This window comes from Cyprinodon tularosa, unplaced genomic scaffold (assembly GCF_016077235.1).
Source record: "Cyprinodon tularosa strain WSP-4 unplaced genomic scaffold, ASM1607723v1 ctg26, whole genome shotgun sequence".
NCBI classification, from domain to species: domain Eukaryota; kingdom Metazoa; phylum Chordata; class Actinopteri; order Cyprinodontiformes; family Cyprinodontidae; genus Cyprinodon; species Cyprinodon tularosa.
Window position 1 is genome coordinate 522,023 of NW_024038961.1, and position 72,089 is coordinate 594,111.

Consider the following 72,089-nt stretch of genomic DNA (forward strand, 5'->3'; position numbering starts at 1 on the left):
TATCCCTCTGCATCAGGGTACAAGGGTTAAAAAACAAACAGCTTAAGAACAGTGATGTGCAGATGGACACATTTATACTTCACTGCCCCCATGTGCTTATAATCAGTCTTGCAGAGGTTTTTATTTTTTTATTTTCTTTCTTGACACACTGGTTGTAATTGGTATGGCAGCTGACTTTAAGTTGTAAACCTATAAGACGTCTATATTTAAAAGTGATAGCAGCTCCCTACCTTTTATCCTTCTTTTTCTACCACCATACTGTTTATGGTGCCGAGGCCTATCTAAGCCTATAAGGAAAGATGTGAGATGAACTAATGATAAATGTCTTGTCTTCTAAAGGGTCCACAAATAACTCCTTTCAGTCAATCAAACACTGAAGCTAATGACTACATTCATGCATCAATGCAGTTTAAGCCTTGATCCAAACTCAGAAATTTATTTGGATGCAAAAGCTGTTTTATGCAAGAAAAAAAAGCAACATTAAAGGATGCATATTTACAAGAGACAATGCACATTAGAAATCACACAATGACATGGAGAGTGTAAACAGAAGTTTACTATACATTAAAGTTGGATGTTCAGATGATAGGCAACATTGAGTTGGGAGGTGACTCTTGATAACATTTTGCTTCCACAATAGGAAGATGTTTAAGTCAGTGCTGATACATAAATTATCAGCAAAACTAAGACCAGATGAAAAAGAAAAAAAAAATACAGTGACATACCTTCAATGATGTCATTAAAACATAAAAGTCACTGCATGGTTTGTGGGTTTTGGAACATTGGACATGCTTTATTTCAGAACTTTTCACAATTTATTTAAACATCTCACATATACAAAATAGGTACAATAGACTTTGTAGTGTCATTGTTGGAGAGAGAGAGAGAGAGAAAGGGCGCTGGAAACCATTTGGGACTGGACGAAAAATGTGCTGTCAATGTGAACACTGAGAATAGAGCTGGGAGAGTTAAAAAAAAAATAAAATAAAAGCCTGAAAAAAATTTGGACCAAAAAAAAAAAAGTCAGAAACTGGACAAAATAAAAAAAGAAAACAAACAAAACAGAGAACAGACATTAGACATTAGGGGTTTTGAAACATTCCACCTGCTTAAAGTGGGGGGTATCGGTGGGATTAATGTAAGACTCCTCACAGGTCAATACAAAGTAATACAGTAAAAAAGTGGTTTTATTCCACAGCTGCATTTTAGCACCATAGGTCTCTGCTTCAAGTAACTGAGCACTTTCCAAGCAGGACAAAGCATGAAGCACTGGAAGTCTTAACATCTCGGTTGTGGACTCAGGTTTTTGTCAATACTATTTTCTTTGAGTACAGGCATGAGGTAGTTCAAACCTTTTTTGTTCTTGGAAATTGTGGTTTTAAACCTCCTCTTTGGAAGATATACAAAGACCACAAAAATGATGCATACTTTCAGCATTTTTATTACACTTCTTTTATTTTTTACAAAAAACGATGCCATGATGTCCCACAACAAGGTGTTTTCCCGCGTCCCTTTGGGTTTGGCTGTATTAATTTGCATTGCACAAAATCTCTGTTCAGTCCATTTAGTCCTTTCCGATAGTTGCCCATCTTAAGCAAGTGGATGTGCAGAGGGAAGTCAGCATTCAGTACAAAAAACACAAGGGAAGGGCAGAGATTTCTTTTTTTTCGTTCTTTCTCTCTTTTTGGATGTTAATTTATCATAAGTCTATTTATTTGAAACAGACTGGGCCAATGTCCAAACCAAACTCCTGATCAGCTCCACCAATGTCCAAAGGTGCAATGTCGAGGATAGGGAGGCGAGTTGGTTTATTTGTTCTGTACTCAATCACTGTCTTGCTCCACTCACCAGTGTGTCTCTGCAAAAAGTGAAGGGAGAAAAAAAAAATGGAGATTAGACATTGGAAACTTTTTGGATTTTTTGATTCAATGTGCACACCCCAGCACCCAAAAAAAAAAAAAAAAAAAACACTTACAGTGCAGCCGTCCTCCAGCACAGAGAAGGTAAAGCGGCTGTTGCCCTCGGCCCTGAGCTCAACATCGTTGGAGCCTTGAAGCACCACGGCCTTCTTCAGGTTGCCGCTCTGACCATCCATGTAGGCGATGCTGTTCTTGCAGTGGTAGGTGATGTTCTGGCTAGCCTGATTGGAAAGCAGGCGCATGAAAGCCAGCTGGGTGGCCATGCTCTGTGTGCTGATGGTCTCATCGTTGTAGGTAAACTGCAGGATAGAACCAATCAGAAAAGTCAGGATTTTGAAGAGCGATTATATCAAGGTAGGGATTTTTCCTCTTATTTAACTGCATCTGCACCCGTACCTCGGTACCACCATTGATGGTCTCTCCGAACCAGACATGCTTCCTCTTCTCTGTTCCTCTGTACCAGTTCTTGCGTGCAATTCTCTCAGGATGGGCATAGATGCAGGTCTCACGGGTGGTGAAGTCACAGAAGACCTTGATGGCATCGTTGGTGCAGCCCTGGTTGGGGTCAATCCAGTAGAATCCTGAGGGGAAGGTGGTAAAGGGAATTGCTCAAATGCTTTCGGTTCAGAGAGGGGTGGCAAACGCACATATCTTCTCACAACTAGGCTGCTTACCGCTGCTCCAGTCTGGGTGGCTGAGCTTGATGTCACGGCAGGTGCGTGCAGGGTTCTTTCTGGATCCCTCAGGGGTAAGAAGGTTCTCAATCTGAGTGTTAAGAGACTTGATGGTGGCATCCACTTCATAGTCCTTGGCTCTGAGAGCTGGCTGATCAGCTCTGTACTCATCGTATCCGGAGACGTCGTATCCGCCACCAGCAGGGCCAGGAGGTCCAGGCAGACCAGGAGATCCAGGAGGACCCTACAATAGAAAATGGAAGACATAACGCCATGGATTAACATGATTAAAAACAGGGGAACACAGCTATGAGAAGTGAAACTTACAGATGGTCCAACATATCCAGGAGGTCCACGGGAACCAGGAGAGCCCATGGGACCATGTGTGCCAGATCTACCATCTTTACCAGGGGGTCCATTGGGTCCAGAAGGTCCCTAAACAAAAGATGATTGCCTGTTTAGAGTATTTAAAAATATTTAACACCAAACAATTAAAGAGTGCTTTGAATTTGAAGCCACAAAGAGTCCTTAAGCATGTTAACTGCTCATTTTTCTGTAATGTATGTAAAAAGAAGTCTGCTAGTGTAAAATAATGCTTAATTTGATTCATCTATAGAGTAAGAGTTTGGTTCTGGGAATAAAGTCAATCGCCCAAATAAACTCATTCAAGTTGCAGGCAAACAGATTAATAGGATTTGTTGATTGTTGTGATGCTAACTTCCAGGAGCAATACACACTGATAACAACGTATTTATTTAATGTGCCTTGAGGTTATATCACAATTTTTACCACTTGTTAGATAACCACACTGTCAGAAGTGCTAAGGAATAGCTTATTTTCATAATTAATTAGACAATTTGTCTGTATTGGATACTGGGGGTGATCTGAGACATTTCCTGTGAGAATTACGAATCCGGGCACATTGAAATATGACTGGGCTTCAAAAGCTTGTTTATTGGAAGGCAGTAGCTTAATTCCAACTTGCATAATCAATTTAAAAAAGAACAAGGTCTCAGTATAAAACTCACTCTAGGTCCAGCAGCTCCAAGGGCTCCAGCAGGTCCGGGCTCTCCAGGAGGTCCCTGGTGAACAAGCAGGATCACAGATCAGAGAGTTTTCTGTAGGAGTCTGGGTATTTATGGTGTGGCTGTGCTTATTTTCAGCTTAAATGCTGATCTCAGGTACTCACAGAGGGTCCAGGCATTCCCTGGAGACCAGGGTGTCCACGCAGACCCTTCATGCCTCTGTCTCCCTTGTCTCCAGCAACACCCTTCTCACCACGAGGTCCAGAGGGTCCCTACAACACCCAGGTATCAACCATTATTTCAGTAGTTCCAAATTGTCATGCTCATGTACTGTTACTTTTCTTGATAGAACCAAATTATGCAGTAGTTGTTGTACTTACAGGGGCTCCTCTGGCTCCAGCCGGGCCAACAGCTCCAGAAGGACCTTGTGAGCCCTAGGGACACATTAATTCAACCACAGATATTAATGGAACAAGCATATAGGTGTGAATGTTAACCATATTATTAGACAAAGAAGAATGATAACTACAGGCTCTCCACGGTTTCCAGGTCTGCCGGCAGCTCCACTTGGTCCAGCAGGTCCTGGAGGACCAGCGAGTCCCAAGGAACCAGGAGATCCAGGCTCACCACGATCTCCCTATGCATAATAGACAAGGGAACATGAAGCTCAGAAGAGACTGCTTTCCTTCTCTAAACCAACATATTTAAGGGTATCTTCAGGTCATTACCTTGAATCCAGGGGCACCAGGACGACCAGGGGGTCCATCGTTTCCAGGGCTACCCTGTTATGGACAACGAGAGGATATATAGGCAAGTTGCACAAATTTTCATAAACAAGCTTTGTGATAAACATATAAAATTCTCCATTGCATCTATTTATATTCTAATAATTGGTCAACGCAATAATATTATTTTTTTTCTCATTATAGACAGAAAATGAATTTAACCCTGGGTACATGCAAAAAAACTGAATCAATGTAGAAAGAGAAAAATAAACAATTCATATTGTTGGTTTGCATCTTTTAACCTTGAGGGTAAATATTGTGCAAAAGAATCTGGGTTTGCAAAGTAACATGGCTGAATCTAAAAGGACTGGTTGCATGGATGGATTGCAGTCAAGCCTTATCAAAGTGTTTCAAAAGCAACTGTTTCCTGTATTAGAGCCAGAAGGTGCCAAAAGTGTTTCTCCATAAGTGTAAGAGAGTAGTAGTTTCTGCTAATAATTGGCTCTCATCCCTACATTCCATTCCTGGAGGCAGCATTGAGCATCAATTATTCAGTGATGTTCTACATCAGTATCTTAATTAAATGAGGATTTGTATTTCATCTATGTCAAAACATGTATGTAAGGAAAACAAAGTCTTGTTTTAGCCAATTTTATGTTTTCGGTAAATTAAATCTATGCTGTACAAAGTAGCATTAAAAAAATATATCCAAAGAATTTGTTAACTTTGGATTCTGTGCTTCGGGACATTATCAGAGCTTTTAAGTTCACAGTTACAGGAGGTGGTAATACAACTGTAACTGTATTATTGTATCTGTAATTAAGAATATCCCAACTGAAAAGATTGCTAAGATTGGGAAGAGATTACACCACAGTCATAGATTTAATTGCAAATGAATTAGCAAATTAATAAATAGAATGCCTGTAAATGGCAGGTATGGTTAGAGATGTTGATCTAAAATCTTTAAAAACATTGTTGCTGACTTTCTGGTGTGCAGCATTCCAGTTCCACAAAGGCTGTTACATGTAAAAAATGCTTCATAGTGTTTGGCTTAAATGTGCCAATGATATGGTTTATATAGTAAAAACAAAACCAGGTTTTATCTGCGCGCATAGTTAAAACTGTTATAAAGGAAAAACAAGCAAACAAAAAATTTAACTACCCTTAAGGAGGTGGAGTTATCACTCTATTGCTCTCCAGAGAGAATTTTCTGGTAATCAATATGGTAGCTGTTATTTCTACTGAAACTAAGGGCTTGAACTGCTTTTATATAAAAACATGTCTTTTGGGAAAAGAAATGTTGTTTGGAAGCTGGAGTTTATATAATGCTCCACCTAACAAATTGACTGGAATTGTTTTCAGGTTTCTCTCCAACAACTTTCTCCTAACATTTTTGGGTTATAACCACTCAATTGAATGAAGTGTCCATCTTTTACATTGATAATGACATGATCAGAAGTGGTGCTTTGCTCCTGTTTAAACAATAAATAAAAAGCTCTATAGTAGATAGAGCTCTTGTGTTCATCAGCTCTACTAATGAACCAGATTTGACCTTAGACTATTTACAGTCTTGAAGAGAAACCGACTTTTAGGCCTTCTTCATGTTTGACTTCCACTAGTTCCTGTTCAATTCACCGTTGTTCCTAATTGATTGGCTCAAGTTTTGCTGATCTTTTTACATGATTCTACATCAACTGAGAAAAATATATGTTTTGTATTTTATTATTAGCCAACTAACTAGCTAACTGGACAACAGTCTGAGTAGGTGTTACCTCGCGTCCAGCCTCTCCCTGAGGTCCGTTCATACCAGGCATGCCCATGTTACCAGGGGCACCACGAGCTCCAGTTACACCAGGGGGTCCGCTACTACCAGGGGGTCCCTGTAAAATTAACAGAAAATATGTTGACACATTGACGATGAAGAAGCAAATTAGACAGTAATTAGTTACTTGGTTCTTGCATTTGAAGCTCACTTTTCGGTTTATAGAGTTAAAATGTAACAGGTGAGCGATTGCATGATATTATAACATGTCTAAAGGGAATCTCTGGGGTATTAATTTGCACTTACAGCAGGGCCGGGACCACCAGGAAGACCAACTTGTCCTCTACTACCTGGGAGACCCACAAATCCTGGAGGTCCAAGAAGTCCAGAGGGTCCAGGAGCACCAGTAGATCCCTAAAGAAAAGCATAGGCACTCATGATTAACTACTCTAATAATTTGTTGATGTGCAGGAACATTATGTGAAATCCCACAAAAAAATCTATTTTCTAAATTTCTCCAAAGTGATTTCTTTACAGAGACTTACAGCAGGGCCAGACTCTCCAGATGGTCCCTTCTCTCCAGGAGGACCAGGTGGTCCAACCATCCCCTGCTCACCAGAGGGACCAGCAGGGCCAGGGTCACCACGGAGACCACGAGGTCCATCTTTGCCAGCAGAACCACTGGGGCCAGGAGGTCCAACAATACCCTGTGAAGGAGCAAGATGATGATGTTGGGTCTGCGTTTGTGTGAGTTTATGAAGTATTGCACACTGTAAAAGAAAGTACTCACAGCAGGACCAGGAGCACCAACTCTACCAGCAGCACCAGGTAAACCAGTCAAACCCTGAGCAAAAATACACAGAAGTTAGACAGAAACAAAATATGTGGGCATGTGTTTATATTTTTTACCCAGGAACCTGAACAAAACTAGCATTAGAGAATGAGAAATATGGAGGAGGCTAAAAGGATGCTATTACCCTGAATCTAGTAAATCATACTGCTGTTCAAACATCTAACATAAGACAATAAATGTTTTGGTATTCAACCAAACAGACTATAAATGCGATGAAGAAACAAAATGCTTTGTTTAGATACTCACTGGAGGGCCATTCTCTCCACGAGCACCAGGAGGTCCAGCAGGGCCGGCAGGGCCCTAGACACAGAATAAAAAGGACAATTTCCTTTATTTATATCATATGATACTATTTAACCTGCAATTGTTAGATACAACCAAACACAGAAAGCAAGAGTTTGTGTCTGCTTACAGCAGGTCCAGACTGTCCAGAAGGTCCAGCAGGGCCAGCGGCTCCAGCTTCTCCCTTAGCTCCAGAAGGTCCACGCTCTCCTCTGGCTCCGGGCTGACCATCGGCACCCTGTGGGACAATCAAGGAAAGATACATTAACGTCCGCACAATCTTGTGAGTATTTGGAACAAATCTGCAGATATTTAATCTCAATCTCTTTCTGATACAATTCTATTATAGCATCAGGCTTACAGGGGGGCCACTAAATCCAGGGGGTCCAGGAGGGCCAACCTCTCCACGCTCTCCCTGTAGATAACAAGCACATTGTTAAAAAAAGGCTTCCAAAGACCATGCTTTTTGATGACAAAAGAGGTTATGTGTATCATCAAAAAATTCAATCAGCAAGCACTCACAGATTGTCCACGAGGTCCAGGAGGGCCAGCGGGTCCAAAGGAACCCATCTCACCCTAAAAGAGAGAAAAGACAGGCTAAGAAATCTGCCATAAATAAATAATCCACTGCACTTTTTAAATACACTAATACCAATCAAAAATATTTCCTATTCCATTTAGTTAAAATTTTACAAAAAGCAGATATTACAACTGCATGTTTTTTCTATTTTCAGGAGCATACCAACTGCTATCTTTTATTCAATTGGAGCTGGATTATTGTCTCAGTTCATAAACTAGCCACTAGATGGCAGGGGCGTGACTACTGTTACGCCCCTGCCAATTACGTTATGCTGCGGTTTAATTTCGATTTTGCACCAGAGTGGAGACATTAGTTGAAAATGAGCTGTGAGTTTATTCACATATATTTCTGAATTGGTTTAATCCCAACTGCTTCTCTTGATAGCTTAATGTTGTAGCTAGCTCTGGTTTAAGGAGTCTATGCTGTGAAGCATTGGCAGAAGTCATTTCTAGGAGAGTTTTCTTCATACAGTGTTTTTTTTATGTAAAATCGTGAACTAATGTAAATGTGCAAAGTAAGTTAGTTATATTTACATATTTGTTTGCAACTAATTGACTGACTGACCTTATCACCATTGGCTCCAGTGGGTCCAGGAGGACCGGGAGGTCCTTGAAGGCCCTAGTAGGAGATACGATGAAATAGTAGGTATGAGGCACAGGCAAGAAGCATTGTTTATTAAGTCTTCATTGTCCAAAGAACAATAAGTTTAACCTACACGGGCTCCATCTCTGCCAGGATTTCCATCAGGGCCTCTGTTTCCAGCCTCTCCCTGAAAAACAAAAGCAGTGGTTTAAGCAGGTGAGCATATAATATGATAGAAAATGAATGGAGGGTAGATTTCTTCCCCCTCTTAAATTTACCTTCTCTCCCTTGCCACCTGGAGCACCAGCTATACCACGCTCACCAGGTGAACCACTAGCTCCTTGATGTCCAGGGGCACCAGCATTCCCAGCAGCTCCAGGCTCTCCCTGGCAGTGGAAAAAAATTCATATCCTTTTATCTATCTCTTTTGTTTCTTGACTTTATATCGATTTATATCATAAGAGTTACTAAAAATCGTGTTTTCTTTGCGTTACCTTTCCACCATCAGACCCAGGGGGTCCAGCTGGTCCACGGGGTCCAGCTTGTCCTTGAGGCCCAGTTGCTCCAGCAGAACCTGGGTTACCGCGCTCTCCCTGCAGCATTTAAATGCATAAGGTCTTATTCCTATTCACTTGATAAGAGAGCTGCTGGTTCTAGAATATTCACGTAAAAGCAAAGTGATCACACCTTGGCACCAGCTGGCCCAGCTGTTCCCTGTTCTCCTGGGATACCCTGCAAAAACACATCAATTTAGTTCGATCTGGTTAGTCTACACTGAAACTGGTACCGCAACTGATGTAAAACTTGCTTTATGTTCATTTGCTTACTCTTTCTCCGGGCCTGCCAGCCTCACCAGCAGGTCCAGCAGGTCCAGGCAGACCCTAAATAGAGGAAGTAGCACTATAAGATCCAAAATTGCTAACCAAAAACCAAGAGGAAGCCAGTGAACAAATTTTTTGGTTTGAAGAACCAATACATAAACTGGTACTAACACATATGGCTTTATTACGCAGATCATTCCCTTAGATGTAAGAAACTATGGCTATGACATAGACCGTGGCTCTATACTCAATGAATTGTGGCTAAAAAGTGAAAGATTAAAAGAGGTCCATAGAAAACATTTTTATAATTTCTAAATGGTGCTATGACAATAAGTGTAACAAGTCAAACTTTCAACATCTTAAATTAGGATAAATTTCAACAGCCCCTATGGAGTCATTAACACAAATTTTACTTAGCTAAATTAAGTTAAAGGATTGGAGGTTATTTACAGTAATCAAAAAGAGAAACAGTTCAAACCTGGAAGCCAGGAGCTCCGGCTGGTCCCTGCTCTCCCTTCTCACCAGGACCGCCCTACACCAAGGAGAAAAAAAACAGTTGACTGTTTTTAAATTGGTGCTAATATCATATAATGCATGGTCCATTTGATAGGCCATATAATGGAGTAACTTATGTATGTAAAGACACTTACAGCTAATCCCATAGGGCCAGTGGCTCCGTTGTTCCCATCAGGTCCAGGGGGTCCCTAATTTAAGAGATAACAACTTAATACAATTCAGAAACAAGCAAGTAAAAAAAGAAAATAAGCAAACATCTTTGTTTTCATGGCATTAGATCTGCTGGCATACCCTCAGTCCAGTGGGGCCACTGGGTCCCTTCTCACCAGGCTTGCCAGATTCTCCCTGAGAAAAAATAGGATTTAAATTTATGGCATAGTTCAAATAAATGCATACAACTCAAAATGCTTTTCTATTTTCTCAGGTCCTGCCTAATGTCCACATACAGATGCTCCTTTGGGTCCAGGGAAACCAATGTTTCCGGGCTGGCCTCTAGGTCCAGCGGGGCCAGGAGGTCCAGCACGGCCATCTTGTCCGGCAGGACCCTGAAAGAAGAAAATGAGATGATGATCTATCAATATGAGGAGAAATGTGTCTTTAGGTCACAAGATCAACAGTTAAACTCTAAAGATGGTAAAAATCAGGTTTACTCACAGAAGGTCCCTCCTTTCCTGGGGGTCCAGAGCTTCCAGGGCTTCCTGGGAGACCCTTTAGCAAACAAATATGGACGTTATTAGGATATACCACTATAGCGGTCTACCATTTCTACTTTGCCACTTGAATGTGGCCCATTTTCCATCTATAAGCAGAAACTAGTAAAAAGACTCACTCTTAGACCAGCAGGGCCAGGTTCACCAGCACGACCAGCATCTCCAGGGGGTCCACGCGATCCAGCGGGACCAGTGGCACCACGGGCACCAGGCATACCCTGTCATGGTCAAAGAACAGGAGAAATTAGGCTCAGAACCTTACATAGACAAACAAGGGAATCTTGGACATAATGCTTACAACTGGGCCAGCTCTTCCATCAGAACCTGGAATGCCACGGGTTCCGGGAGCACCCTGAATGTGACACACAGGTGTTAGAAGCTGAAGCTATCTAAAAGGTAAGACATAACCATTACAGATGATGGTAGAACACTTACCCTAGCACCACGGTTGCCAGGAGGCCCATTGGCACCGATCTCACCAGTGGGTCCTCTCTTGCCTTCCTCCCCTTGAGTTCCAGGAGGTCCCTGGGGACCAGCGTTGCCCTGAAGAAGACAGTAAAGAACTTTATCATCAAGGATGGATTTAGACTCAGAGTTTTTTCATTTTGAATTAGTTATCATATGAACTTACAGGCTCTCCTTTGGAACCAGTGTCTCCCTTGACACCCTGAAGACCAGGATCACCCTAAAAACATACAGAGAAATAGATGCAATTCAACCAACGAACCATCATATATCTAATGCTCTGAATATCATTGTGTCATTTACCAGTAATGGCTCAGACTAGTTTAGTGTGCATTACTAAACAGCAGGATCATGTCTGCATTTGGGCCTGCAAAGCAATAGGCTATCTCTCTTAAAGCTTCTGCAGTACATGCGTAACTTAAGGTCACAGATTGTATAGAAAATACAAATGTTTGTGCATCCGTCACTTTAAAAACTTGAATATCATTGATACCATGAGATAAAGAAACTCCTAATTGAAGGCTGGATAGTGCAAAGCTGGATATGGATAACATTTAGCAATATCTAAAACAAATAACCAAATGGATGAATCTCTGCAAGACCCCTTATACATCATCACTACCACTTACAGAAGGTCCTCTTGGTCCAGCAGCACCCTGAGGTCCCTGAGGTCCAGGGCCTCCTCTTGGTCCAGGGAAACCGGGAGCTCCAGCAATACCAGGGGTGCCCTTTTCATGAAAGGAATGGTGAAAGGTTAGCACTACACCTTTTGGAGTCTTTAATAACAACAAAGTGTTTAAAATAAAAGCTTTTTGTTGTGTTTAAATTAAACAGATCATAAGCCAAAACAAGTTTAGTGCCAAAACCAAAACTTATTAAAGATTAATCAAACAGAAGTTGACAGAAAAAATAAATTTAACTGAAGCTAAAATGCAGCTCCATACCTGAAGGTGGCTATAATGCCTCATCTAGCAGTTCTGAACATTCACAATTTATATATACTGCCTGTATCTGTGTACAAGCCTTCCTGCTGTATCTCAATGTATATGGTATGTCATCACATAATATGCAAACAATGACTGCTGTACCAGAGTGGATACTTACAGCAGCTCCCTTGGCTCCATTCAGGCCATTATTACCAGGGTTACCCTGTGGACAGAGTGTACAAAAAATCATTCATTTTCATTATGCATCTTTAAATAGCTCAAAATGATAACAAATGTAATCTCAAGACAATTTACAAACAGGTTGAATTCAATTACACTTATATAAAAAGCCAATGAGGCCCAGATGTAATTCTAATCATTCCATCCCAAGACAGTACATTGTAGTTGTGCTTTCCCATTCAATACACTTTGTGTTCACATTATAATAATCTATATATAATTATAATTATAATAATCTTTATATAATATAATTATGATACTTTCTATTCACATTATAATAATCTAAAATTGTGGTTCCATCTTAGTATTTTCACTAAGTGTTTCATTCCTCAAAAAGTTTAATGTGTTTAACATAATTTTGAAACATAATTCTCTTTTTTTTTAATATGCAGTTATATTTAAACCTATTAAGGTCATTATAGAGAATGGGAAGAAAAAAAATGGACGTAGTATAAGTAGTCAACTATTTTAAGGTAGAATTCTACATTTATTCTCTTCAAAACAAACATCCTTTTTATATTCAAGTCTATATCAATGACTTATAGTCATCTTCCGGACTAACACAGTTTCTTTTTTTTTTTTTTTTATATGCGAGTTGACCGTCCCTTTATCTACTTACAGGAGGACCAACTGGTCCAACAGCACCATTAGGTCCGGGCTCTCCTCTAGACCCCTGAGGTCCAGATGGGCCAGTGCTTCCAGCGGCTCCAATCTCTCCCTGTAAATGACAATGTTTAAATTATTTTTGCTTTTTCTGGTGATAAAGAGAAAACATTTAAACTTATTTAAAGATATGACCTTAAAAAAAACACAAAAACAAAAAATAAATATTTATAGTTGGGAAATACAACATTGGTGTCTTTTATTTGGAGCTATATTGTAAAGAAGAATCACCAATGTGTTTAAGGATTTGACTATACTGGCCTCTTTTTTTAATAACAAGTTATATATGCAATAGGAAGTGATGAAAGCACGTACCTTGGGGCCGGGACCACCGGGGAAGCCTGGGGGACCGGCAGCACCGAGAGGACCCTGGATAAAAGAGCAGAAACAACCATGGTGTAAGGAAAACTCTCACATCAGCAATATCTCCTTTTTGGACCTGCTAGAAATGAAGAGTTTACTCACAGCTGGACCAGCAGGTCCGACATTGCCATCAGAACCACGAGCACCAGCGGGACCAGCAGGGCCGGGGCGACCCCTCTCACCAGGCTGACCGCGTTGTCCCTGAAAACCAAACACATCCAATGGCGTCACTGGAGCTGCTTTCTTTATACGCCCTGCTGTCTTTTCATCACTAGTCAATTTGAACAAACAGATAGCTGATAAAAACACATCTAAGATAATGAAAATTATAGTAGTATCAGAAACTTACAGCAAGTCCAGGACTTCCAGAAGATCCAGGGGAACCAGACTCACCCTAAAGGAGAGGTAGAAAAAAAACAGGTCATCTATATTAACATTTACCTGCTGAAGTAGATCAACGAGGCAGGCTTATAAAAAGAAAAAAAAAGAAAGGTGAAGAGGTTATCTGAACATTTTATGGTGGCTTACCTTGGGGCCAGCAGTGCCAGGTTCTCCTTTGCGTCCATCAATACCATTGTAACCCTATAATGCAGAAGAGCAGAAATGATAAGAGTCGTATACAAATAAAATTTAGATTAAAACATAACTAAAACCCTAATTCACCAGCTAGGATATTAAAATGATCAACATCACCGAGGAGCTCTTGAAAAGAGATTAAATGAGAATTAATTTACTTTCCTCTTTGCTAATGGACTAAGTACAAGAAAAGACTCTATCAAATTCAGTTTATTAGGAAGTCTTTATTTCTGAATGCAGTCAGTATGAAAGGCACCAGCACTAAAATGTGTGGTTCTAGTTCCAGTTCCTGCAGAGAGGCCTAGACTAAGAAGGTCAACTGAGGGTAAAATGCTCACTCTGTGTCCCTTCATTCCTGGAAGTCCTGGGGTTCCTGGGAATCCACGAGCGCCCTGCAATTCAGAAGCAAAGAAGAGTTATGAAGCTGTCAAAAGCAAAGAATCTTCATTCAGAAGATTACATTACATCTCCATGTCTGGGTAAAGACCTCTTACCTGAGGGCCAGGGGTACCTCTGTCTCCGGGTTTGCCAGGCCTGCCGTTGTTTCCCTAGAAATCATCAGGAAATGCACCATTTGATGTTTAAAGATGTAAAAAAACTACAGAGGCAACCTTAATAGATTAAGAAATAGTAAAGACAATGAGGACACAAACTCACATCTTCTCCAGATTTGCCAGGTGGTCCAGGGGGTCCACGGGGACCAACAGGGCCCTGGAAAATGGAAGCCAAGTATTTCAATTTTAAATATCATAACAGCAACTAAAACAAATGGTAGGATTTCAGGGAAATCGCCTTACGTCGTTTCCAGGCTGGCCAGGCTCACCAGGGTGTCCTGTCTGTCCTTGGGGTCCCTATTGAACAACAGATGCAGTATTAAGAAAAGGTCTAAACACGTTTTTCCCCATCGCTGTGCCTCAGTGGGCATCTCAACTTAATCTAACTTCATCATATGGGATTGATAAAAAGTTTTTGAATAGAAATTTTATTTCAAGGCAGATTTTGGACCTACCTGGGGTCCGGGCATTCCAGGGGAGCCTCTGGGTCCTGGTGGTCCCTGATAAAGAGAAATTAGTTGTATATTAATTCCAAATCAACCTATATAAGGGATTCAGACAGACTTTTTGTTCATATATATTATGTTGAGAGAAAATAGGAGATAGGGGGATAGAGTGGGAAACTTACTGGGGGTCCAGGGCCAGGATCAGGGGCCTTGGCACCATCATACTGAGCAGCAAAGTTCTGTCGAGCAGTTGAAATAAAACAACAATTAACTCATTGTAATACATCTATAAACCAGTCAATACCACATAAAGGTTACTCTCATCCCTGTTATAGTAATTCAAACCTATATTAAAAATTTTACAAATGTACTAATTACAACAGTTTTTAGCTTTTGTAAACCTGATTTACATGCCATATGCCAACCAGTGCCCTAATTGCACATATGTTGTCATTAGAGTAAAGGGGCAAAAGGTAAGACGTCAAAGACCAGGCATTTGTTTGCCATGCAGCTGAGATAAACCCACTTTTCCATGTTATAATAGTCATTACTTTCTTTAATTTTAAAGAAAAAGTTTCTGGTATGATCTGCATAATCCTTGAGCGTAAAAGATAGACTTACTCCTCCAAGTCCAGGGGGGCCTGGGGGGCCAGGAGGGCCAGGGAGTCCGGGTTTGCCATCTCTTCCATTTGGGCCCTGAGGACCCTGGGAAAATGAAGACAACCCAAGTGATGACGTGTTACCTCAGACCTATCACTGTAATTAGATGGGACTATTACAAGTTTTAAAATGCTGTAGTAAAATAGTTTGAAGTAAAGTCTGTTTAATAAAGTGGAGAAAATAAATGTGTCTGATGAGAATTTACATTAAGAATTTAATTAAGGCCTACAATTATAATGTGCCTTGTAAACAAAGGAGAGTGGCAAACTGAGGTTAACGGGTCAGACGGCACCAAGAAAACTCTTCACCAATGACACGTCATGAAGAAACTGTCTCATTGGATGCTGTATTTATGAATTCGCTTGACAGATCGAAGGGAACAGAATTTGAGTTCAGCTTACCCTGTCACCTCGAGGTCCTTTGGGACCCTGCAGCACAGAAATCACTTGATCAGACCACAACACAGATAAGATGGCTCAGTTTACAGCTTTAGCATGCAAGTATTCCTCTCACAATGCAAACCAAAGCATTTGACATCAACGACTGATAGCAAAACCTTAAAACACTGAACATAAAATTGTGTCTGCAGGTTTGATCAATTGGTAGGGATGGACACATTCTAAAGAATATTGTAAATGATCTGATAAGAAAACTTGAAACTGCACATATCTTTTCCAATCCAGTGTTTTATGGATCTGAAATCACACATTTAGACTCATTGATTCATATTATACTATTCTATTACATTAACTACCATGTAATAAAGAAAGACAAACACATTTATGCATATTTTAGCAGGCTTTTGTCTTACTTTGTGAGAACCAGGGTGTCATAAACCCATGATACATACAAACTAGAGAATAATAACACAATAAGGGTTGAATCACATAAAGCCTATATAGTATAGTAAGTTGGCAATTATGAGAATAGTATCTCATGCTAGGTTTGTTCACCATAGTGCAAAGCCATAATGAGCAGCACGACAACTTATTTGCACCACAAAGATGCCCATTAAACAAAGTGCAAGGTGCACCTTGAAATGCTGTGGTAATGCCAAACAAGAGTCCAGGCAATCTCAATCAAAATAGATTTAAGGAGAGAATCACTTTTCTTTCTTTTCTCCCACTTGCAGGTGTGGGTTTTTTGCATCTATCTCAAATGAGAAGCAGAGCTAGACCCCAAACTGACCCAAAATCAGCAGGTTGTGACAAACCTCCCTTTGGCCCCCTCTCTGCCGCCCTCAGAAAGGATCCTTTGTGCCAGGCTCTCACGGGTGCCTCAGCACCATGGTTTTAACTTTCACTGACACAGTCTAGAGCCAATGGGACCCTCATCCTACCATGGACAGGAAGAAGGGGAACAAGCTGAGAGAAATAGCTCAGTTAAGCCTAAATGAAATGCGCTGCCGTGATTGAGATTGCTTAGACTGGTCAACACTGGCTAACAGTAGCCTTCAACTGATACGTCTAAAAGGACATGGAGGATGTGAGAGGAAGGAGTTGACAAGGTAAAGCTGTCTTTAAGATACAGTATATTGTTTTGGTTCTAGCATGCATGCATACTAACCGACACTGTGGCATTGTAGAGACGATGATGTGGGCGAGGAGGAAGGGAAAGACGAGGGCAGGGGGAGAAAAGGGAATACTCTTGTTAGAACATTTCAAAACTTACACAGCAAGCAAGAAATCCTTATTTTAGCCTAATTTTAATTCTGTGCTGTATTATCTGTTCAACAGAAAGCAGAAACATGATTTTCTAGGTGGAGATACTTAATTCTAGACATACTGACGATATATTAGACATAAAATGTAGCTTTCTTTGTTGCCTTCGGGATTGTTTTCTTTTCACTCATACCGTCTTCAAAAGATAAAACATATAAAGTAAATAATAAAACAATATTTGCTTCCTCATAACCTACAAGCGGTCTAAAATGTCTCAGCCCAGTCTAAATTAGGAGCTGGAGGCCATGTGTGCTTTAACAAACTCAGTGAATCACTGTAACCACCGAGGTGCTCTAACTATGTAATGTATGTCTATGCTTGGGAAACTGCAGCATTCCAGATATGAAAGCTGCAGCTTAATAACAGGCCTGAACTGGCTGCCATATGCCCTCTGGACTGGAATATTTTGTCTGCCAGTAAAAACAAAGCAAGATGTAGGTAATTTCCTTTGACATTTGCAACTGTTCTTTGTAGCTCAGCTCTTTGAAGAAAAAAAAAGAAGTATTATTTAGTTTGGCATATTAATAGTTTTCTTCTCTGGTTTATTCACTTTGCAGGTGAGCATCAGCTCCTCCCTGGGTGGTTTGGAGATAATGTCTGAGACTGGAACAGCTGGGACCTCCCTATGAACTCAGACATGTCATGTCAAATTTAATCCAGCAGGTGGCATACTAGAGCGCAATGTGAGACAGCCTTCTTCCTTTCCATTTTCATCATATAATGTAAAAGATGCACCACATCTTAAAGTTAAGGGAATCGTTTTTGGTCTTTTAAATGTTTTTGTTTGTTTTGTTTTTGTGGATAATTTTCAGTTATTCAAATAGTGAATTATAAATAAATATAAGATATATTAACTAAAAATATAGATATATATTTTATATTCTGGTAACTCGATGCTTTATCTGCATTTCTCTTTCCTAAAATGTAGATTTTGGCTTAGTGGGGGGAAAAAAAGTCAAATTCGTGCCAAATTGGAGTTTGGCCCTATGACCACAAGGTGGCGACATTGCAACGTGAAAAACGCAAAAGTGGCCTTTCTTGGCCGGGTGAGTGGAACAATGTGTCCAACGCCCCACAAAAGCTTTTCATCCTGCCTCTCTAAAAAAAGACAGTGGAAAATACCGCATCTTTAGTTCAGCATGCAATATAACAGGGAAGGGGCGTTATTAGGAAGATCTCACCCATTTGAAATACTTTTTTTTTAACTTATCCATTAAAGAAAAACAACTAATCATGTCCTATTGTATCCTTTGATAAAGTGAAGAATCCTCTGTCCGTTGAGTTAAGGTTGACCATCATCATGGAAGTCCCAAACAAAAACCAGTCGAAAACATCCTCAAGCAGCTGGGACCCAGGGAGGGGAAAAAAGCTTAGATCCATCACAGAGAAAGAGTAGACAATCAAAACTTACATTGGCATGTCGTTAGGTATAAAGTTACTGCAAGCAGCAACAGAATCCGAGTATCCACAAAGCTGAGCATGTCTAAGCAGACATGCAGACTCCTTGTGCCGCAGAGCCCCTGACTTTAAACCACCTTTAAGCAGGCATACAGTTGTGGTGACAAGAGTTACTCCAAACTTTGCAGATGCCTGCTGCCGTGATGCTAGAATAATAAAGATCTATCAGGCCTATTTATATGGCAGGAGGGTCCCTGGTCTGCGTGTCAAAAGTCGGCCCGTCAACCAATGAGAGAGGAGAAACCCAATCTGACTCCCATCCCTCTGCAGTTTGGAGGCAGTCATGTAGTCCTGCATCTCCCTGCCTTTTCCCCTCTCCAACAGAAAAGAGTTTGGCACAAGCTTTGGCGATGATGACGAGTGCAACGTTTTAATTAGATCCATTCTTTTTGAGGACGTGGACAGCGTCGAGGTTTATAAGGCAGAGGAAGGCCTAACTTTACTCTTTTCTTACAGAGCGTCGGTGCGGCGACCAGGCCAGTGCGTAAAAGGGCAATGCGCGCTGATTTGTGCGTAAAATGCGCCAAAAACACGACGAGGGTTGGTGGGGATGTTTTACCACCAGGAAAAACTTAGTCAACCTCTTCTCGGATTCTGGTTATGCTTTATGTTGTTTTATTTTTTGGCGTTATCTGTTTAATTCTAGACCGGACGTTTGCGTCGTTACGCACGGAGCTGGAGTCTTATTTTGTAGTTGATTTAATTGACCTGAGATGTAAAGTGTTTTGCAACATTTAACCATTTATCTCAGGAATATTTAACCTTCAACTACTGAGCATTTTATATCAAGTCCACTTAGACAAACTTGAGTTTTTCATGTTTGGAAGTTTAAATAATAATACCTTTTGAGAATCAATGCAGCTTTCTCTCTGTTATAACTCTGTCGGAGGATGCAGTGTCTCATGCACAATGCTGGGAGAAACTTCAGAGTAAATGCAGATGTGAAGAAGAACTACTTTCCCTCCTTCTTTTGCTCTCTCTTTGTGCAGCTCTTTCCTACCCACATGACCAGACATGTTATAGGCTTCACTACCACTCCAACAATATCCAGGGCCCCATCAAGCACTTTACAGCTCATTCCAAGTCATAGACTGCTGAACAAGAATAATTATGTATATTTTGCAATTATGGCCCCTTTAAATAAAAAAAAAAGCTCAGATGCTGTGATTTGGTCACACCTTTTTGCCTAGACACAGTTTTTGTAATTGAAAAGATGAGGTAGTCTCTTGATTATTGTCGGTATTATCATCCCCTCCTACACCTAATGGAGAAGATTTTTCTGCCTGAAACCTTCTTACTCAACCTAACATCAATTCAGCTCCAGAATGCTTTTCAAATTATACCATTGACTTCAAAGACGGCTTCTGTGCATCAATGTCTCCCAAACGAACGTCTCAGATTTACTTGTGAAAATTATGGGAAGGTTTCAGACTTTGTCATACCGGTCACATTCCTCTAATAAAAACCTATATTTCTGTTATTGTATTGTTTTCTGCCCCCAACCTTTGTACTCTAAACAAGGCAATTGAGGGAAAACCCTTTTGCAAGATTTTCGTTTGAAGTTTTTGCTTGAGTTAAACCTGAGAATTACAATAAAAAAAGAAGGAGAAGAAGAGGTGGAGCAAATGAGATGAAATGTGTTTTGAAGATGGCAAGGCTCTCAGTCGCTGCAGAGCTTTACTGAAGCCCTGAAGTGGGTGGAAGAGACCAGACAGACAGCCCAAGGAAATAAAGATGGCTGAAAAGTTCCACATCATCAGACTTCAGAGCTCTTTGCAGAATGAATACTGTACTACTTCACTCTTTTAGAGTGTTTGAGATTTAAAACAAAAAAATATAAACAGATTTGAGTGGCTGTGGGGAAAAAAAAATCTCCAATAAATTAATGTAATGCTTTTGTTTTAGACCACAACAGGTTCTATCATCTAACTTTTCACAATAAATAAACAATCCGACTTTTCCACTTTTATCTTTTACAGTCCTGCAAACTGAGCCTGCGTACAGATCCTTTAATATTCACACTTTAAGCTTCATCCTCACTCACCTCTGTCTCGCTGTATATCTCATAATTACGCTGTGAGATAGAGATGATGCAGCACACTTATTACATATCATGACTCTGATAAGGAACAGCAAACTTAAATCAGCAGGATTAGTCATCAGATCAAATTGAGTGATAATATCAAAGAGGTAAAAAAAGAAATGTTTGATGTTATCTTGTCTGCCTGTGGCTTTGGAAAGATGCAGTGTTATGTACGGTAGTCACACTTGAAACAAACTACTGTGTGGATAGAAAAGTGATGGAGGAAGTAGAAGGAATATTTCCATCTGTACCTAAAAAAACACATTCCTATTTGCTGAAGAGGGAAGACTTCCTAAATCCCTATCACAGCTACAAAAAGTGTTTTATTAGTGTGCTAGGTCAAAGACCACTCAAAATTAATTAAGTTTAGTTTTTAAAATATATAACAACAGAAAATCTCAAACTAATATGCATTTTATTCACCTCCATCATCAATAGACCACCTGAAAGACAAACTCTAACATTTCTTTGCAAACTGCTACAGACCAGTAGGGCTAAACTGATAGCAAGAACGTTAGATTTTGGTAAAAAAAAAGAAAAAAAAGGAAGAAGTCACTAATGGCTTTGGTTTAATCTAAATTACTAGATTGCAGCTTTTCAAGGTAGTTGCTCCAGCACAGAGGTTCTGAAAGTGGGCCCCCATAGAGGGGGGACTTAGAATTGGACAAAGTGATCCAGAATGTAAACTGTAGGAGAAAAGGAAACCAGTCATGGTGCGAAAGGCATTGATATTGAAAGGTTCATTGCAGTGCAAAATAAATAAAAATGTTGCAAAATGCCGTAGAGCATTAAAAGGGATTATATATATATATATATAAAAAAAAAAGAAATCAGCAATGTCGATAGTGCAGATATGATGTTCACAAATCTAATGCAGAGTCTAGGTTAGAGTTTTTCGACAGTGCAACATTTTGATCACAGTTGGGAAATGCTGTTGCAGAACCTGCTGGACCTGCATTAATTGCTGCGAAGCATCTGCCCAGAGGGCAGCAGGGAGAACAGTCCATGGTGGGGGTGTGAAGGGTTATTGATGATGTTACAGGCTCAGGACACACAGTGCTGGGATGAAATGTCTTTTATGGAAGGAAGAGGAGCCCTGATGATCTTCTCTGCTGTTCTCACTACTCTTCTCACTTTCTCCCAGTCTGAGGCGCTGCAGCCTACACACCACACAGTGAGACAGCTGGTCAGAACGCTTTCTATGGTGCTTCTGTAGAAGGTGGTGAGGATGGGTGGGGGGGGGTGGGCTCTCTTTATCCTCCGCATGAAGTTCAAGTGCATCTGTGCCCTTTTGACCAGTGAGGTGGTGTTTAGAGCTAAGGTGAGGGTGTCTGTGATTTGCACCCCCAGGAATTTGGTGCTGCTCACCACCTCTACATCTGAGCTGTTGATGAGCAGTGGAACGTGGTTAGGCCAGTTTTTCCTGAAGTCAATAATGATCTCCTTCATCTTCTCCACATTCAGGATCAGGCTGTAATAAATGCCAAGGCAAATAACTTGGCAACCACCGCCTTAATGGAAGGTAAACCTCTTTAAGGTTTTTGTCAGGATTACCCTTCATTTAGCTCCATCCATCCTGTACTTGCAGAAGAAAGAAACACTTCCACAGCATGATTCTGGGGATGCATTATCAGTGCATTGTATAGCTTTTACTTTCTAAGGCGATCTTGTTTCTTTCCAGTTCATGATTATTCTTTCTGTTTACTAGTGTTTTCCAACAAACTACTGAAGTCTGTTGAATAACCACAAATATACCTTTCATTGTTTTATGTTCAAAGTGCACAGGTGGACTAGGGGTGGGTATTGGCAAAGAAGTCACGATTCGATTCGAATCACGATTCACATGCCACGATGCGATTCTATCACGATGCATCACGATACTTGAAATATTGCGATGCATTGCAATATTTTCACTGAACACTGTAGTAAAAGGATACAGCCCTTACCAGTGGCTGACTGGCTGGGTATGATCTGGATAGTGTCTTCAATTGATACATAACTGAAAGCAACCGAATTCATACATAGCTGTATTTATTGAAATGACTTTTGGAGGTGTTGCCATGAAAACAAATACTGGACAGAAATATTACTATTACCGGCGTGGACACACTGACAAAAAGATCTTAGGATTCATCAAACTTAAAATAACAAAATAAGGATAATCAGTGCCGTTTACATGGCCTCAGTGGTCCTTCAAACCAATGAAACGAAAACATTAAAATGTTTCAACTTGAAAACTGAAATGATAAAAAAAAAAAAAAAAAAAAAAAAAATTTTTTTTATTTTTTTTTTTTTTAATAATCGATTCTTGCCTTCAAGAATCGATGCAGTAGATCACAACAATTAGAATCGCGATGCATCGATATGACGATTATTTTGCACACCCCTAAGGTGGACTCTGTCTGCTCCACTCATAGGAATCTGAAAGAGCTTAAGCTGTTATCTGCCTTCTGTGAGGTTCTCAAACTCATGTGCTGTTTAGACATAGGAAGGAAATATGACACAAAGTAAAGAAAAACAATATGGAGAGGAGGAAAGATTATTTCAAAGAAAATGTAGAGTATTTATATTGTGAGATAAAAAGTAGCCTCTCTCCTAAAGGCACTAATTAAAAGGGGCACTGCATGTGCACACAGTGGCAGACATGCAGGGGCGGATGAGGTTTTTTAAATTACAGCCTATATTCCAGGCGCTTCTTTTAATTCAGTCTCCTTCATGAAAACTCTAAAGAAGCCTTCTTCACAGGAGAGAAAGTGTAACGCTCTTTCTGTTTTATCATATCTTTTGATCGTTCAACAGATCCTGGCTTTTGTTCTGATGTTTACTGTTAAAATGAGTTATTTTTCAAATTTTTCCATATCACTGATCATTTACCGGTTAGTATTTCGCCAAGGTGGCATTTAAAATAACGGCAAAAAAAACGCTGCTGTTTAGAAAGGAAAGAAAAAGTAACGCTTTGTTCAAATAAGATAATAATACATTGAGTTCCTGTTTTCAGTATCACACCAACTCACTGAAATGTTTGTCTTTTGTTAGTGTTTGTTGTTTGCACACTACTGCCTGAACAAATGCTGTAATTTAAATATCAGCTGGAGAGAAATGGATCTTTAAGATGTTTGCTGCACCGACTCAAAGGAGCTCACAGTTCTCTGATGACAGAAGAAAACTGGAGGGTCATTATTTAAAGCTGGAGGATCTGAGTCTGACTGTGAGTTTATGTCGGCGTGCAGATTTATTGTCAGTTATCTGTTTCTGTGTGGACTCAAGGTAATGGCCAGGATAAGCCCAGGACAGAGCGAGTGGCTGCAATAGGAGGAACAATTAATTTAGATTATATATGCTTTTTAAATTCAAACAGTTCACTCCAATTAATCCCAAGACCAGCTGCAACACAGATAAGTCGTCCTTTTGATTAGAGATCAAATTTGTTAAATTTTGCTTTAAATCTCTTACTTTATTTAAAATATTATACAGTGTAATAATATAACCATGTTCAGATTACATCCAGTCCAGCCTGATTCTAACAATCATAACTGCATAACCTTACTGTTTCTGTTAGATCCTTAACTCTTCCAGTGGAGTGGTGGCTCACTCCCTCAACATTTTACATGATAATCCCCAAATTATGAGCTTTGACCTTGCATAGAGCTAAAGAAAGTGGGTTCAGTTGATGGTCTTTCTTTATACACTGCAAAAACAATCTAGAAATAAGTAAAGATTTCTTAAATTAAGTGTATTTACCCTTAATTTGAGTAGGTAAGTAAGAGGAGCTGCCAATGTAATGAGTATTTTTACTCTTAAAATAAGATCATTAGATAAAATTCACTTAAAATAAGAAAATGCAATTGTTCTTTCTTATTTTAAATGTAAATTGTCTTGTTCCACTGGCAAAGTGTCTCACTTACCTCCTCAATTCAAGAGAAAATGCACTTATTTTAAGAGAAATTTACTTATTAGGATTGAAATTTTTTTGCAGTGTATATAAATCTATATATATATATATATATATATATATATATATATATATATATATATATATATATATATATATATATATATATATATATATATATATATATATATATATATATATATATATACACACACACACACGTATATATAAATATATATATATATTTTTTTACTTTGAGCTCATTCCAGCCTCTGGCAGATCTACAATCTGCAGCTTCTTGGTCTTTGCCATAAAGTTTTGAATATGAGCATAAAATAAATTGGGTTCAGTTGAGTTAACCGGAGAGAAGCAGATAAGAAAAAAAAGTTGAAGGTTCATTGATTATCTTAAGTTAATATGATTAACATTTCACTTACTTATTAAAATAGATTATATTGAATTAAGTTGGTAGAAACCAAAGTAATCCTAAGAGTAGTGGCTTGTTTTTCTAATGATATATCACCCTGTCATGGCCTGGTTAATCTCTTTCAAACCATTAAAGTGACATTGGTGAACATTCTCCTTTTATAATTTCATAGAATGCCCTTGTCCTATTAGTACCAGTTTGTGTAGTTTTATCCTGCAGAATACTATTTTTTTTTTCAATGCCTCTGGTTAGTTTTAAAACAAACACTGAAACACAACATCATATCATTTTTGACATTTTTGCACAAATGACTGTCAATTCAATTTAAATTAAAAAATATTTTATTAATGCCAAAAGCTAAATTCAGGTTCCAGAAAGAAAAAAGAGAAAAGACAGAACATTGAAATAATACATAGGGGGATTCAAATCTTTCTTCTCTTTTTGGCAGATTTAGATTGGACTGATGTATTATAGCGGTGCAAGTTGCAAAGTTCCTTTGGAGCAGGAAGGTCCTGGGTTCAAATCCTGCAGAAGTTCCTTCTTCATGGAATTTGCATCACTCTCCCTGTGCAGGGACTCTATCTTGGCTCACCTCTCAAAGTAATTTCTCTTGGCCAAAGACTAGTGGAGCTGGAGTTGTTCTACTTTTGAACCTAACAATTGCCCTTCATAAGAATATTGGGATTTGATATCAGCTAATGTAGCCTGTGCACTTTTGAGTTAGTTTGAGTGATTTTAAACAACTAAAATGAGCACAAACAGAAATGGACGACTTTATCTGACTGTAGAATAAAAAGGATCTCAGGAGGCAATGTGCAATTTTCTGCAAAAGTAAGAACAAAGAATCCGGACAATTTATTTAAGTGTGCTAAGATAAGCTTTTAGCCACGAGAAAATACCTGTATCCTAATTTAGCCATGATTTTTTAAAGAGATTTTAAAATGTCTAAATAAAAATGATGTGTATCAAGTAGATTTGTCTTCTCAAATAATCAAACAATGTATTGGATACAGATTCTTTTAGAAATATAGCCTTTTCCTTAGCTCTTAGTGATGTTTTGCAGTGGCTTCCCTCTTCTGCTCTATATGAGGCTCCAGGCACTGTTAATGTGTGGAAAATGCAGGCTGGGTTAAAGAATTTGGATTACTGGTTGGCTAGACAGGCCTGAGCGTATATGAGCATGCTGAGGCCTTTGGTGGAGTTCATCCTGCTGTCTGTCTGTGCAGCAGCCACAGTGGAAAGAAGAAAGTAGGGGGATCAGGGAAAAACAGACTTGGATTTTAAGGAGGAGCCACTCAGTCAAGTACCTAAAATTATACATGTCAAATTTGTGAATTGTTATTCTAAGTATGCTTCCTCTCCTTATAAGATTTTCATATACTGTAAAAGCAGGGAGTGTGAAGTGGGGCAGAAATATAAATATCTAACATAGAGCTCCAGTTGGAGTGTTGAAAATCCATGAATCTGACTGAATACATTACTAAATTTAACTCTAAGAGCACATTTTAAAGTCTGTTCAGACCTCCCAAATGTCTTCTTCTCTGTATGCAAACTAAAGAGATGGGAAATAAACAAAATCATCTCTCAAATAAAAAAAAAGGAAATGAAGAGAATAGAAGTGAGAGCAAGGCACCTCCCTTAGAGGGAAGCAGTGCCTGTGGTAGATTTGCTTCTATGTCTAAATGACTCACAGTCTGGTCAGCAAAGGCATAATAAACGTTACAGAAATATCCCCACACAATGTCACCAGAGTCCACGGCAGGCAGTTAATTGCTAGATAGAGCTGGGCCGTGGTTTGAGAGAGAGAAAAAAAAAGTCCTGCAAATCTAACTGGGAAACTATTGGACTGCTACAAACAATATGAACATGTAAAGAGGGAATGATTGGTCCTCTAAGCACTGAGTAACATCTGAACTAAAAAGCTGGGAAAATCTTTCCTAATAGTCCTGTTAGTTTTTCTGTGGTTGAATCTGTCTTAGCGTAAAGCAAAAATCAGAGATGCAGTAGGAGATCTTTTCTGATGCATTTTTTACCATGTGACTTAAAGATCTCACCACAGCCGCTTAGCAAGCGGTGAAATAGAAGGTCTGGAAATAAAACTACAATAAATGGTCACTGCTACAGAGAGAAATCAATGAATAACTCCAACCAATCACAAAAGATGGTCCCTTGTACACGATTGGTTCCTGAGGCGCCAATAATGGTCGTCTGCTTGTCCCTCCCTGTGTGCGTACCCTGACACATGAACGAATCAACCTCCCAATGCTCGTGCAGGACACCACTGTTATGCTACATTCGCACCTAAAGCAGCAAGAGCAGCAAAAATGTGCATAATACTTCATTTTTGATGCTTGTACAAGTGTAGTTCTGATGTGCGGCTGAAGCATCTTTGCTAGGGTGACCAGATTTTGAACAGGAGGACACTTTTTCTGGGGGGCCGCTAACTGGGCTGGGCCTCAGCAGAGAGCCATGAGCTGCCCTTCCTCAGCTGGAGGAGGGGGGCTGGGGACCGGTAAGGCAGGTGGGGGGAAGCACAGGTTCGCAGGTGTCCAGGCTACCATCACCGGGTCAGGTTCGGTCGCTTCAACCCCGACTGGCTCCCTTTTTCGACTATGTGCTGCACTGTAGTCGACCAAAATTGCTGCTCTGGTGGAAAAAGTGGGTCTGATGCGTGTTGGGCGGAGCTACCCTGTCCTTTTTTTTTGCCTGTAACAATGGCAGATATATTTGCTGTGATCAGTGGGTAAAAATGAGTTTGAATCTATTTTGAAGTGAGAAAATCCACCTGAAAACATCGTCGTTGCAGTCAGTTCATCCAGATTACCATCCTGCCTTCTAATATTATTTCTGTCGGAGCCGCTCAGACCCCCACATTAGAGTCCTGCACGGGTCGAGTTTTACCAACCCGCACCCGCCCGAAACTGTTAGGATGACTACCGAACCCGACCGTCACCTGCGGATATCTTCAATTCAAATCCGAACCCGACCCGACCCGTTGATATTTAACCCACAACCCGACCCGTTAACACATCAAGTAATAGGCTATAGTACGCTGCGCTGCAGAACAGCGTCATTAACACTGCAGCAGACGTGTATGCACTGACTGTGGCCTTTTTGGAGGGAAGCCCACACTACCGGCAGGGCTTTAAGCTACAACAAGGGTGACCCCAGTGCCTGATTAATATAACATTTCTGATGTCCATAACAACACACACGCATAAAAAAAAAATCACCAACTACCCGCCCGCACTAAAAAAATATCCACCCGACCCCCGACCCGTTTATTTTTATTTATGTATTTTTCACCCGCAAAAGAGCATTTTAGCGGGTGACCCGTCGGGGACCCGCGGGTACCCGACCCGTTGCAGGACTCTACCCCACATACCAGCGGTGAGCTGTCACTAGGAATCCCATTCAACCCATTCAGCCTCCGGTTTACCACAGCGGAGGCGACCAGCTGGAATGCGCTTTTCATGGACGTAATCCAAACTGCAGGCACCAGGATAATAAAAGCGAACATGTTTTGCTGGATTTCTGCATTTTAAGTTAATTAAGACATTAATAAACTGTTTCAGAGGAGTGATCATAGCGCTGCTCCTACTGATCTAGACGCGTCGCAGACAGCATGTGCGTTCATGTGTTTCGAAGGCAGGGTTTCACGGGTTGATCTGAAGGGAGAGGCATGGTGTGTATGTTCAAATATATAACTTGCTGGAACCTTTTTTCCAAGATCTCCTACAACACCTTTAATGGATAAATAACTGAGCAGAATCTAAATAAGAAAAACTGTTTGCTACCAGGGAGAGGGTTAAATTTTAGAGCCTGAAAGCTAAAAATTGCTACCTGAGAACTAATGCTGTTGTTAATCGTATTACGAGCAACAAATATTGTGTTCCCTTTAAGTGATTTAGAGGGAGGGTAATGATATCCAGCAAGAAAAATGTCGTAAGTGAAAACTACATGAAAAGAAACAATTGAAACTTATGTAAACCTCTCCATGGCATGATCCTGCTATTACTGTGTTTTGCAGTTTTCCAGGTGATGTGCAATGTTAGATTTCTACAACACTTAAGTCTTGGGGTCCGTTTTAAGAAACTGGTTTACTGAAAATTCTTACGTTTTCTAAACCTTAAAGTAAACTCTAAACTCTGTGTTTTCTGGTTCACAAAGAGAGTTTCCTCAACCTCTGTTTCAGTCACCATAGTAACATTCTCCCCTGAGCTAACCTGGTCAGTAGCAGGTTTTCTTCAGTAAACTCAGAGTGTCCTCTGTCCCTGCTCTCATTACAGCCAATCACGTTGTTTTATTTCTGACATTGTCAGATTTTTGTCATAGTTTTGTGTATTGAAATAATCATTGCATGTCTGTTTGATGAGGATCTTATTATAGAATGATGGGCACTTTTTTTCCATCATTCTTGTCCGTTTTGTTATGTATTAGTTTTACTGAACATGTATTCCTGATATCTGAAAAAAAAAACTGTTTTCCTTGTCAAAATTACCAATAAAAAAAAAATGAAATTCGTCACATCTAGAATAAAAATTCTGAATGTCTAGAAATTTATTCCAGATCTTCATGTTCCTATTGTTACTGGTCAGCATTTGTATTATTTTCGCTATGAAGAAATGCATTTCAGATATCATTCATACATACATATTGAGTGAAGTTGATAAATGTCAAAAGGGCCAATTAAAATGTGTAAACATTTCTAGGTATATAAAACTGAATTCTTACTAGTATAATTTAGCCTTTTTTATTTTCTGAAATTAAGTTTCTGCATTCAGAAAATATATTATATACTATAGGAGTGTGATTTTGATCAGAATGATTTTTATTTTAGTAAACTACAAATTGAAGGACAGAGCGGAGAGTTTTTTAATAAATTTAAAAACTGCCTGCTTCATATTAATCTGCACATTAACTTGAGCAATAATCTTCTCCTTTGCTATCTTCCTCTCCTGTGCAGATGTAGCTCTGTTTCTTTGTCTTTTAAACACATTCTCCATTTTTTTTAATGTCTCTAATTAAAACCTTGAGTTCCAGTGGGGTGAAATAGGCTCTTCCTGTTGTCATGGTGACTCGTCGACTCTACAATCCACTGATGATGGCTTTTTAAACTTGATATGCATGCGCTTAACTCTGAGTGGACGTCTTAAGAGTTGATTGAACTAATTCAAAACAGCCGTTGTGAAACGGAAAACTCTTAGTTCCCGAGCTTAGGCTAAAAAATCTGAGTTTTTTTTTAACCTGCTTCGTGAAATGGACCCCTGATCTTCAAAGAATCCAAATTAATTTTAATGAGTTCAATTGTGTTAACAGAAACAAATTGCATGTGCAACAAGTGCATGTGCTGAGGATAAACAATGTCCATTTGAGTAAGTAATATAGCAAACAAGTATGGGTTTGTTTACAAAACAGGCAATTTCTTCTTCCATTACTGAAATGTTTCCAGAAAGTTAGACAGTTCAGTGCAGGCTAAAATGATTTAACGACTCCCTTCTGCAGACGTATTTTTCCAGACTTTCTAACGTATTAAAATATAGACACAAAAAACTGCTTCCACAATCACTTTGAGAAATTACTTAGCAGGTGGTTGGTTTTTACATTTGTAGTCCTCCTCTCATAAATTTGTTTAATCTGGTCATTGGAATATGATCTGCATATTCATAAAGGCTATCAAGCAATTCAATTTGCACCTACTTTAAAGATAAGTATTGCAGGTGCTAACAAGTTTGCATGTTTTCACAAGGCAAGCAAAGTCTATAGCAAACATAAATAGATAGCAAAAGAGAGAAAAGTACACTGTAGTGGCATATAGATTATTAAATACATAATGAACATGAAATTAAAAAGAATGTGAAATAATAATTTAAAAGACAAGATGATAAAAAAAACTGATAATAAAATGATTGATAATAAAATGAAAGGAAGTAGGACTAAAAACTGAACTAACAATGTTTAGAAAGCAGAGTCAAAGGATACTAAGCAAGTACATTTTTAATCTGGATTTAAAGCAGCTTAAGATTTCAGCACTTTTATAGTAGTTTTCTGGGAGTTTGATCCAGATTAGTGGAGCATGAAAACTAAAAACAGTTTCTCCGTGTTTGGTTCTGGTTCTGGGTGTGCAGGGCAAGCCTGAACCAGAGGACCTCACATAAACTTTCTGGGGATCAGACCCTTAGTATTTTGTACCAAATAGGCCACAAATTTAACTGTGGTTCTATTTTACTAGAATGCCTTTTCATATATTTTTACCATGTTCTTTACAAGGTTTTTTTTTTTTTTTAAACTTTCTTCTAGCACTTGAGGTGTAGATCTCTGCAGCTCCCCCAGAGAACACATGGACCTCTTCATCTTCATCTGACCTGTCACTTTAGGTGGATCACCATGTCACTGTTGCTTTGCCCTTTTAACTTACAGATGAATGATTGAACAGTTCTCTAACCAAAGTTTAACTCTTTGCATAGTGTTATATAATCTTTTTCTTTATGGTGCTGTTCCTGAACAACAAAAGCATTCACGCAGCATGATACTGTCATCCTGTGAGGATGCTCATATCGGCGTGATTTCCAACAGGAAGTGTTTTATATTTATTAAAAAAACAATAATATAAAAGGGCAAGAATTCAGCTTGCTCTTTGGATCAGAGCTTTTCCGAACAAAACAGCTTTTGTTAAATACACAACTACACTGTAGTTAAAAAGTTGTTGACTTCTAAAGGAAACTGATCTGATTTTATTTTATTTAGGGCAATCAGAGTAAAGAGGACTGTTGACAAATGTTGGACAAACGCTTAAAAGCGATTATTTTTCTTTTGCTGTATAAGCAGGCTCTACTTTCTCTTTTTTTGTATCGTTTATGAGAAAGAAAATGAAATTCAAACTATACAGAATCTATTTTGTTTTATTTGACTTTTTAGGTAAAGCCATCTTCTTTTCTATAAATCTTTAAATATTCTGCATATCAAAATATCATTAAAAAAATTGTGGCTTTATTCCTTAAACTTTTAGGAAGAGAACTTATATGAGGTAATGATCCGTAGCCTACTAGTCCTAATGTTTTTTGAATATTTGAAAATAATTTCCATAAAAGGAAGAAAAAACGAGAATATATTTGTGTTACAGTATAAATAGGATCAGCTGTAGTGCTGCGATCGGAGAGAAGTAAGAAGCAGTCTGGAAGGTGTTCAGTGAGTCAGATCTTCTCTGGTGTTTCAGGGGTTAAAACTGAGCTGAGTTCTGGAGAGAGAGGAGAAGGCTGAAATCGTTTCCACATTACAGCACACATGAAATGAGTTCAGCTGTCTGAACAACCTCTCTCTCTCCCTCACTGGTTGGTTTGGGGTAACTTTAACACAGCTGTATATCATTACACGTCTGGGGGGGAGGGGGGCACAGGAGGATGACACACAAGGAGCAGTAGAGACGATAAACTTCATCCATAACCAAGATAAAACATACACACTTCTGATGGTTATCAAAGACATAGCCTAGAGCAAAGCAACCCGAGTTGTGGAAGTTGGTCCACTATAGAATAAATACCTTAATAAGCACAGCTGTGTGACTTTCATAGCTCCTCCCATCATTGTGTTACTTTAGCTCCACCTCCTCCAGATTACTCTGGTTCCTGGACTTTTGTGTAAGTTTTTAAGGAGGAGGAAAACCTGTTCTCTTCTGTAATTCGGTCTACATTAATACGGCAAGCTTTGATAGACACCATTTGGTAACAAGAAATAGAAGATACTGTTTCATATATATATTCCTTTTTATGTGATCTTCCTCTCAGATTATTTCCAAAAAAGCCAGCCAGATGTGTTCCTGCAGGAAGGGTGATTGATGACACCTAAGAGCTCCAGAATAGAGGTCAAAGTTAGAGAGGAAGGGGATAAAAACTTTCTGTGAGCGCTTGAGGATTAACATATGCCAGCCCCTTTATGTCTGGCTTCTCCCACCAAAGGAATGGGAGCTACTTAGAGAAATACTAACATGAAACCAGACATCTTTTTTTCTTTCACAGGTATTTTCTCTGTAACCAATATATTAATGATTATTATTCTTTCTATAATCCATGAGTGTCAACATTAAATGATGTGGAACATTTCAGCATTTAGTGCTTTTATAGCATATTCACAGTTGATGTTGTTGATCTGTTTGAAAGGCCAGTGAGTTTCTTTCTTTGTTTTTTAGGAGGATCTCAGCGCCTGGCTTCACTTTACACGGCTACAGTTGGTGTGACAACAAGGAAGTAAAACGAGTCCTCCAGACCTAAATGATCCACCAGATGTGGGAGAGGAATACAGCTGGATCCAGTATCTTCAGACAAATTTGTTGATCGGGGGTGGGGGGGTTCTATCTATTTCATGCTGCAGTAGGATTTTCTGATTAGATATGATTAGGTATATTTTCTGTATGGATTATTTTTTACTTCTTGTGAGGATGGGGTGGTTTGAACTAGAAGTAGACCGTCCTGCAAACACAGGAAATAAAGGCAGTTAAAAACTCTAGCTTTTAAGGCAACCATGAAACAAATCTGAAGCTTAAGCTTAAACCCAGCCTATGATTTGTAGCTGGACACTCAGGCCCAGGCTTTTCATTTAAATCCAGCTCCAAATAGGACGGAAGTAGAGTTATAGGATGAAACATGAGTGTTAGACTGATGGATGTTGCTGGTAGTGTCTGAAACTTCTTAAGCATCTAGTGATGCATTTACTGACTTTGGCTAAATTGCATTTGCTTTTAGTGAGGAAGACATTTTTTCAGTTTTCTATTGAAACTAAATTGACATTATTTTACCATATTTACAGTGGACAAATATAGCACAAATTTAAGAAAATGGAACAGTAAAAATTTTAAATTTTTAAATTAAAAATTACTGTTGTTTGGATGCATTGCTGCAGGTGGGACTAATTCACTTCATTCATGCCAACTTAAATAAACCACATTATCATTTTGCCAGATGGAATAGAACAGACCTTAGCCTTAAGTTGTGAACATAAAATATGTTACTATGAGTCACCAAATATGTCATGTTGCACAGTAGCGTAGTTTGTAGCACAGTTGCTTTGAAGCTAGAAGCAGAGGCGTAGGCAGAACATTTTTATAAGGGTGAACAGGCAATAACCAATGTACACTGAGGGGTGGCCGAAACTGGATAAACTCTGGGTCAATCTACACTGTTCCAACAGGAAAATTAACGAGCAAAACATCCATATTTTCTAAATAAAGACAAACTATACTTTCCTACAGCCTATGCTAACAAGTGGACATATATATATTTAAACAATAAAATTGTTATTTATCTATGATTTCATTGAAGACTCCCAGATTGACTTGCAAAGACACATTTTCTCTTTACCCCATAATACACAAAATGTCGTTTTGAAAAGAGCATGAATTCTGAATTCATCATATTTGATGTTAGTATACTGATGTGTATAATTAACCACAAAAAATCAAAACGTTTTGAATATTCCACTTGAGAGTATTACTGCTGCCCCCATCTGTATTAGAGGGAAAAAATGGTGGGAGCGGGCACCTGGCCCCCCATCTAGCTCTGCCCCTGGCTAGAAGGTCCTGGTTTCGATTCCTTACCCGGGGTCTTTCTGCATGGAGTTTGCATGTTCTCCCCGTGCATGCAGGGGTTCTCTCTGGGTACTCCGGCTTCTTCCCACAGTCAAAATAAGGACTGGTAGGTTATCTCTAAATTGTCCTTAGGTGTGAGTGTGTGTGTGTGTGTGCATGTCTCTGTATTGTCCTGTTGCCCATGGACTGCTGAAGATATGCACAGGCCCCAGACCCTGATGGAATAAGCAGGAGAATAATGGATAGATAGATGGGTGGAGTCAGTAAACTGATATACAAAATTCAGGTACTAAAAAAGGGTTTAAAAATAATTTATGAAAGACGATCTAGAATAAAAGACCTTTTGAAGGAGTTTGAAGCTTTGTGGCACTAATCTATTGCTTGTTTCACACATACCTTTCTGTCATGTAACTGTGCATAAAGCCTTTGTTTTTATCTACCCTACCACTGCCTACAAACTTAGAACTGGTTCATAAGCTTGGCTTATACCATGGAAATGGTAATAGTTGTGCGCTTGTTTTCCTCTGACATAAATTTCCACAATAATTGATAAAAAAGTACATAAAACATGGTAGAACCAGTGTGAGGTTGCAGTTAAAGTTTTGGAGCGGTGATGTCAAAGTTTAGACTTTAATTTCAGTAGAGCTGCTTTGTTGTGAGTGGAACTCATGCTTTGAAACTCTCTAATGTAGCTGAATTGAAAGAATTCTCCAAAGCAGTGTTGGTCATATGTTTTAGAGCATAAGATGAATTACTAGTTATTGCTTAAAAGCAGTTGTTGCATGAACTTTTCCTCCTTCACATAAGGACAGGGCGATTTGATTTGCCCTTTTGTCTAAATAAATAAAACTTTCTTTGAAAAGCATAATTTGAATTCTCTTGTGTCACATTTTTATAATATATAATGTGTTTTATAAAGGGAAAAAAAGCTTATTTAAAGCTTTAATGTGGCTCAGATTCTAAATATTATCTGTTCTTATTCTCAGTGGTGGATGATCCAGTTCCAGAAAGTAAAACTGTTCCCTTGTTTTCCATCATCCTGTTCACTTAACCAGGTGATTAGCCCCTCAGATGACTGGTCTGCATTGTGGAGCTGGAAATGGAAATGGTTGTAACTTACTCTGTACATTTCTGCCTATTTGATTGCACTGTCTGAGAGCGGTGTTATCTCTTTCATTTCACTCTCATTTTTTCCAGCCACAAATCTTGGGGGAGTGTCGACTGGCTACAATGGAAAGCCTCAGCGAAGAGGGAAAGACATGGCCACAGCAGAAGGAAGTCCTGCTTGAGATAAAACCATTTCTGGCACGCTTGAATATTAAGGGAGCAGAAATATTAGATGCAGTAATTGAATTTTTTTTTACATTTTTTTCCTTCCTGTAAGAAATCTTGTAAAAGTTATATCTAATTTTCTAAGGTTCTCTATGCATGTAAATCCACATCATCAAATGTCCGCCTCTTCCACCCGTTTTTGGCCTTTTGCTCTCTTCAAATTGTCTTTTTTCTCTCTGCTTATATTGCAGTTTGTCTGTATCCAAATGTTAGGGTTGCTGTCCAGAGAAAACACATGCAGAGCACCCAAAAAGGGAAAGGAGAGCTCAGTCAAGAAGCATTTAAGTCTTGTGACACTGCTCGAAAACTTAGGAATTGGAAAAAAAAATCAGTTTTATTCTGAGGTTGTCAAAAAGGTTACTGGTTGAAAGTCTCTGCTTTGTCTTTAACCAACATTTATCTGGTACAAACATTACCATCATCATTACAAGCACCTGACTGGTCTGTGTCTATAAGCAAGCTGCTTATAGACCTATACCATAAAACCTGGACCCAGTGTTTGCATACTATTCATAACACTGGGGATTTAGAAAACAAAAGAACGCAAAATAGGTAAATTTTCTTGAAATATTGCAGGCCAGCAAATAATCTGACTAAATAAAGAGTATAGTGGCCCCTAAAATAAGATAATTGTTTATTTACTGCACTTGAAATAAGATTATAGATATATATTCACATTTTAAGTGCGAAGCACTCATTCCATTCACAGATTATTTTATTAATTTACTCAATGAAAGTTCAAATTTAAAAAATCACATGCATGGGTAGCACTGCTGCTTTCTAGGAAGAAGGTTCAAGGTCCGATTCGGTCTTCTTGCATGGAGTTTGCATGTTCTCTCTGTGCATTTGTTGATCTCTCTCTGGGTACTCTGGCTTCCTCCCACAGTCCAAAAACATGACTATTAGTTTGGCTTCTCTAAATTCTCCTTAGACAAACGTCATTTTGTATGCACAGAGTGCATACAAACATGGCTTTTAGATGACTGAAAATGACTAGACGTGCATGAGTTTTGTTGTCGAGACAAAGACTACATGAAAATGTCGATGACACATTAAGATTCCACAAACAAAAGCAATGACATTTCTACTCATGTAAGTGTCATCTGTCAGTCGAAAGCTAAAGGATCAAAATGCTGGGCCCCATCCTGTGCTCATTTCGCACTGCCCTCCACTAGCACAGAAGCTCCTATAGATATACTTAAAATATGATTCTTTCAAAAGAAAATCAAATGTATTTTAGAGGGAAGTTAACAGGGAAATAAACAAGGAGGGAAAATAGCACAGCACCACCTTAAAGGTCTCAGAACTGATATTCCTGCAGAGGTAAGGTCTTTTAACTGCAGACTAAAAAGGATTTTGTTGCTCTGAGTTACATTTTCAATTGAGTTTATTTATATAGCGCCATTTCACAACATATGTAATCTCAAGACATTTTACAGAGACAATTCAACCAGATCATATAGTCAGATTGATTCAAAGTTTTTCTATCTAAGGAAAACCAGTTGATTGCATCGACTCATTGACTCGAAGGCAATCCCTCATACTAAGCATGCTTGTAGCGACAGTGGAGAGGAAAAGTCCCTTTTAACAGGAAGAAACCCCCAGCAGAACCAGGCTCAGTGTGAGCAGCCAGGTAGACTGGGGTTCAAGGAGACAGAAGCAGACATACTAAAAGAAGCAGAGATACAAAAGGCAACTGTCAACCAGCTCCACAGGAAAATACACAGCCAGGCAGACAAGCTCAGAGCCAGCTCCCATGTCAGAGGTTGAAGAAAGCACATCCATCCAGCAAGAGTCAGAGAAACAGTACAACACTAAAAAACAGGCCAAACATCTATGAACAAAGGTGTTGATGGCAGCAGCACAGCTGATATTTCTCTACAGGAAGGTGTCACAGCCAAACAGAAGCAGACCAGATGAAGCTACCATGAGAAAAGCAGAGAAAGCATAATGTTAGAGATTGAACTAACAAATTCTCCAGAGCGGGAGAATAGAGATAGAATGAAGTGGAATAATGAAAAAGGGGCCCCTAGGTCCTCCAGGAGTCTGAGCCGATAGCAGCATAACTACAGAGAAATCTCAAAATAACCTGAGCCACTCTAACTATAAGCGTAATCAAAAAAGAAAGTTTTAAGCCTACCTTTAAAGTTAGACATGGTGTCTGCCTCACGGACTAAAACTAGTAGTTGGTTTCACAGGAGAGGAGCCTTCTAACTATTATATAAAATTCAAGGACCCACTAGTAAAACTTAAGCTTGAGGAACAATCGTATCTCTGATATTAGATGGAGCTTGGCCATTTAAGGATTTATAGTACATTTGTTTTGTGTAATGTAGAAAATGCAGGCAAAGTTTCCCTCTATGTTTGGTCTGCACATTATACAATATGTGCACAAAACATGCCATATCAAATTCTAACAAATTTGAGCCAATTCAAATCAATTCAAAATCAATTTTAGTCTGCAATCTGATAGCTTAAAGGAATAGTACACCCAAAACATGATTACCCTTCATTTTCTACTCACCCCCATGCTGCACAACACCCTGGAGTACTTTTTTGATATCTCAAATGCATCTGGAGATCTGGGAGGCTTCTTGCTGTCTGCTGACATTCAAATAATTGAGGTCTATGGTGCCCGAGGCAGAAAGGTCCATAAAAGTCCACAAAAAACGTGTCAATATTCCTCCATACTGCTCGTCCAATGTATTCCAAGTGTCCTGAGTGGATAGCATCCATAATTTACTCGAAACGAAGTCATTTAGAATGTTTTTAGAGCATAAACAGTAGTGTATAGGATTTCCTGAAAGCGCGTTCACGACGCTACGGAAGGCGGCAGACCAAACCGGATGAAAGTGCGCATTCAGCTCGGCAAAGAACTCATGCTCTTCCTCAACACTGAAGTCCTCAGACATTTTTCTTTTGTTGTTTCTTTCTTTGCACAGGTAAACGGCACATTTCTTCTTCTACGCTTGCATTATCGACAGAGCAGACGCTGAATGCGCACTTTCATCTGGTTTGGTCTGCCGGCTTCCGTAGCGTTGTGAACGCGCATGTGCGCGCTTTCAGGAAATCCTATACACTACTGTTTATGCTCTAAAAACATTCTAAATGACTTTGTTTCGAGTAAATTCTGGATGCTACCCACTCAGGACACTTTGAATACATTGGACGAGCAGTATGGAGGAATATTGACACGTTTTTGTGGACTTTTATGGACCTTTCTGCCTCGGGCACCATAGACCTCCATTTTTTGAATGTCAGCAGACAGCAAGAAGCCTCCCAGATCTCCAGATGCATTTAAGATATCAAAAAAGTACTCCAGAGTGTTGTTCAGCATGGGGGTGAGTAGAAAATGAAGGCTAATCATGTTTTGGGTGCACTATTCCTTTAAACTAAAAGCTAAAGGAATATGGAGACCAGGTGTCTCGATTTCTGAGGACAGACAGTCCCCAGCTGAAACTATTTCCAATTTAAATGTTTCATGATTAAGAAAATAATGCTGTGTGTGGACTGTTAATATAAAAGTAAGGGAAAGGATGATGCACATCAGTAGCAGCGTCATGGTAACAGAAGCGGAAGAGCAGCACATTGTTCTCATGATTAGTTGTCCTGTAAGGTGTGTGTCGACCTATTCCTGTTTGTTGTACCAGGTTGATCCTTGCCATAATCAAGGCAGCTCTTTGATTTGTTCGGTAAGCTAAATGTTTATTTGCTAAATTTCTACTAAGCGTGGAAAAGCAAGTTCCTTAAAGAGTCAAGTTCCATAAAGGAGTCAATGTGAGGAAAAATGAATAAGCAGGACTGCAGACAGATAATGAAAAGGATAATAGTCCCCCGATTAAAAGAGCATTTCTTCTGCTGTATTAGCTTTTAGCTCCAAGATGTTTTTCATCTGTTGAGGACACAAGTCAAATAAAATAAAATAAAAGAATTTATTAAACAACTGAAGAGTATAAACAAATGATTTGGATAATAAATATATTCACATTTGTAATGTGTTTTTTAGATATGATGTTTGTTATTAATGGCTTTCTATTCACTTGTCAACATTTATAGAAAGTGTTTTTTATATAAAGATAGAAAATGCACAAAACCTGTTTGAGTTTTCTAAAACTAAAACTTGATTAAAACATTTGCATGTGCAATGACTTAATTGTGAAAAAAAAAATCAATAAGCAGTTTAATCTAAAAGAAAAGACTGAAACTTTAAAGGTGCCAACAATCAAACAAACAAAAACGTGAATTAACACAATAGATTGCAATCATAAGACTAATGTTTGTTCCACGCCTTCCCCTACAATTTATGAGGAAATAATCTGCAACAGATGTATGTTTCTGGGTAGCAATCCAATTAGGAACTTAATTAGAATGTCAAGTACACTAATAGGTAAATAGAGAGTTTACTGTAGTTTACTGTAGAAAAACCCCAGGTGAGTTCCTGTTCAACAACTTTAACCACATGCATGAAGTTTGTTTGGAGGTTAGTCTGTTATAACTCCTTAAAGACACCCAGACCTCAGAGTGGCATATAATCTGAACAGCTGAGAGCTACTGATGATCTATGTTGTGTTAAGATATCAGCCACTTGTAAGTAAAATAAGTCAAAGAGAGAGAATTTTTGTTATAATTGAAGGTTGTCTTTGAAAGTAATATTTTCCTTGTGTGACTGGAAAACCTGATTCCGGGCTTAGTTCATGTTATGTGAAAATTAATTTGCTAATCAGAAATTTTGATTTTGAGCACCAATTTTCTTGTAAATTTTCTTTATCTTACAAGTGAAAACCAGTGCTTTGCATACCAGTTTTAAAAAGGTTACTGATTTGCACAAATTCTTTATCAAACTTGATGATCACAGTTTTTGTGTGATATAATTACACTTGTGCAATTCTTGCTTCTGTGCACGTGAATGAGAATCGGCAAATTATTTGTATGTTTCCAAAATCACCCAAAACAGAAAAAAGGAAAAGCCTCAGCGAGCACCTGGAACACATTACATCCTGCTGGAGCCCTGAAGTGGGTACAGGAGTCTTAAAGTTGCAGGGGCTGTCGTTCCCACATTACACTCATTACTAAAGTCTGCACCCCCTGCTGTCTGGGCCATTTGCAGCGCGATGATAATATTATCCCACGCTGCTTGATGAGGTTTACCGTTATGCCTTCCTCTTTTTTACATTAAAACTTCTTAAACGCATCTGATACAACAAATCACAAATGATTTTAGCCTACACTGCCAAAAAGGAAACAAACATAATTATTTTTCTTGTTTATAGGTTGCATGAATCAAAACTCAGTTCCATGTTGTTCTAATGGCATTTTTGTCTTCATCTATGAGTGGTTCATCTTGTATTTTTAGAACAGTAAGTAGAAGTGTTTGTATGCATTAACCTCATCTGCTGCCTGCATTTAGAGGTCTGGATGACGATGGAAGAAATTCCTTCAGAGAATTACAGATGCTTTTATTATTTTTTCCAGCTTCTTTCGTCTGGCCCCTCCCACTCTCTCACTGGCTTCTCAGCGCTTTGACGGAAAATCACCATCATAGCTTTTTCTCGCTTGTTTTTTTGTTAAGACAGACAAACGTGGAAGCCTGTGCAGCGGCTGGATGAACTCAAAATAGTAATGTTATCTTAAAGCTTTTAAATTAAAAAATGTACATGTAACAAACTTTTGTTTATATTGACGTTGAACATACAGGTCTTGTACCAGACAACTGCTTAGATGGTGTGAGTCAGAAGCTGCTGGGATGACAGTGTAGGAAGAAAGTGATGGAAATCTGGATAAGAGTCAGCTCAGAGAGGGGGTGGGTAAGTCAGAGAGGAAGGTTCAAAAAAGGAAGGGGTAGTAGGAGAAGAAGGGAGGAGGTAGAGGAGGCAGCCCATGACATAGTTGAAGCATTAGTACATGCCTTTTGGCTGCTGTCCACTGTGAGATTTCTGCATCTGGTTACTGCCTCTGCTTTCCTTCACCTCACTTCTCTGATACTTTCTCTTTAGGTGCATTGATGTCCAAGCTTTTCTGCAACTTATTTACAAAGTTTTATTTTAACACTGATTATATCAGGCATCTGTCATGTTTTGCCACCTTAAGAATTTTTCTGTTTACAATGAAACGAAATAAAAAACTATAGAAGATTTTCTATCTGGGTTTTTATAAGAGAAGCCGACCTGTTTTGACTCCTTTAGTTCTCTTTGTACCACTTTCCTAAGTTGGCAGTAAACATAATAAAGGTGTCTCAAATAATTATTTGGCAGAACATTGTTAAGATCAAGTACGGTGGTACAAGAAACAGAGGTTTACACTTTAAAATTTTCACATTTCAGGTAGCATGTAACAAACCGATATCTCATTGTAAATACTCATCAATCTCAGGGTAAATAACTCTTAACTGAAAACAAAGTAGTTTAAACTTATTTTGAGCCTATAGAGCAGGGGTCAGGAACCTATGGCTCACAGGCCATGTGTGGCTCTTTTGATGATTGCATCTGGCTCGCAGATTTCGGCTTCTCAGATTAAACACAAAATATTATGACTTGTTTTAATCCAGCCATCGATTTTCCACTCCTCATGATGCATTTGTTACTTAAGTAGAAGTATAGATACTGCAGTTTAAAAACACTCTGGTAAAAGTTGAAGTATCAACTTGACCTCTTTACTCAAGTAAAAGCGAAAATATGCTCCAAAAACTACTTAAAGTATAAAAATATAAAATAACCTTTAAAAAACCAGCCATGAATTGAAAGTTAAATTACTGACTATTTTGAAAAATTCTTTGAGATAGGATCAAGGATGAGGGAGGTCTTGTTGGTCTCCTTCTCCAGCTCCTGATACTCTCTCGCCTGTGTCCGACCTTTCAGACATTTCAACATCTTTTTCTGAATCCGACATTGTAGCATGGCATAGACAATTCACGTTGGCAGTTTGAAGAACACCTGCTTGCTTCTGATGATTTCCTGGAGCTAACCAATGAGTGTTTGCGTTATATGACTCATCCAATTACACTAGTTTATGTAGTAGATGTGGATGGCGCACATGATGTGAAATAAATATTTATAAACATTAAAGCCAAGAGTAACGAGTAATGTTTGTTTTAAAAATGTAAGGAATAGAAAGTACAGGTACTTGTGTGAAAATGTAATGAGTAGAAGTCAGAAGTAGGAAGAAAAATAAGTAATGGAATAACGTATAGTTACCTGATAAGTGTACTTAAAGCTACAGTGTGTAATAATTACAGGGATATACAGTCAGAAATGTAATATATTATACATAACTATGTTATTTATCATCATCTACGAGCTCAGCCTCTTAACCTTAATATTTGCGTTGCCTTAGAATTCGTTATTTATAATTACATAGGAGCGGGTCTCGCAGCCATGGAGGCAGACATCTTTGCGCTACGGCAGCGCAGAGCCAACAAACTAGCGATTGCGAGATCGCCCATTACAATAACATGCTGCGTGATGATGCTGTTACTCTCCAGTATACTTATTCAGCAACGTCCCTGACGTTTCACAGGTAATGATTCAGTAATTTTCTGTAAAATAATTTTCTGGATATATACCTCGGTTACTTCTCTCCGGCTCCTTTGGAGATCTTCAAGCCTTTCCTCCTCTGCTCTAGTCACCCCGCTGGCACCTCTCCCTCGCCTGGCCCTGGCTGCACGCCCACCACGGCCTCTCTGCCCTCTTCCTCGCCCTCTTCCTCTCCCTCTTCCTCGCCTTGTAACCCCCGTGCCACAAACAGGACTTGGACTCTGTAAACGGGGAATATATATTCTTCCAGCGAACACAATCTCGCTGTTAAACTAATGACTACAATTACTTCGTCTGTTTATATCACCATGCAAAGCAGCTCACCAAAACGTCACAACGATGTAGAAAAAATAACGGGTATAATTATTATCTTAAGTCTACATGAAATCTATACCCTACACAGACTAATGAAATACTATCTGTAAATTATCTATGTAAACAAACCTCATCACTTGAGAAGGTAGGTGATGCGGACGTCGTGGAAGACATTTTGTCCCGTAACGCTCGCCGTACTGTTGGGGGGGAGAAGCGGTGGGGGGGAGATGTTCATGTTGCTGCAGTCTGCAGTCTGGACGTTAGATGTCGCTGAAAATTACACACTGTAGCTTTAAGTACAGTAATGAAGTATTGGTACTTCGTTACTTGATACCTCTGCTCATGATCTGTTCAGAGCTGCAATTGGCTGCAGGAGCAATTGTCCATTATTTTAATTGGATAATAATAGGCTATGTTGGCTGTTGCTGGGTAAACAGGTAAACGCCCCCTTTTGAATATGTCTGCACGGTCATTAGGTCAGAGCTAGTAATTTGTTTCAGTTCAGTTTAGGAACTTCATGCAGCTCCATACGTTGCATTAAAGGTGAGTTCTCGCACGTGTTTAATAGGCGTTCCCTCTCTCTCTGGAGGTTGTGCATTTGCTTTTTTTCTCAAGTGGAGAGGGCTGGTCTTTATGAAAAAAATTCCAAATATCCTCCACTTTACTTTTAAAGCAGTATAGCAAATCTTTACCTCACCTTTGTCTCATGGTGTTCTAACTCTTTTGAATGGTAATGAATAGAAACAGGTTTCTGACACATACTTAGACTTACTTAGACAGATTTGTTTGTCATTTTGTTTACACAAGTGTAAAACAAAAAGAAATTTCGTTTGGAACAGCTCTCTGGACAATTTCCTTCTTTTTTCTTTCTTTTTAAAGTGCAGCCTTAAAAATTGTAAAAAAATACATAAAACAGTCATATAAACATGACTGAATATTTATTTTATTATAATAATAAATATATATAATAATAAAATGTAATAAATCTAATAAAATACAATACAATAACCCATTTTACACAACATTCAGCAGTCTAATGGCAGTCTGGAAGAAACTGTTATGGAATCTGCTGCACCTGCATCCAATGCTTCGAAGTCTCTTCCCAGAGGGCAGCAGGGGGAACAGTCCATGGTGGGGGTGTGAGGGGTCATTTATGATGTTACGGGCTCAGGACAAGCAGCGCTGGGATGAAATGTCTTTAATGGAGGGAAGAGGAGCCCCGATGATCCTCTCTGCTGTTCTCACCACTCTCCTCAATTCCTTCCAGTCTGAGGCACTGCAGCCTCCCCACCACACAGTAAGACAGGTGGTCAGAACGCTCTCTATGGTGCTTCTGTAGAAGGTGGTGTTTAACCTACTAAATATTGTAGTGACAATAATGATGTGCATTTTCTGTTTGAGTAAATTGTATTAATGCATGGAGTTTTGTACATTTTTTTGTGACTTCATTGTACTGCAATAAAATCTTTATATAGTTAAACTGGTTGTCACACTTTTATTTTGGGTTCCAATAAGTTTTGCTATTACTTCATAATGGCTTTAAAAAAAAAAAAAAATAAAATAAATAAATAAATAAATAAATAAAAAAAAACTCCTGTTTGAATATGAAATAAGCCAATCATCGTGGAAACCACATGTCGTGGATTGGTTTCTGTTCTATATCTACAGTATTGGTAGTTCGGCTTCCTGACCACTGGGGGAGCTCTAGGAAACTAGAGTGACATAAGGAAAGATACGAGCGGTATATGGCTACTGGAATGTTCCTGAAAATAAATGGAGTATCGTTTTTCAACTGGAATAGCTTCTCCTGTCTTGCCTCACATCATGACACCACATCTCCTCGGAAGCCAACCATTTTTCAGGATCCCCTTCATCTAGCTCCTGGACTAGCCTACCTCTATCACACCAGTGAACTTTCCGTTTTCAAGTGCATCATTACGTCTTTCTCCTTCCTGATGTGCAATCTCAGTTCCTCGTTCATGAGCATCTAGCACCCATTGGTCACTCACGCTAATCTCCCAGCAGCTCGGACTCACCCCAGGAGGCCCAAACAGGCTTCTCTTAAGCTCACTTTCAGACCCTCCTTCACCTACTTCAGCTCAGATACCATCCTTTGCAACACCTGTTGCCATGCAATGCTGAGCAGTTGTCACCAGTTTTTCAAACTCAAATTTGGACTTCTTTTTAGTTAATTTTCGAAAATGAAGTCAGTGTAGATGTTTAAAAAGGAAAGTAAGTTGTTTTATCATTGTTTTTGCAGTCTGTGTCAGGCTTAGAACAAAAAGACCCAATTTGCGAGGCAAAGAGACAGTTAGGTTTCACAAAACCTTTATTAAAGATGCGACTGCATTGAACAGCGTTGGCATCTAAAGCAGGAACCTCTGCAAGCGAAGTAAACAGGTTAGTGACCACGTCTATCTGGCAGACGGTGATTATAAGCGTGTGAGTCACTAACCTGGTCTTAAAGTTCAGTCCCTGCCCAGAGGACTACTGTAATGTTGGGCCCAGGGGAGTAAAGGAGCGGACTGTCACCTGGTTTTCCAGAGGTGGACTTGAACGGATCATGTGGAGGTTTCCCCTTGCTCAGTGTGACTCAGATAATCCCTCCAGGGGGGTAGAAGTTCCAGGCTTATCCAGTGTTTCAGGAATGCTTCCTGCCGAAGAACAAGGACAAAAACAACCTTAGACTCAGAGAGACAAGACTAAGGTTAGACTACTGGCAAACACTCTGGCGTTTAGGGAGTTACAGCCCGCTGCTCAAATACTCCTCTGGTAATGACCCAACGAGCCACAGGTGTGCAAGGAGGCCCAATGAGGACAGGGCACCGGTGGTGTAGAGAAGAAAAGCACAAAAGCAACCCACACAAACTGGAATCCTAACACATTAGTGGTTTGAACTTAATTTAACAAGTTTAATTGAATAATCCTATAGTGTAAAACCATCCTTAACTAGTCAATCAAGCAAACATTTGCTGATTCCGCATTATCCACTAAAATAAATATTGTTGTATATGTTGATTCACAGCATTAATGTCTTCTGCCGGGGTCCGGGTGCCAAAGAACTTATGTCAATAAAACTTTTTTAATTGCAGCTTTTCTTTGTGTGAGTCTCTCCAGGTTAATAGGGATTAGATAGGGAGATCAAGATACTATGTTGAGTCATGTTTGATAAAAATTTTATACCAGGTAAGATCGAGAAAGGATTTGAAACATGTATAACTAGAGCAATAACTGCTATTATATATACTATAATTAAAGATGTCAAGATAAAGAGTTTTCAAGAAATAAGAGGACAATTTGAAGAGGAAAAGACAGTTTAGTTTCAGTATCTGCAGCTTAGATAATATTTTCTGATAGAGAATTAAAACCCTCAATTATACAATTTATTAATTGGGTAATTTCCATGAAGTTTAACTATCATTTACATGAATAAAGTTTTGCTGACACATTCTTTGAGTAAACTTAAACTTAAATTATTTCTCTTCACACACACTTTAGTCTCCTGTTAAATTCTTCTGTCTGGTCTTTTTCTGTGGTATAAATACACATTTTGTGGCTTTCTCGTTACTTCAGGGAGTGTCTCTTCTTGTTGCAGTTCACGTTCTTTGAGCAGACAGTCTCTCGCAGCCAGTCATAATGCTGAGGCGGAGTTTGATTTTTTCTTTTGCACTTCTGCTTTTTGTCTTTTTTTTCACCCTCCCTGCTGGATACCAAAACTTCATGACGATCCAAGAATTCTTCCACGTGTCCTCTGCAGTTACTGGATGATGGAGGAAGGGAAGACAGACTGTTTTAAAAAAAAAATACTTCTTAATGCTCCCTTCTCAGAAGGAAATACTACAAGATGCAGGAGAATAATTAGGGATTCAACTTTTTACTTCAACTAAGAACTTAAAAAGAGCAATAAAACCTAATAATTTTGTTTCCTGAGCATGAAAAAAGCCAAGGCAAGTTTATTTGTAGAGCAAAATTAAGTACAAGGATAATTCAAAGTGCTTTACATAAATATAAAAATATAAAAGCAGGTAGTAAAAAAATAAAATAAAACAGTTGGATCACAACCTTAAAATAATGGTACCTTAGTTACCAATTTAACTTCAACAGTCAAAGGCATCTCGAAACAAATTGTTTTTTAAATTTGAATTAAAAGAGGTTGTCAGCACTTTTACAGTAAGTAGATGGATATAAATAAATACATCATGAAATATATAGAAATTGCATTAAAATATTCAAAATTGCTTAGAAAATGTTTTAGTAATCGAAGTTTGGTCCTACATGTGTTTTTGTCTTTTTTATGTTTACTGTTGGTGAGTAAATCAAATAGTTTATCCAAAGTCAATAAATGGGTATAGGAATCCTAAGGCAAAGCAGAAGTGCATCAGCAGTCAGCATAATAATTGCTGCTAGAATAGAGCTGGCAGTTAGCAAGGAGGTTGGTAAAGGAAGCTGGAAGGTTCCTATCAAAAGTTCCTTTAGGGATTCCCATAATGCTTTGTGTGACAAGATCTGCAGGCAGAGCCCACCTCATGGTGTGTGATAAAAATACTATATTGCTTCACATGTTCTCCATATTACACATACAAATGTACACACGTTTTCACTTTTTTTGACATTTTCTCTGAATTCTGTAGCCCTAATTTCCCTAGCATTATGTATGTTTTCATTAAGTTATGAAGATTGTAAGGTTAAAGCCTGTTTGGGTTTGGCTTCTTTGTTCTTAGGAGCTTCTTTGTTTCCCAGGATAGTGTTCTAACTGTTATCCCCATTAACATTGAAAGACAGGAACTAAAAGCTACAATTTAATGTATTCAGATTGAGGGCAAGAGTGGCAGGCTGGTCCAGTGGTTTCCTTATCCCACGTATAGACAGGCTGCAGTGTATCATTCACTCTGCAAATAGAGTGATGGGCTTCAGTCTTCTTTCATATCAGGAAGTGTAGACTTGAAGGACACAGAGGTCAGCATTCAGCTGACCCCTCCCACCAAACACATACTTATTCAGACTCTCCCCGCTGGCATGAGATGAAAACCTCCCACCAGTTTCTTCCTGTCTGCAGGTGGGCTTGTTTGCATGGCCCGGGTCACCCACTGAAAACACCCTGCTTATAATTCAAAAAAGCAAACAATAAAACAACAACGAAAAAGGACAAAAAGGATGAACATCTTAGCACTAGTTTACAATATGTTACCTGAATTCATATTGTTATTGGTATATATAGTTTCTTCCTCTTCAAAATGTTGCCCTATTTTTCTCAGCTCTGATAACTTTTCCTTTCTACAACTTGCATTTGCTAATTCCACATGAAATACTCCCAGTTAATTATGTCATTTGTATATTTGCTAATCAGTATGCAACACTATGTCACCAAAAGAAATGACTCGTATGTATAAACACTGCTTGGCAATCAGGTTTTTCTGATTCTGATATCTTAGGTCTTTTTAGCCTTTTATTTATCCACCTCAGTTATCAAAATAGAAATCTTCAGGTTGATTCTCAGTACTATTCAAAGGTTCTTGTGCTCAAATCATAGCACTTTTATCTGGGAGGATAAAATCACTACCGACCTCCCTGCTTCAATGTTAATCTCTGGGACTTATCACATGAAAACTTCTTTGTGTTTTACTTTCCTTCAGTCTGGACTCTCAGATGGAAAGATGGGAACAACACAGGACTGTTTATCCAAAGAGGCATCCTTTTAAGCTTTTAAATGCCCCTCATTATTTAGTGATGATTTAACTTCTCTAAGAAGATTGTACATTTTATAATAAACATGTTAAACCTTTCTAAGGTTGGAGCTTCTAAATGACTGTTTACTTTGAAAGTTTCTCCTCAAGATCTAGAATACATACAGTATCATTTATGTACCACTTTATGTATTTCAAAATGCATTAAATAATAATCTATTTTAAGAAGCGTTATCAATAATGACAACATTTTTAAAGATACATAATTGAAAGGTGTGTTGTGCATTTGTGTTCAGTTCCCTTTACTCTGATTTAACTTTACTGTTTGTAACATCTGGCTTCAGATGTCACATCAGACAGGAACAATGTTATGAATATGTTGAAAGCAGAATTATAACATTTTTTATGAGCCCCTTCAAAAGAAGATTTTTATTTATACAAAGACTTATTTCTCTCAAAATACATTTCACAAAACTAAATCAAAAGCTGTGCTTGTGAGTATTTTTTATTTGCTGAAATAATTCATCCTCCTCACAGTTTCTTTATAACATGATGCAGGGCAGGTGGATTTTCTTAGGCTGGTAAAGCCTCTCTACAGTGGGATTTTATGTTATAGAGCAGTGGTCTCCAACCCTGGTCCTCAAGATCTACTGTCCTACAGATTTTAGATGCATCCCTGCTTCAACACAGCTGATTCAAATGATTGATTACCTTTTCAAGCCATTCATTTGATTCAGCTGTGTTGAAGCAGGGATGCATCTAAAATCTGTAGGACAGTAGATCTTGAGGACCAGGGTTGGAGACCACTGTTATAGAGCAATACCACAGATGTCACATTTTTAGGTATTTCAGCATGCTGGCTGCAGGGATGCTCACCAGATGTTGCAAAGGCATTTCCAAAAATGTTGCATTATATCCAACTGGCCTCACAACCACCGACCCTGTTTAAACCTGCTGCAGCCTAGGAGCTCCAGATTGATTTTACCTACAAGTTCTTCTGGGATCAAAACTTGGATGTTGTAGGGATCTCTATTCAATTCTTGAAAGCTGAAAAAAAACAAAAACAAACCCAGTTCTTGCATGTCCTCCATCCTCACCACATATGTCATTTTCTGAACAGCCATTGAGGAGGAGAGGACTAAACATTGTAGCCTACAGGCTGCAATCAACAACCTCATCAAGTCTACACAAAGGAGATGTTGCACTGCATTAGATGGTGGTCACCAGTGCTCGAGTTAAGGGGGGATAAGGGAGGATGGCATCCCCCTTCTTAAAAAAAATCATCCCCCTTCTTAACCTGACCATCCCCCTATATCATCCCCTGTGACATTTAGTACTGAATGTGTAAAATGTCTACTGTATCTTAACATTAATGGCAAAAATATTGCCCTTTCAACATTTGGCGTGGGGTTATGAGCAGCCTGAGAAAAATAAATAAACTCAAAGAAGTGGCCTACCATAACTATGAAACTGATCCCAGCAGGAAATTTGTCCTCTGCATTTGTCCCTAACTATGTAGGGGCAGTGATAGCCATGCCAGTCCAGGGACTGACTGCAGCTCTACTGTGATGTGCCTTGGTGAAGGTCAATGACCGGCCTACCTGACAGGGAACAACCATACCATGAATATTGCTTTAGGTTAATAGACTATATTAATTAGGCTATGTATGCTTCCAAAAAAAATAAAAATAAAAAATCCACCATCATCCTTTTTTTTTTTACAACTAGACTACTGATGGTCACACTACATACTGACTGCTTTTGAACCTTAAAATACTGTAAAGATGCACATTTTAGACTAGCTTTTTATTGTGACCAAGCTAAGGTACATCAATGTAATCCCCTCATCAGCTCCCTATAAGCATCAGGATATGTTCAAGTAGAGAGGTGGATAGATCACCTCAACAATGGAGAGGTGTTCATTAACATAGATTTAGACAGATTAAGGAACAAAATCCGTGAGAAATATCGATAAAAGAGTCTTAGATCTTTCTGTTCAGGTCATGAAATAATGGAAACAATAACAAATGTGTTGCATTTAAAAATTTTTAACATTACACTAAGTTGTTCTCAATTAACGATCCTGGAAAATTAAAGCAGAGAGTGAGCAAAACACAAAGCTGGTGTGAGAGAACCTAAAAAGCTCAAAAAACATCCATGCACTTCATAAATGATCTTATTGAATATAGCCACTGTAAAGCAATAGCCTTCAGAAGGTCTTTATGCCACATTTAAGCAACACAACAAACAGAATGATAAAGAAACTGTTTATTGACCCCCTGCTGAATAGCATTAATGCAGACCTATGTTCTGGATCTTTAATGTCTAAACATATTCTGTCTGACTAATTATTAATCTGTTCTCTCTAATCAAGCAGATGCTGCTTTCCAATTTTAAGAACTGCAAGTAAATGTTTTCAGCCCTCCCTCAAGAACATACACTACAAGAACTAGTAAAGAATAAGTAGATATTTCTTAAAAATATATTATCCCTCAATTTGAAAAGGTAAACAGGAAAAGATCTGCCAATGGAATTCATATTTTTACACTTAAAATAAGATAATTAGCTATTATGGACTTGAAATAAGACAACGCAGTTGTTTTTTTTCTTCATTCAAATGCAAATTGTCTTAATCCATAAGCAAAGAGTCTCACTTTATTCAAGAAAAAATGCAATTATTTTAAGAAAAATTGACTTACTTAGATTTACATTTTTTGCAGTGCAGTACTGTATGTAGGTCTGCACTTTTTTGATTTTACTAAGAAAAAAAGTAAGAATGAACGGGGGATTAAACCAGCCTCTGAGGAAATATCTCACTTAACTGATCAGAGCATTCATCACCTGTAATCACAAATGCCTCAAGGCTCTGTTCCAGTCTATTTCTGTATATAAAAGGGTACTGCTTTAAAACTGCTGTTTAAAAAAAAAATAATTATAAGAGAAAAGGATCTTAGCAAACATGACATGGCTCAATGTTAAAAAGGGGAATATTTACAGCCCTTGCATCAAAGGTTGAATGTGACTTTAATAGCTTTCTGCTTATTGTTTTAACCATTAATTTCAAATTATTCCTTTGTTAGTCCATTACTGTATAGCCATTTTACATCAATGCACAATATAAACATGGATTTATAGTGCCATAATGTAGCTATAAATTTACTTGATCTTGTTTTTCCTTGATATTAAATGAGGGGTTTAACTGAGCCAGCCGTTACTAGCAGTGGGACCAGTTATTATTTATTCATGCTTAATATATAAGCTTTTCACTAATTATCCAGAGTTTCAAACAAAACTAAGATCAGTTTTACCTCTTTAAACGCAAGAATAGAGCTGCACATACACACTATCACAGGAGGCATGTCTGCCACTCAGGCGGTCATGTTACTATGTTTTCTCAGTCTGTGTCAGACAGGGAGGCCACACAGAGCAAGACGCAGTGGTGTTTCCTCTTTCTCCTCCCAAGAGGCTTGTCCTGCTAACACACATGCTCTGCTTCAAGTGTACACACATTTCTGCTCTTTGGGAGAAGTTCACACCACTGAGACTGTTTTTGCAGTAGTAAGTGTAACAAAATGTAATGTCTTTGCAAGTATTTTTCAAACAAACATCCCCTCATTTAAATGCAGCAAACATTTTTGGTTTTCAGTCTTTTCTTTAAACAAATTTTAGGATATTTGTTTGCGTTGATATTTTATGTAGTATAGCTAATTCTGTACACATTGGATTATATTGTATCTCTTTTTTATTCTATTAAATCTTTGAGCTGTTTGGCATGCCAGATCATTTGCTTTTCGAACTCTTACAATGTTCTTCTCTCTACAATGTTTTTCTTTTGAAAAAGCTTATATATCTGCTAAAAATTATGTTTACCATATAGTATTATCAAAAAAAGGCTGGTAGCACTAAGTACATTTGGAGGATGTTTAACCAGACTTGAATATATATTTTATTCAAATTTAAGACCTTGTAAATTCTATGGAAGCTCAAGAAAGTAACGTCTGTCTTCTAGGATGAAAAGGGTAGTTAAAGAAAGCAGTGAAGACATTCCCGGAATTGCCAGGTAAATTCTGGGAAAGAAAGTAATAGAAAAGTGCATGATAAGTTCCAGATAATAGGTAATAGATTCTGTGAAAATCTACAGAATCGTTATGCAAGCTGATCAGTAACCTTCTTTGAAAGTCCCAGGAATGCTCCTGTTATATGCTAGAAGGTTCCTGCATAGAACCTGGAATATGATACTACACGATAGCACTTGCTAAGTTCTAAGCAGGTAACCAGTAATTTTCACAAAGGTTTAAGTGAAGATAACAAGGAAGCTCTCTGACATATCCTAGGAAAGTGATTCAATTTATTTTTAAGTTTGTCTCAGAAAGTTAAAAAAGAAGAGCCTAAGACATCCACCGAAAGCTCCTTGCAAGTTCCTGGAGAGTCCCTAGCAAATTTTGTGAAATTACCTTCTAGGTTCTGGCAAATGTGATGATTATTAGAATTTTTCTGAAGTTTTACTTTGGATCAATTAAAGTTCTGTAAAACTAACAATTTAGTTCAGATACAAAAGAGTTCAGTAGGTTGCAGGAAAGGATCCGGTGAATGAAGTTATTAGGAGCATTACTGAGATGTATTGAGGTGTTTTTTGTAAAAAAGTTTTGTTATTGCGCTTTAAAAAAAAATCAGCTTCAAGGTAGCAAATTTAAACCTCACATGAACTACTTCTGCGTTCGGCGTCTTCCCGGATGTTCCTATGATCTGAGTAAACATGGCTGGAAACAACACGGCCACTACTAGCTGACATTTTAACATAAAAACCAATTGCCCAAAATCAACACATTCATTAAAACTTTCCTCCATTACTGATTTGTAGTCCGTGCCAGATTGTAGCCTTTATTTCCTGCTTATCCCAGTCATGATGACTACATAACAACGACATATGAGATATTTCGTCTTTTGATGGATTTGCTTTTCTTTTTTTTTTTCTCGAAATTTGCTTTTCTGTTGAATGGAAACCCGGCAGCAGACAGGTTTGTGAAAGTAACCCTTGGGTTCCATGAAAGTTGGAGCTGTAATTATGTTGTGCTGCAGAAATTCCCACAGAGCATTGGTGGAGTATATGATCAGTCAATTAGCTTTTATTTTACCTTTAAAATGTTCATCATACAAACAGAAAGAATAAAAGGAAAGGGAAGGTAAAGCAGATATTCCCTATTCTTTAATAAAGGTCAGATTCTTTTTGTGTTTTAAGAGTTTGTCAGTGTTATTTATTTGTCTTTAGGTCCAGTTTGAAGCTAAAAGAAGAAGACTCAGACCGTTCCGTTACAGTCGGAACTCTTCAGCTTGCAGCCCAAGAGATTTGGTCTCTCTCCAACATGTCTGGAATCCAGCATGATCTTCTTTTCTCCTTTTCTCTTTGCTTTCCTCTTCCATGTCTTTTGATCACTCCCTATCTGGCATTTCCGATGACGGGCTAAATGCCTGCCTATGCATTAGAAATGTGTTTCAAGGACAAATTCAATATGGATGTATTTTTTTATTTTATTTTAGGGAAACCATGAATAGTTTTGATTGGTGGAAGTCTCCCAGAAATTTTCATATATCACAGTGGGAATGTAACAAGAATTTTACTAGAATAAACTTCAAATGTAGTTATTTTTAAAAATTATTTCCTACGCATAGATCATTTTTGCTAAGGTGACGTGGCTATCTCAGACTTTCTGTTACTTCTGGCTGTTTCCCTTGTCTAAACGAGATGGAAGAAAAAAAAACATAATGACAAGCCCTCATGGCCAGAGAGAGAGAGAGAGAGAGAGAGAGAGAGAGAGAGAGAGAGAGAGAGAGAGAGAGAGAGAGAGAGAGAGCTGGCAGCTCGACTCTCATTTGCCCGTCTATGATGGAGACCAGTCTATGTTTAAGGCGGGGCATCTCCCCTTTAAAATAACATGGAATTAACCTCAACGATGAGATCCAAAGTCTACATTTTGTGATCTTCAACCAGTCTTCCTTTGTAAACTGTCTGCTTCCTTTCTAATCTGCAAGCTTTGTATTTTCTCTTCTTTTCTTAACTCTAATAACTTTGATGTTTGGATATTTGTCACACAAAGTCTCAAATTTCTAATCTAACTCATAAAATTAAAGTATTAGCTGTTAAATTCTGAGACCTATTCTTGTTTTTCTTTTCTTCCTAACCAGATGTGTTTCTCCTCTGGATCTCCCCCTGCGCCGGCCCCCATGATTCATTTTCCACAGACACTTTAAAGGTCCAAACTTCTCCCTTCCCCCCCCTTTTCTCTTTTTCCCTTCTCTCTTTCAACCCTGTTTCTTGAGCTGAAGCTCCTACTGCTGGTTTGTCTCAGCCTTCTTCTTCTGACTAAGACTTGTTCTAAACACTTGGTTTGCAGAAAGAGCTGCGATGCGCAGAACGTTTCTCTGCTCATCTGGGGGTCAAAGGTTGGACCATCCTCCTCAGGTTGGTCTTTGGTAGACTGCTAGACGCAGAACGTTTAGAAAAGAAATCCCACCTCCAGGCAGAAGAGCAGACAGGTGGCTTCTCTTATGAGCTCCATTACTTTCACTGAAGGGAGGGAAAATAGGGAGGAGATAAAGAAACCTGCATTTACAGCCACTCCTCATCCTCCTCCCTGTTTGAACCCGTGCTTTGCTGCCGCCATGTTCTCACACATCCCCCATCACTAAAAGGAACATTTTAGAACATTTTAACTGATAGTTTACCAGTATTTTTTATATAAGAACTAGGATTTCCAAGATATTTGAATTATATAAAGAAAGGAAAGCTTTATAAATACACATTGTGTAAGCAGGCTTTTAATGTAATCTTTTTAGATACTTAATTTTTTATAGTACTTTTACAATTCTCATGCAAAAGCAAAAGCAGCTTTCATTTTTATTATTATTATGACAAATTTGTGAAGAATGTGGAGCTTGGATGGACCCATGTGCAGACAGGCAGGTGAGGAGCTGAGCAGTTAGTGGTGAGTAAAGTACAGTAAAAGAAAAATAGGATAAAACAAGAAAGCATAAAATTCACCAAACAATATGAACACAGAAAGATAAACTGAAAGGCTAAAACAAAAGCCAAACTACAAACAGGCTGAGGCAAAACATAAAACACAAAATTCCTTAAAGAAAACAGAAATGATTCATTTAAAAAGATACATTGAACTACAATATTTAAAGGTCACACTTAAATAACAGACTAAAAGAGAAAAGGACCCCCCCACCAAAAAAATGTAGAAAACTCCTAAAAGAACCTCAAGTCATAAAAAAATAAAAACTTTTATTAAACATTATGTGACTCAACCATGGTGGGTGATTAGCATCAACAGACATCAATTTCTATAAATGCTACAGTTTCTCTACAAAAGGCCAATGGTATGTGAACTTTATCTTTGTGCAAATTAAACAGCGAATCAAGAGTTTTCCCGGTCAACACATTTTTTCTCCTACATATGTCTTTAAATCAACTATAATCGCACGATAAAAATGTCAGTATTGTAATGTAATTAGCATAACAATGTAATCAATAGATGTATTTTACATGTACATCATCAATTTGCACTTTTGAGACATTATCAGATAGCGTATGTAATATTCTTAATATCTGACTACAATATTATTGTGCTCCATTAACAAACAAATTTTGTTGTGATGGATTTGTACATATTATATTACATGATTTATAGATTTCATAGATTTCATACTGAATATGCAATAAAATTGGCCTATTCTTAACCTTAAATGACAGTAATCTACTGATGTTATTAAAGTATGTCAAAGTAATTACTTTATCTTTGTTTTAAAAGCCCCACTGAAAATGAGAACATCATCGTTGTTCGATCCTGTATCGCCCGTATTGTTTGTTCTAACGGGTCTAACTAGGGAGTACCAATATGGCAGCTGGTGACTTCACAGCACCCTGTTCTAGCATTCCAGTGAATAAATACAGATCAGCGGGCTGCACAGTGAGTAGTTTGCAGCACTGTTGCCTTGCAGCTACAAGATCCTGGGTCTGATTCCTGGCCCAGTTTCTGGAGTTTACATGTTCTCCCTGTGCATGTGAATCCAATCAATCCAATCCACTTTATTTGTATAGCACATTTAACAATAGAAAAAGTTTCCAATGTGCTGTACATAGCAAATAATAAACAACAACACAGCAATACATAAACACAATACAACAATAAATAAACTAAAAAGGACACAGAGGACCACACAGACTACATGTTGTTTAAAGCCAAAGAGTAAAAGTGGGTCTTAAGTGTAAAGGTTTTCTTCTGATGCTCAGGTTTTGTCTCACACTCCAAAAACATGACTGTTAGATTAATTGGCATCTCTAAGTTGTCCTTAAGTGTGTTTGTCTGTCCGTGTCTCTGTGATTCCCTGAGAGGGACTGGTAAGCTGTCAAGGATCTACCCAGCCTTTTCCCACAGACTGCTGGAGATGGACAACAGACCCACTGTGACCCTGAGAGAGTAAGTTGGAGAGGATGGATGGATGTGAGAGGAATTAAAGTGAACACTTGCTGAAAAATTTTGACTTTAAATGGCCACATGGCAAACATCTACCTGAACAGTGACCAAACCTACTGAATGGTCAGCCATGCAGATTTAAGCAGATTGTTTTCATATTTCCAGCAGCAGCTGTCTATGCTGCTATGAATAGTAAAAGTGCTACTGCTAATAGAAAAATAAAAATGATTTGCCTTTTGAAAGTGTCTACAGTTTACTTAAACTCTAATCAGCTGTCGCTTAATGGGTAAATGCCTGCCTTAAATCTCGATTGCACAAGGAGATACAAATTACCAGCATCCACCTTCTGCACTTCTGATACTTGCCTACTATGATCCACATGATTAGCCAGCCTGCCACTGATTTTTTAAAAGGGTTTATAAAAGTAATGGGAAATGAGCTGCACAAAACAGATACCAAACATAAACAACACTAAAGATTATAGTGGTAACCAAAAGTCAAAGCAGTAATCTCATAATGACCGTATAATGTGCTGGAGTTCTATTTACTCACCTCAGCATGCTAAATGCTGAAATCAACTCCTACAGCATGACAGTCCAACCTACCTTCTGATTAATGTTAATGGAAGTTCAACTGAGAAACTGATTGATCTCCTACATCCAACTGCGACACAGCCAATCAGCTTTGAACCACACCTCCACGAAAGCCAATCGCCATCCAAAGTTCATCTTAAAATGCCTCCGATCCGCACCGCCTGCTCCTGTGCGCAGGTGGTTGCGCTGTGTGACTTCATTCAGATGACAGCAGTTCAACCCACCTCCAGTCCCTCCTCCAGCATCGTAGCTAAAGCTTCATCAGAGTGTCATTCCTCCTGGACTCTTTCCTGTCTTATTTCAACCAGTATGGCAGAAGACCGCCATGTTGAGCCTGGTTCTGCCAGAGTTTTTCCTCTCCACTGTTGCTTCATGCTTGCTCATCATGGACAGGTTCTCTCAACCTGTGTTATCCAACTGGACTTCCATCTTCCAGGTCCCTGAGTGAAGCTTTAGTATCAGCTCACACAGTCCACTGGATCTCCCCATAAAGCTAAGCATACTCAGTCTACAGACTGACCAACTTCATCTATCTCCACTCCACCACCAGTTTTAGGCCTGTGGGGGAAACAGCCCTATTCTTTACTCCTGTTCATGCATATCTATCAAAATAAAGCGCTTTGTTTCCTGCTGAGGTCTGAGTGCCAAAAACAAAGTAATTGTATCAATAAATTTCTCCAAATTGTCTTTTCTCTTCGTATGAGTTTTTCAGGTTGAACTAATGTTTATCCAACCACCATTAAACAGGTGATACTGCTTTATAGCCAAAGAATTTACAAAAAATTATTAACTATAGAAAAAAAAAATACAGTGGCTGAACAGCAAAACGCATTTAGCTCTGCTCTGAAGCAGAAGGAAATAGCACCACAGAATGATACATTTTTTTGTGTTAAAACCATTATATGTGTTAAGGTAAGTGATTGACACTAGCTGTGCTGCTGCTTATGCTTTTGAGATGTGGTTGCTCTCCCTTTCCTCCAGCAGTGATGCCACAAACTGAAGGTTTGACAAAATTTAAAGAGTTATTTTCCCCTTTTATGTTGGTAATTAATGTCCAGTGTTTAGGGAAAGACAGAATCAAAAAAACAAATCGGAGATTAGAGGTTTACTGATTTGTTTTTATTTTTAAATCTTTTATATAGGTAGGAGCATTTTTTGTACGACTGCAAAAAATTAGAACTTTGTTCATCCATTGCTTTGTTGAAAGCGTGCAGGGGTGCCAGTCATACCTGCTTGTTACCAGCGCGTGGACTGTGATTGCACGTTGAGTGAATCCCCCTCATTTCCAAGGCAATAATGAGAAAAATGAAAGGTGGGCCTTGGAGACGTAAAACCTACAATTATATACAGTCTGCTCTGCAATACCTCCTTGAAAAATACTTCATTTTGTTGAAAATGTGGGAATATCAACACATTTCAATGTTTTTTTTCATAATGCAACTCATTGCCAGTAAAAGAAAACATGGAGTGTTGTTTCATCTTGGTCCTTTTTTATCTACAGTTTCTCCTAAGGTCAGCATGGATTAAGGGAAATTGGAAGCTCTTAAGCAAGTCATTGAACAAAGGTCACTATGCTTAAAATGTTTTCCTCCATTTTATAGGGTTTGATGTATTTACCAATTTTCTTTTGGAGGTCAACAGGAAACTCCATCTTAAAACGACATCAACATTAGTGTGATTCAGTCTGTCTGCAGGAAGCAGAAAAAAATATGTATATATAAATATATATAAATAGAACAGGACTTTGGAGACACAATTACAGAATGCAGATATGCATTAGATTAGACAGGATTTAAGGATTTATCTATTTATTATTTATCATCTTTTATTAGGGATTATAAGGACAGTGAAATCTGAATTATAAGACTGAGAATAACTGATTCAGATTAAGCACAAACAGCAGTTAGAGAAGTTTAGAAGGTAATGAATGTTTAGTTGCAGCACCTTCATGAAGAGCTGCATTGAGATAATCCTTAGATGAACCCAGGCACCCATCATCCCACCAGAGAAAACCTCCTGCCACGTCGTCTCTCTCATAGTCGACGTTTAGCCCTTCCTTTCTTCTCTGTCACAGTCTTGGACTCTTCCTTAAATCCTTTCTCTACTTTTCCCACTCTGGGATTTTATTCCTGTTTTTGGAATATTTCAATTTTTGTTCTTTCTTTCTTTCTTTCTTTCTTTCTTTCTTTCTTTCTTTCTTTCTTTCTTTCTTTCTTTCTTTCTTTCTTTCTTTCTTTCTTTCTTTCTTTCTTTCTTTCTTTCTTTCTTTCTTTCTTTCTTTCTTTCTTTCTTTCTTTCTTTCTTTCTGCAGTGTAATGTGGTCGCAGCAGTATGGAAGGGAGGGTCAGAGCAGTCAGCTTGCTTCCTGCAATCACTAAATGCCACCTTGCTGACCACACAGCAGTGCGTAAAGAGCTCAGAGTTGGTTCAGCTGCTCTGCTCCAGTCCCAGGCTCCTTCTCCTCTTAGCTGGAGTCTCTCATTTTGTCTGTCTGAGACAGAAACACAACCATATCCTATAAGTAGTCTTCAAGCACCAGGTTCATGTGGCTTATTTGAAAACATTATCCAGGAAACCTAACCGAGCTAGGTCCGGTTGAGTTAATGATACTTGGAAAATATGCATGATGTTGAATAATGGCACATTATTAATGGAAATGTGTAAATCTTGATAGTTATCTTTTTTGTATGAATCCTGTCCTTGCAACTTAAGAAAGCAACAAGGAAGGACGGATTGCTGTGCTGTGTCAAAGGCAGGTTTGCTCCACAAATGCTCTCTCTCGTTGCACAGTTGTATTCATTTAATTAATGGCATGAACCCCTGTCTGGTCTAGACAGTCTCTTGGAGAGGCGACTATAGAGAGTAAAATATGACAAAGAAAAAAAAGGACTAACTAAAAGGGAAGGGGGAAACCAAGCAAAAATACGAATACAGTGCAAGTTTGTTGGAAAAAAGTAGTGTTGCACCAACACCGATACCAGTATCGGACAGGGCCCCCGATACTGGAATAAAATGGTGGGATCTGTATCGGCGAGTACCAACAAATTGTGCACCAATACCATTTTGAGAGCATTAAAAAGTTCTTCTGGAATCCCCCTTTTTTACTCTTCTTCCTGCTTAACAAAGGTCGGCAGCAGCTTGACAAAGCCATAATGGCAATTATTTTACATCCAAGTAGTATGCAGTTCTTCATATATACACACACACACATCAATTTCAGATAAATGGTATTGGTATGGTATCAGCATCAGCCAGAAAATGGCATTGGCGCAATACTAAAAAAAGTCACCAGACTGCTACTAGAATATATATTGCAAATTTGTCGCAAAACATCTTAAGTCATTATACAGAGACAATTTAACCAGATCACCAAGTAAAATTGATTAAAAGTTTTCTATTTAAGGTAAACCAGCTGATTGCAGCGACTCATTGTCTCGTCAACAATCCCTCACACCAAGCATGCATGTAGCGACAGTGGAGAGGAAAACTCCCTTTTAACACACCAAGGATCAAGTTGGAAAATATTTTTAGCAATCAAGACGAATGTAAATTTTTCGCCTTGTATAGCTAATTTACGTTATATATGCTAAATTCAAATAAACAATTTCTCCTCAATAGAAATCTAACAATCTTTGTCTCATAGTAAACGATTTTCTAACTTATGCTGATTTCATGTTTTCACTACATTCTCACTTAAAGGTTTTATTTGTTGTTATAATCCTTTTTTATTTCTTTCTTTCTTTATTACTGTAATCACTATAGAAAATAAAAAAGTAAAACATTCTCCAGGTGTTTTGAAAGATCTAGTATTTTCGAATCATACAAAAAAATCTAAGACATTTCAGAATCCATCTTTATCTTCATACTTAACCTAGATTATTTATTAAACTTAAAGACTTATGCCAAAACACCTGATATCCATATTACATACAGTAATTAATTGATTTTGATTAATGAAAAAATAAATACATAAATACTGATTGTGATCTTTTGTTGATCTATTGGTGAAAATGCAAATATTAGGTCAAATATACTTGCCAGTGATTTCACAAATAACACACCTAACTTCTTTATCACACTATTTTTAGGAGAAGATGACCTTATAGTTTGCAAAAAAGAAAAAAAAGAAAATCTTAATTTCATGACCCCTTATATGTCTGATGGTTTATTTTGAAATTTTCTTGTCTTGGAAATTTCAAAATAAGCATATAAGAAAGACAATGTAGATAAATTTCTTCAATGTCTAAGTTAAAATATTAATAATTCGTTTACATTATAAGAAAATAGAAATAAGTACAATAATAAAAATGTGTGAATTTAGCAAGGCAAAACATAATAAAAAAGCGTATAAATACATGTATTATTTCACATACATACTCTATAGGGTCCAGTTAAATGTAAAGATGTTATTTACAGAAAAAGTCAATGTTTGTTTCTAATTTCTTTTCTACCATACAAGTTTAAAGGATCGGTAACTTCTGTGTTTTCTGTAAAAGTTGTGTAGTATTTTTTCTTACACATTAGTAGGGACCTTTTTTCTGCTCATGAAATGCAACTTTTGGTCCACACTTAGAGAGACTCGCTTTTGCACAATTTCAACTAAAGCTCCTCTGGCTGCAAATAGGAAAACGTGATGGTTCAAACCACCCCTCACAGTCCTTTGACCATCTGCTGACATATGGAGAAGAAAACATTGAATATTTTATCCCAAAATAAATTTAGGGCAAATAGATCAAAGAAGACAATAAAACCATAAAGTACTCATCTTATTGTAGGATAGAGAATATGCTTTTTAAATAAATTGCATAAGTTTTAAATGTCATGAGTTATTCACAAAATTCCTTTTTTTCCATCCAAGGATTAACAAAAAAGTTAAGGCAATTTTTTTTAAACCATGTCTGATGTCTTCTGTACCCTCTCATGTTTAGGAGAGTAGCAACCTCTTCTGGTTAAACTGCTCAATAATAACTCTAAAGAGGAGGGAAGTCTTACCGTGTTTTTCTGCTACAGTATTTAGACTCTCAAAGATCTGGTTCACTGTTAAATTGTCTGACAGTGCAAATCTTTACCCCAATTGTAACATTACACATATTTTATTTGCAGTTTTTCCAGGAAATCTACATACTATATCAGGAAAAATCAATTGGCTGCAAACATTTAAGAAACCCTGTTGTCCAGCAGAGGGAACCACTGCACCTAAATATGAGAGGAGCAGCAATTCCTCTTCTTTTAATGGTCCTAGAAAAAAATGCCTTTGTTATAAACCTTTGTCTAGTCAAATAAATGTGAACCTCATCTAAATTCTCAGTTGCCTAGGTCTTGTTTTCCACCTGCACACATTCAGTGCATTCCCAGCCAGAAGCGGAGCACTGCAGTGCATGAATTTAGTGAGATTAAGTGCCTTTAATATACTGTAGCAGTGAGGTCTGTGTTAGTAATTTATTTCCTAAACAACAAGCTTGTTTTAATTTGACTTAACTTGAATTTATCCACTCATATCATTAGCAGGATTTACTTGCACGCTGCCTTTTTTACAATGCATAATGCATTGAAAGCTTTCACCCATAACAGCTCCCTTAATCTTGCCTCAGATCCATAGACCTCTTGGGAAGAATTTTCTTTCCTTGGAGGATGCAATTACGACCTGCTGTTGTGCAAATTAATTTTGTCCTTGTACCTAACTTTATTCTTTAGACTTTGAAGCTTATTTCAGTTGTTTTTATGCACACTTATTCCTGGTTTTGCTTTGGGTTGTTCTGCAAGGCAACCTGACTCAAACAATCTCCTTTATTAAAGACAGTTTCCAATCTTTTTAGTTGGCTTGTTTATTGACATGTATAATAATAATAATAATATAATAATCATCTGTTACCTTAATTTTCTGACTCAATGGACAATATTTAGTTTAAGTGCCCATTTAAGGCCATTTCCAAGTACTCTCGTAATAGTATTTAAAGATCTCTTGTTTAATGCAGCGTTGGAGTTCTCCAAGTTTCCTTTTTCTTGTTAAATTATGAATTCTGAAAGTTTTAAGTCTAACATAAGCAATGGACAGTGCTGGTCCCATAGAAAAACCTGGGAGCTGGATTTGAAGGAGAGAAGCCCGATAAGTGAAAGATTTTTCTTCTATTCTGCTAACAGAAACCACCAGCAAACCTACAGAGTGATAGATGAGTGCTCTGCTGAGAATATGCGAAACAATTAGACCTTTTATCATAATGTATGATAGGGGTTTGTTATAAGGAGCTTTATATGGAAGAAAAATGGACAACTACATTCTCTATTATGTGGTGCTAATGGAAGATTTGCTGAGTTTGGTGAAAAGAATAATCTATCCAGGTGTTTGCGACTCCCACGTCACAGTTTAATTGTTTGAGGTTCCTAGAAATAAATAATCTCTCTGTTCCAGCCTTAAACCACCAAATGCACAGAACTGCGAGTTTAGCTGAGGACACAACTAACACCATTAGACTGGATGTTCATAAACTAATACAATGCTTTATGATTTTGAACTGTAGCTGAGCTGGTTTCTAGTATTAATGGACCTTATGGAAAAAAAGCCTCTCTATCATTCTTAACAAAGCAAAAAAAGAACAGCAGTAATCTTATATGAGTCATTAAAGGGATGGCTGAATGGTGGCCTGTGATAAATTCCATCATCTGTAGTCTGTTCTTTTGGGAAATTATTAGATTTGCGTTATAAGAGCAACAGGTTCTGTTTTTCAGCTTTTTTTTATACAATGGGGCCAGAAAGCATTTAGTCAGCCACTGATTGTGCAAGTTCTGCTACTTAGAATAATGAGAGAGGTTTGTAATTTTCATCATAGGTGCACTTCAACTATGAGAGATGAAATGAGAAAAAATAATCCAGAGAAATCACATTCTAGGATTTTATAAGAAAATAAGCATTTTGTCACCCACAAACAGCAAGATTTCTGTCTCTCACAGACCAGTGACTTCTTCTTTAGAAAGCTCTTCTGTCCTCCAGTCGTTACCTGTATCTATGGCAACTATTTGAACCCGTTATGATGAAAATTACAGACTTCTCTCATTATTCTAAGTAGGAGAACTTGCAAAATCAGTGGCTGACTAAATGCTTTTTGGCCCCACTGTATTTACAACTGTATAAAAATATAAGGACTGGAATCAAGTTATTTTTTTTTTCTTAATTCTGCAGATATTGTATTTGCCTCTTGCTGGTGAAGATTCCCAGTCATCCAGGTCATAGTCAATCCAAAAAAAGTTTGTTTCCAAGTTTGAAGACATTTTTGCTTCCCATCCTGGAAGCTTTTTGTCCAGTTTAATTTGCATGTTTTCTAAGCCAAAACAAGGCTTTGTTTTTGGTCAACTAAAGCCTCCAACTGAACGCTATTTCTGACATTTTGAATTGAAAAAACTTCCTGGATGGGAAGCGAAACATCTTCAAACTTGCTAATAAAGTCCAATGGATTGTTTTTTAACTTTTTTTTTGTTTAATATTTGCCTCTTCTTCGATCCCATTTTATTGCATGACACAACATTGGCTAACTTTGTTATCATGGCCTTTTCTTACTCTGTAATACCTGAGTGCCTTTTTCCATAAACACTTGGCCGTTTTCTCCAGCAACCTCCCTGAACCTTTCCTATCCTTCTATTGGCTCCAACAGCATTTCCTTTATTGATAGAGATATACAAAGATGTCACATGTCATTTGATGTTACTCCCCTCTCAAAACCAAGATGAGCCATGTCACATAATCCCTCTTTTCATTCATTTCTCTCTTGAAGTGATCTTCCTCTGAGTAGTTTAACATTTAATGTGATGTTTTTTTCTCCTTTCTTTGCTCGATTTTATTTACAAAAGGTCCCGTTGAGGCGCCTTGATGTCACCAAGAGAGTGGATGAGGAAAAAAGGAAAGCCTGATCTGCATAGATTAGAATTGTAAATCGCGTCAGATGCTCACGACACAGCAGCCATCCATAAAGATTAGTTTGTGTAAGTGTAAGAGCTACCCAGCGAAGCTCCTGGGAGAAGACAGGCCTAGATCAGCAGACTAAAAGCAGATGGACAACCAGGACACATAGATAATTATGCATGAGATAACTGACTTAGTTAGCCGTAATGTGCCCTTCAGGAGGACTAAAGTCTTCTTAGAACTCTATGACCAGATATAAAGAGCTGTATAATGGGCAGCTTGGATTGTGTAATTACAAGTAGGGAAACAGGCCACCACTTCTACTGACACTTACTCATAATTTAGAGTCATTCAACACAGATATTGGTAGATCGTGGTTGTTTAAACTCTAATTAATTTGTTACAAACAAAAGCAAATATGCAACAAGTAAAAAAACGGAGTTGATTGGGGTTCGTTTTTGCTTTTTCTTTTCATCTCTGAACTGAAATATGTCAGTAACTCTAAATATAATATACATAGAGATAGTGAGCCCTTAAGCTTGTTTCTCTGACTCTGAAAATCTTCAGGTAGTTTTCAGTAGAGAGCATTGAGTCAAACATTAAAGGCAAGAAGGAAGGAAGAGTTCAGGGGAAAACTGCACTTTAATCATTTATAGCAACCAGAGGCAGGCTGCTCTTTTTTTAGCAACAAGTTGCAGATACCACTTTCATATACAGAAGCACCAAATCTCCAATGTATTAGCAACACAAGAGTTAAAAAGTACTTGTTCAGAGCACAACTGACAGGTATAAAGTTCCTGCAATGATTGCAGCACTTAAGAAAATTAGAAAAAGAATCATGACTTTAATTGAGGGTTAAAATTTTGCTTTTTGTTACTGAAAGAATACAGTGGATTTATAAACTCTCCAACCAAGAATAAATGAGCGAAGTCAGATGTATGGATCTGCTTTTGAGTTTTACTTTTAACTGGGTGAGCAGAGTTTACTTAAAGAGCTATACGGTATACAAGTATGATACATTTCAAGATAGGCAACAGAAAGCAAATCTAAAGAAGAATAAAGGACATATAAACATCAAGCATGATGAGAAAAGATGACAGTCTTCAACCAAAATAACACCTCAGAGAAATGTCCTTTGTTTGTAAAAGCTTTCCAACATAGCAAAAGAGAGTTTTGCATGTAAATTTAAAATGATCATCTTTTATTCATGCTCCCAGAGCCACTTTAGAAACCTTTTCACACAGTTCAGGCATTTCTTCGAGAAAATGGAAGGGGCTTCACTTAAGGTCATTTTTAAAGTAGGCTTCTTTTGAATCTTTTTCATCTTCCTCTAAACATCCTGTGAAACGGGTTCATTTTTGATTGCTGATAAGCAACATATTCATAGCGAATATAGAAAAAATTATGGTGACACAAAAATGCTGACACATTTTAGTACGGCATGGTATGGAAATGATTGTAAGCTGTGTCAAAAAGCCACAATGAGAGTTTTTTTTCAAAAATACAAGCATTTATGGTAGAATATTTATTTAGTGCCAGCAATAACAACAAGCAATAGCAATCGCTGCTTTTGTGTAGGGCAAACAAGTTGTCTGAGAGAGAAGAGAAAGAAATTATCCATGCAAGGCATGAAAAACCAACACAAAGCAGAAGAGATATCCTCATTTTTCATCTTTCCACTCACACATTAGGATTAAAACAGGTTACATGTTGCATTGGTGGATGACGCATTTGGATCATTAAGTGACGACCCAAAGCGAACTGAATGGAGGGTAGGGCCAGTGACTCATGTGACTTTACTGGTCCCATTAGTGACCCTTACTGTGCTATTAACATGACTGTTCTGACTACAATTTATGAGCCTGATTCAAAACTATTTGGATTAGAAGAATAAAGTCTGATAAAAAAAAAATAAAATAAAAAAAAAGATTCAGGATTCCATCAAGTGATCTAAGCTTTAAGAAAAAGTTGGGTCCTAATTTAACTGACACATGATTGACATAAAGACCTTCTTAACCAAAACCAGAAAGGTTTCTGCTTGTGTGATATTAGAAAAACAGATTATTTCTTTACAGTGTTAGTCATTTTATAACTCGTCCTGTGTTGCTCAGTAAATTGTGTTGGTCATATGAATATCCATTTTCCTCATTTAACTACCCTACCAGAAAGATACAGACATAGTAAATCACCCTGATTATGCAAATCAGTCTGAATTTAAAGAGGATTTGATAATAAGGCTTCTCACTAAGCATAAATGTCTCCTGAGAGTCAGAGGAGAATTTCTCTCTCAGGCAGATTGCTAATGTTTGCTAAAGTAGGTGGCACTGTTTCTCTGCTCCCAGTTTGACTGTGATGCTCAAGAGAGAAAATGTGGGTTTGTGTTAACTGTCCTTCAGATATGCTTAGTGTATGCCAAGTGTAAATTATAATAAAATAGATCAAAAACTGTGATCTGGTCAATGTGTTAATACATGATTTCTTATGGAGATTTTATAGAGCTGTAAAATGTTAATCCCCCACATCCACAGTAAAAAAACAACAGAAAACAGTGATCTCATACAGTACTGTTTAATAACAGCTATGTTACAATCAAGATTCACTTATTACTATTCAGGATAAGCCTCTGGCTTCTCTTTCTGTTTGAGAGGAATGGAAAATGTCACTTCTTCCCTCCCACCTATTCTGACAAATACATAATCTTTTTGTACCTGTGCAGGCTTTCATTATATGATTATCATCCATGCTGTCAAGCTTTACTTATAAAGATAGAAAAGTGGGTCAGGATTCTATAGAATAATAAAACAGACCAGGAGCCGACTGCTCAACTCACAAGTTTATGCTTTTGCTGAGCAAATTGTGTTTTCAAAGTAGAATAATATAGGAGTGTCATAATCTATCATATACTGTATAAAACATTAGAGTAAGGCTCTGCTCAAGAAAAGCTGCAGCTTTGTTTGTTGTTTGTTGTATCCATCCATCCATCCATCCATCCATCCATCTGTCCGTCCATCCGTCTGTCCGTCTCTCAGTCCATCCATCCATCCGTCCATCCATCCATCCATCCATCCGTCCATCCATCCATCCAACTGTCCATCCATCCATCCATCCATCCATCCATCCATCCATCCATCCATCCATCCATCCATCCATCCATTGATCTAATTGTCTGCTCCATCCATCCATCCATCCATCCGTCCGTCCGTCCGTCCATCCGTCTGTCCGTCTCTCAGTCCATCCATCCGTCCATCCATCCATCCATCCATCCATCCATCCATCCATCCATCCATCCATCCATCCATCCATCCATCCATCCTTCCGTCCATTCATCCGTGGTCAACAAAACAAAAGGGATGATTGTAGATTTTAGAAAAAACAGGAACAAGTTGAATCCTGTTAACATCATGGGAGAAGAAGTAGAGGTGGTTGAGAAGTATAAATACCATGGTGTTCACCTGAACAATAAACTAGACTGGAGACTCAGCTGTGAGGTCGTCTAAGGGACAGAGCAGACTGTACTTCCAAATGAAGCTTAGATCATTCTGCATTTACAACAAGACACTACATACTTTCTATGTGTCTAAATATGTTGTGGAGAGTGTGATCTCTTCCTCCATCATCTGCTGATGTCATGATATTGGTGCTGATGGCTGGCTTAATTGCCAATTCCATTCACCTGTCTTACTCTGCCCGGTTGCTCATTTTTTCGAATCATGCCAGATTATTCAAGCCTAGTGTGAGAATTATCTGGCCTACCCTGTTGTGTTCTTTGACTGCCTGATCCTGACCTATTTCTGCCTTTGGATTCCTGAGGTTTGGCTTGCCCCTTCTCTTGTCTGTTAATGCCTGTTTTCTGTGTTCGGACTGCTGTTTGGACTCTGCCGGTTAAGCAGGGCGTACACTGTGCGATTGCACGCAGCTATAGCTCACACTGTACGACGAAACCGCAGGGTTTCGACGTACAGTGTGAGTTCACAGCTCATGATTTATGTTTAGCCCGACGTTCTCATGCGGTCTACCTGCTCACACTGCACGACTAAAAACCATGTCGGACTCAGCTCCACAGTGAGATGGAGATGTTCTACCTCGTCTATCTTGAAGCCAAACAAATATAAGGGGAATATTAAGCTCACTTTGGAAAAAAAGACATGGCTGAGCAAACGTGGCTACTACGGTCTGTCAATTTTACAGACGGAACTGCATTTCACTGATTGCATCCCTGCCACGCTGCTGTGTTTACAGGTGCTGGTCATAAAATTAGAATATCATGAAAAAGTAGATTGATTTCAGTAATTCCATTTAAAAAGTGAAACTTGTATATTATATTCATACATTACATACAACTCATATATTTCAGATGTTTATTTTGTTTAATTTTGATGATTACAAATGACAACAAATGAAAATCTCAAATTCATCATATCAGAAAATTAGAATATTACTGAAGACCAATAAAAACAAAGGATTTATAGAAATGTTGGCCAACTGAAAAGTATGAACATGAAAAGTATGAGCATGTACAGCACTCAGTATTTAGTTGGGCCTCCTTTGGCCTGTATTACTGCAGCAATGCGGCGTGGCATGGAGTCGATCAGTCTGTGGCACTGCTCAGGTGTTATGATAGCCCAGGTTGCTCTAATAGTGGCTTTTAGCTCTTCTGAATTGTTGGGTCTGGTGTATTGCATCTTCTTCTTCACAATACCCCATAGATTTTCTATGGGGTTAAGGTCAGGAGAGTTTGCTGGCCAATTAAGAACAGGGATACCATGGTCCTTCAACCAGGTACTGGTAGCTTTGGCACTGTGTGCAGGTGCCAAGTCCTGTTGGAAAATGAAATCTGCATCTCCAAAAAGTTGGTCAGCTGCAGGAAGCATGAAGTGCTCTAAAACTTCCTGGTATGTGGCTGCGTTGACCCTGGACCTCAGAAAACACAATGGACCAACACCAGCAGATGACATGGCACCCCAAACCATCACTGACTGTGGAAACTTTACACTGGACTTCAAGCAACGTGGATGAAGTGCCTCTCTTCTTTTCCTCCAGACTCTGGGACCTTGATTTCCAAAGGAAATGCAAAATTTACTTTCATCAGAGAACATGACTTTGGACCACTCACCAGCAGTCCAGTCCTGTTTCTCTTTAGCCCAGGCAAGACGCTTCTGACGCTGTCTGTGGTTCAAGAGTGGCTTGACACAAGGAATGCGACAGCAGAAACCCATGTCTTTCATACGTCTGTGTGTGGTGGTTCTTGAAGCACTCACTCCAGCTGCAGTCCACTCTTTGTGAATCTCCCCCACATTTTTGAATGGGTTTTGTTTCACAATCCTCTCCAGGGTGCGGTTATCTCTCTTGCTTGTACACTTTTTTCGACCACATCTTTTCCTTCCCTTCGCCTCTCTATTAATGTGCTTGGACACTGAGCTCTGTGAACAGCCAGCCTCTTTAGCGATGACCTTTTGTGTCTTGCCCTCCTTGTGCAAGGTGTCGATGGTCGTCTTTTGGACAACTGTCAAGTCAGCAGTCTTCCCCATGATTGTGTAGCCTATAGAACTAGACTGAAAGACCATTTAAAGGCTTTTGCAGGTGGTTTGAGTTAATTAGCTGATTAGAGTGTGGCACCAGGGGCCATCAATTTTGAACCTTTTCACAATATTCTAATTTTCTGATATGATGAATTTGAGATTTTCATTTGTTGTCATTTGTAATCATCAAAATTAAACAAAATAAACATCTGAAATATATGAGTTTGTATGTAATGTATG

At 38.4% G+C, this 72,089-nt stretch overlaps 1 protein-coding gene and 1 long non-coding RNA gene across 4 annotated transcripts; one reads left to right on the forward strand and one right to left on the reverse strand.

Annotated features, from left to right (window-relative positions):
* Positions 1-536: 536 nt before the first annotated feature.
* col1a2 (collagen, type I, alpha 2) lies at positions 537-18,684 on the reverse strand. Its single transcript, XM_038288774.1, has 50 exons — positions 18,475-18,684; positions 16,909-16,913; positions 15,744-15,770; positions 15,304-15,387; positions 14,865-14,921; positions 14,692-14,736; positions 14,480-14,533; positions 14,340-14,393; positions 14,177-14,230; positions 14,021-14,074; positions 13,635-13,688; positions 13,456-13,500; positions 13,209-13,307; positions 13,059-13,112; positions 12,700-12,798; positions 12,019-12,063; positions 11,544-11,642; positions 11,081-11,134; positions 10,885-10,992; positions 10,748-10,801; positions 10,569-10,667; positions 10,394-10,447; positions 10,186-10,284; positions 10,031-10,084; positions 9,874-9,927; positions 9,702-9,755; positions 9,230-9,283; positions 9,090-9,134; positions 8,897-8,995; positions 8,681-8,788; positions 8,536-8,589; positions 8,385-8,438; positions 7,763-7,816; positions 7,602-7,655; positions 7,371-7,478; positions 7,205-7,258; positions 6,896-6,949; positions 6,651-6,812; positions 6,412-6,519; positions 6,116-6,223; positions 4,347-4,400; positions 4,148-4,255; positions 3,999-4,052; positions 3,783-3,890; positions 3,622-3,675; positions 2,921-3,028; positions 2,594-2,837; positions 2,316-2,500; positions 1,976-2,218; positions 537-1,858 (listed from the first exon to the last, which is right to left on the reverse strand). The coding sequence occupies exons 1-50, from the start codon at positions 18,542-18,544 to the stop codon at positions 1,712-1,714; spliced, it is 4,050 nt and encodes a 1,349-aa protein (XP_038144702.1). The 5' UTR covers positions 18,545-18,684; the 3' UTR covers positions 537-1,711.
* LOC119785889 lies at positions 16,542-33,786 on the forward strand. Of its 3 annotated transcripts, none has more exons than XR_005281109.1 (4): positions 16,542-16,849; positions 17,396-17,501; positions 17,621-17,746; positions 33,109-33,786. It is a non-coding gene; the product is annotated as an uncharacterized LOC119785889 (long non-coding RNA). The 3 variants fall into 3 exon arrangements; XR_005281108.1 differs by having other exon boundaries at positions 16,544-16,849; positions 17,396-17,497; XR_005281110.1 differs by lacking the exon at positions 17,396-17,501 and having other exon boundaries at positions 16,553-16,849.
* The last annotated feature ends 38,303 nt before the right edge of the window (positions 33,787-72,089 follow it).

Coding starts and splice junctions, on each gene's coding strand:
- col1a2 (XM_038288774.1), bottom strand. CDS start 18,544: ATGCTCAGCTTTGTGGATACTCGGATTCTGTTGCTGCTTGCAGTAACT. Junction 10,802..10,884: donor CTGGCAACCGTGGTGCTAGG/GTAAGTGTTCTA, acceptor TGTCACATTCAG/GGTGCTCCCGGAACCCGTGG. Junction 1,859..1,975: donor TGCTGGAGGACGGCTGCACT/GTAAGTGTTTTT, acceptor CACTTTTTGCAG/AGACACACTGGTGAGTGGAG.